This window comes from Diplotaxodon limnothrissa, linkage group LG5, assembly GCF_057381915.1.
Source record: "Diplotaxodon limnothrissa isolate DT_005_m linkage group LG5, D_limnothrissa_male_GT1.1, whole genome shotgun sequence".
In the NCBI taxonomy this organism is placed as follows: Eukaryota; Metazoa; Chordata; class Actinopteri; order Cichliformes; family Cichlidae; genus Diplotaxodon; species Diplotaxodon limnothrissa.
This window is the reverse complement of record NC_140600.1, coordinates 10,272,016-10,343,612: the sequence shown is the minus strand read 5'-3', so window position 1 is coordinate 10,343,612 and position 71,597 is coordinate 10,272,016. Positions and strand designations below refer to the sequence as shown.

Sequence of the window (71,597 nt, the reverse complement as noted above, 5' to 3'; positions counted from 1 at the left end):
AATGTCCTCTGCTTTTCCACAATCACTAATGCCGAGCCCAGCATTAGTGTGCAGAGTACAAATATGGGAAAAACTCCCTTCAGCACTAAGTAAAAACTGCTAACTTAATAACGGAAGTAGCTGCATATAAAGTATGCAGAACAGGACAGAAAAATAAATTCTCTACTGGCATAAATAGACAGAGAAGAAGCACACTGCTATTACGCTCAGCCTCGACCTTTCCACATAATCATTTTTGTTAGCTTTTCCTTCTGGGTAATTGTATTGTCTCAGTAACAATAGTTAATATGTAATATTATATTATATTTTTAAAATACAAAATTGTTTTTGATGTGATTTTTCTGGCTTGCGCCAACATTTATTCATATATATATATATATATATATATATATATATATATATATATATTTATTAGGGGTGCAACGATACACAAAATTCACGGTTCGGTTCGATACTTTGGTGTCACGGTTTGATATTTTTTCGATACAAAATAAAATGTTCATGCCTTTTTAATTTGTCATTTATTAAAATTATAAATATATATTTTAACTCAAAAGTACAGTTTTTAAATTTAACCGTAACCCTTGTGCGTGTTTTTTATTTTGACAGCGAATGCGCACCTGCAGACCACTTATGTGCAGCCCTGGTTATTTAGCTCATCATATTGCAGCCACAGAAATTCTTTTGTCCATGAAACCATAAAGCTGCACTTTCTTTTTGCCTTATAGTCTCATTTGTCATAACTTTTCCGTTTTGCGGTAAGCTTTTCTTTGGCTGTCACTTCTTCACCCTGACCTGTCTTATTTGTCTCAGCAGAACTGAAATATATATCCTGCTGCTTTTACACACGCACTCACATAAGCTCAGCGATTCTCTGCGCGATCAACCTCTCACGTTTAAGCTTGCTGCGGGAGATTTCACTTGTCATGTTTGCGTAGTAAGCTAACGATTAATAAGACAATGTCAGAGGAATTGGTGCACAAATTATCATCACTCACCAATCAGTACTGTCGCTCTCTATACACAGTTCGCGCGATTGCAAAGTGAAAGCAAAAAACAAGCGCAAATTCAAACGCGATTTCAATATGTCACATATTGACAGTGGCTCACCGATGCCAATGACATAATTACCCAGCTACATTTCTGAAAGAATGCAAAAGCATTGACATATATTTTTCCTTCCTACGATAGGGAAGAGATAGATTTTGGTAGCCCGACTGGAAAAATCTCTAGCCCCAGGACGTCGGGCTAGCGATTTTGCGAGCCCTGTATCTGATTGAGGAATCACTCATCTTTGGAAAAGAGAGTTTATTACAGAGAAATGGCTCTTTCCAAAATAAAAGCTATACTATCCGCTTCTTCTGGGCTATATTCTCAGCAGCATATTAAACATATCAGGTCCCCATAAGGAGAATCCTGTGCTAACGGCTGTCTAAATGACTCGGGTAAAGTTTGTAGCATGCATGCTTGTTGTTTTTGTCTTTGCACTAGGATAATGTCGGCGTAAATGTGCAGTCATATTCGTTGTGTTCCCACTAGTGCTTTCAGGTTAACCTCGTTAAAATGACCTTAACGCCACAACACGGCAAATCTCCGTTAACGAGCTACCCCTGATAGCCCCGTGCATGGGGCTAGACAGCCAACACCTTAACGAGCTAACTGCGCTAACACGCTAGCTCCCACCCATGTAATTGAGCATTGCATGGCACATCCAACATACTGTTTTACTTAATCCATGACTCGCTTACCTTCAGGGTCACACGTCACATGAAAACCAAAATAATTCCAAACGCCAGATCTGAATGAGGGTGGGGGAGGTTCAATTTGCCATGTTGCAAGAAGAGCTTAACTTCTGTCACGCTAGCTTGCCCTGCGCTCTTCCTTCTGACTATGCTGTCTGTGTGGAGCGCTCAGTGGATCTGCGCTCGACAGTGCAGCCTAGGCGGAGTAGTCGAACGCAGATTCACTGAGCGCTCAACACAGACAGCATCGTCAGAAGGAAAATTGATAAAATAAATTACAAATGTTGTATTGTTCGATACATATGCGTACTGAACCGAAAGCACTGTATCGAACGGTTCAATATCGATACGAATATCGTTGCACCCCTAATATATACACACACACACACACACACACACACACACACACACACACACACACACATATAACCTGCCATGTGTTTTCTGCTGTGTCTGGTGTTAATTAAGCTACAGTGAAGAATATTAATAATAAGTATCAGATTTCAATACAGTACATCTTATCACTCGATTCTAAAATTATTTTTTCCAATGTGTTTAGTTTTGCAAAGATAGGATTAACCTTCAAGAAACAAGAAAGAAGAAAAAGCATCAGGTCTGTGTATCTGTCTATATCATGTCAAATCCACTCACTCCACAAGCCACTGAGCTATTAACAACAACAACAACAACAACCTTTATTTATAGAGCACATTAAAAGCCTTAGGCATACCAAAGTGCTTTACAAAAAACAATAAAATAATACAGTTAAGAGCATTAATATCAAATATAATAAGAACAGCAGACAATGTTCACAGTAGAAAGCCACTAATAAAATGGACTGCAGCACATAGATTATAGCAGACCGCATGATAGAGAACACCAAGAATGAAGGAATAGTAAAAAGTTAATGCAATAGGTCGCAGTTAACAGTCAGCATTTAACGGGTAGAGAAGGCAAGTTCAAAAAGATAAGTTTAAAGACTAGTACAGAAATTTGTACTTTTCTACAAAGGAAAGCACACTGTCAGCCATGTTAGTTTGCCTGGTGCTTTGAACATTAAAGTAGATACAGCAATGCAGGGTGAGTGTCGCAGGCAGATTGCTTTGAATCAAGCCCACTGTTGACATGAAAGACGAGCCAATTTTACATGTCTACTGACTCATCGACTGTGTGTGATCAGAAGCAGGAATGTTGATTGTAGAGCTCCGTCTGAGTATCTACCCACTGCAAATGTATGGTGTGCATTCAAAGCAATGGAAATTACATTTAAACAAGAGACAACAGCCATGCTAACAGCTTGTCAGGCTGGATGTAGATGCAACTGGGATTTCATCTAAATGCTAATGTCAGCGCGCTGCTACTCACAATAATAATGTTAACGTACTGATACTAAGCAGATATCCTTTCACCAGCTTATTAAGTTTGATTCTAAACAATTGACAATAAACGCAAACACATAAAACAAGTACATTAGGGGCTAATGGTATTTAGTCATTAGTAAGAATTAGACAAATTAAAATGTTGAGCTGATGACGATAATACTACAGTGCAGCACAAATCATCTTCTGTCATGAATCTCTGCTCGGCAGTTTACTGCGGTCCATGCAGTCAATGCTAATTGGAAGAAAAGCAAAGTCCATCAAAGCCATTACAGAGATAATCATCAGTGCTGGCTTGCCTTCATGAAATGAAAAAAAAAAAAAATCCACAGACCTAGCTATAATTGCTAAATGGTTTTAGCAATTATAGCTTTTGGATAAGATAATTGCTACCCAGGTTATGTTTACTGTTACCCCATTTAAACTGGGAAAACAGCGACATAATTGTGATACACAGAAATAATGTTGGATATTTCTACTGAAAGAATAAATATCAGATACCAGCATGGGCTACAGTGGATCTAGTACTGTTCTTGGTGTCTTTGAAGAGCAGAAGTTAAGGTAATTTCTGTGGGAATAAAATTAGCAGGTGAATCAGAATATGAGGGCTGCAATTGTGGAATTATCTGTGAATTGCTTGAGGCAATCCAAAGCTGTTTGGTGTAAAGTCACGGACCATTTACCAAAGGTCCTAACACCATGTCTGTGCTGTGTATGGTTTGGCCTAGGCTATGCTGTATTTGATAAAATGCTGAAAAATAACCAACCAACCACTGCATGTACATACTATCACTGTTTAAGTTACTAAGGCGAGCCAGTGAGCAATCCAGCTTTCTTAGAAAATATGACACTAATGCATGTTGCATGTTGCATGTTTGTGCAAATATCAAATGTTCAGACGTGGTGGTCTACAGAAAATAACCAGCCCCAGTTTGGAACATGCATCAAAGGTAGGACCATAGCACTAATAAAAGGTAAGATGATTTTTTTTTTTTGTTTGTTTGTTTTACAAAACTTGTAAACGTTTAAAAAAAAATAAGTTCCCTTGAATTGAAACAGTGTGGTAGGATACGGTAGTGTACGTGGGATTGGTGTGGGTTTAGAGCAAGAACTCTGCAAATGATGCTTAGTTTTTACCAAGAGGAACTTCTCAGAAACCATAAGCCACTGTTTTCTCACTGGATAATAGAGTTTGTTTTGGGGTTTTGTTTTGTTTTTTTGCAAAGTTCTCGGCTGACACTGAACCTGAAATTCTATCTTGCCGAGTATGGCGCGGTGACTCGATATCATCTGTAGTTTTTGATGGCAGTTAATGAGACAGTGGTGTTTTGTGTTCCAGTGCACATAACGACTACCTTAATTGTGTCTTTTATTGACTTTTAGGGTCTGAGCGTAGGCTGCTCACCAGCATAAAATTGTTGGCTTAAAAAGCCGTCCATCGATTTCCTCTGCCGGGTTGGGCTTGTTTCCATGCTTCCCTCTGTGTATCTGGACCAGGCAGACACAGCACTTGATGACAGCTTCATTAGTCAAGCTGACTTCATTAAAATTAATCTGTGGCTATGCATATCGTTCAGCTGAATTATTCATGCTGGGTTATTTACGGTTTTAGAGTTGAAAAATTAGGGCTTGTGAAAAGCTATCTGATGGTGTAAAAAGCTCATTTATGGTAAAGCTCAAACACAGTGCACTACAAGGTAAATGCTTTGCTATTAGAGATACAGCAGAAATATGCAAGCCTGGTCGACTGAGCTCTGTCCACAACATGACACTTCCGGAGACAAAGAAACTGACGTACTCTGTGTTTTCATTAGATTCGGGTTCAAGGATTGCTGACCTTAAAACCCCTAGCTCACAATCATAATCCTTCCTGTTATTGCCATAGCAACACTGCAGCATTTGTTAAGGCTATGTGTCAGTTTATGTTTAGGTCTTGTCACATGGCCTAGAGGAAAAGACAGATCTGTGAATTACACATACATAACAATCAAATCTATGGCTTTGGGATTATGTCAGTCAGTACTGTCAGTTGTAAATGTAACGTGCGGTTGATGGTTTGTGAAACGTGTGTGAAACAGATAAATGCCAAATCATTTGAGACTTTCCAAAGCTACATGTACTGCTGTACTGCAAGACTGGCTAACAATGCTAACATTTCCTGTGTAAGCACTAACCAATGGACTCTAACGTCTCTTTGGACGTTTGACACTGTAGTGGCAACGAATACAGGCCCAAAGGAAAAGTCTGTATTCCCCAGCCTAATGGTGAATGGTCTCAAGGTAAAAGTGAGTATACAGGTAAAATTGGTACAATACTGATAGTTTGCAAACTTATATTAAATCTAGATTGTACTGTTAGACTAAATTTACCAGAATAACATTAAACCCCAACCAAAATTCTTAATCCCTTTTGCATTTGCAGTTAATATTGAAGTAATGTTGAATTCATGACCAAAGATAAACAGTGATCCAGTGGTATTTCAGCTGACGGTTAATAATGACACAGCACCGACATCACTACTAAAGATCAGCAGGACATGTACTTCTTTATCTACGGCCAGAAGAAATGTTCCAGTCATGTTGATTAAAATGTATCAAATTATAACCTTAGAACTTTATCATTAAATATTAGGTTCTATCTGGCCTGTAAATAACAACAAAAACCTTGACATCAGTTAGAAGGAAAAACATGTTATTGTGTGTTTTTTGCACAATACACAGTCTTTTGCACATTTCTATTGCACTGTTGTGTCTTTATCGTTCTGTTCTGTCTGGTCTTGCACTGTCTTTGTTTTGGTTTTTTGCAGTTTTGGCACACTTGCACTTTATGTAGTCCTGTGTTTATTGTCTGTTATATGTCATATGTAGCACCAGGGTCTTGGAGGAACGTTGTCTTGTTTCACTGTGTTCTGTACCACTGCACATATGGACTATTGTTTGACGTCCTGGTTACTTGCTTGTCCAACAACACTTAAAACTATTGAAAACGTTTATAAAAGAAGTTTAAAACTACTTGACAAAAAACCGACTTCCCACCACCACTGTCATGTGTTAAAAAAACATAAATTACTGAACTTCAATAACTTAGTGAAACTTAAAAGAGTGTGTTTAATATATAAAGTCTTACACCCTTGCTCCACCACCACTAAAGCAGTTCATTAGGCATAAAGAAAGCTCAGACAGGACCACTCGAGCTTCAATGCGAGGAGAATTGTCCCCACAGACGGACAGCATTTGGGCAGAACGTCCTCTCTGTCAAGGGAGGCCATCTGTGGAACAGTCTTCCTCAACCCATTAGAGAATGCTCTACATTCAATTTGTTTAAGGCAAAGGTTAAAAACTGGTTATGGACAAATCAAGTATGTGATCATGTATGAGTTGTATAGTTTTAATGTTTTATTTGGGAACAGAATGGTGTGTATGTGTAAGTTTGGTGATGGCGTTTTTATTATGAATGAATGATGAATTTTTATGAATTATTATGTCTATTTTTTATGCTTAAGGACAACAGATGGAAATTAGCCCTTGGCTATAATCTGGTATGTTTACATTCATGTAATTTTTTTTACATTTATGTTCATTAACATGCACTGTCCTAAATAAAATAAATAAATCATGGTTGGAATGACAGTAAAGCCACTTGACTTATTTAATTTATCAAATCATTACTATTTTAAAATCACATTTGATGAATTCACTCCTACTTGGTACCACGACTTGCCTCCACCTGGTCTGGATCAGAGCTGTGAACAGCCTGTATGTAAAGGAGAATTCTCAGAGTGCCACTAAAGTGCCATTTGCTTATGCATATAAAAAAAATATGCAAGGAGCATGTTCTGCTCAGATTTGGGGGTTTTCCCTAATATTTGTCTCTCTTTCCCTAAATCATCCCAGCTAATATAATCCTTCCATCACTTAAATTCTCAGTTATATTAGAAAGCTAATTTCAGTAAATTAAATTTAAGAAGCATCTGATAGTGACAGTTATAAGTCTACAGTATGCATCACTGAATGTAGTGTTTGACAATATGCATAAAATACATTTTGCACAATTCAGATATAATAAAACAGTAAGTGAATTCTTACTTTGTGTATTGACAGATGAAATTTCTAGGGTACAGTAATGTAGACTATAAATGCAGGACGTTTTCATATCTGGCAGGTGGGATCGGGTGGGTGGGGGTGGGGGCGTCAGCCTCAACACATCATCCCCACCGTAAAAAATGGTGATGGCAGCATCATTCGTGTTAGCGTGCCCCAGACAAAGTCAAGACCTAAATCCTATTGGGAATCTCTGGCAACACTTGAAGATTGCTGTTCACAGACACTCAGTTCAAACTGCCCAGCAGCGTCTCCACTTTCTGAGAGTGCTCAGGAGGAACAACCTGGAGGAGAGGCTGCTGGTGACATTTTACAGAGCCACCATAGAGAGCATCCTAACGTACGGCATAACAACATGGTATGCAGGGTGCTCAGCTGCAGACAGGAAAGTACTGCAGAGGGTCATCAACACAGCCCAGAAGATCACTGGCTGCTCTCTGCCCAGCCTGGAGGTCACTGCAAACTCTCGGTACCTCAGCAGAGCTGGCAATATCATCAAGGACCACTCTCACCCCAGCAACCAACTGTTTGAACTATTACCGTCAGGCCGACGGTACAGGTCACATAAAACCAGGACAAACAGATTCAGGGATAGCTTCTTTCCCAGAGCTATCACCGTAGTAAATAAGCACAAAAACAATTGAACCTATTCCATACCGTCACTGTCATTATATTATGCTGCTATTCATACTGTCATTATATTAATGCTGCTATCCTGTATATATTGTACATACTATTGTTTGAGTACTTACGATTGTTTTTTTTGTACTTTTTATATTTTACATTTATATTTATTATTGAAACTTGCACCAAGGGAGTGGCACTCCAATTTCGTTGTACTCTGTACAATGACAATAAAGGCTATTCTATTCTATTCTAACTGACTGAAATGAAGCGATTTGGCAAAGAAGAATGTGCAAAAGCTGAAGTGAAAGGTGATTCAACAATATGTAGACTCAGGAGTGCTGAATAGAAATGTACAGCACATTTTTCAGATTTTTATTTGTGAAAAATCTTCAAAAATGCTTATTATTTTCCTTCTGCTCAACAATTATGCCCAACTTTTTGATGGCCTATAACATAAAAATTACAATGAAATATATTTAAGATCATGGTTGTAATGGAGCAAAATGTGATGAAGTTCAAGGAGTATGAATATTTAGGAGTAAAACATCCTTATTGGCAGTCATCACCAGGACATGACAGTGTCAGGTTTAATCATTTCATCAGGTATTTAAATGTTGATCCAGCATTCATTTTTTCTCAACTTTAATGATACTTCAGATCAAGAGGTAACATTGTTACCTGAGCTGTGCCAATCTGCTAGAAACCAAAGCAATCACAAGGAGGTTCTTGGTGCAATAATTCAATTTAGGTCGTTTGTTTATATATACACAGCGACTGTTGTTGTGATAGCACCAAATCACAACAACAGTCACCTCAACACCCTAAAATAATACTGCACTTAATTTCACCTTGCTGCTTGTGAACTCCAGAAACCGCTTAGCAGTAAAGCATTCAGAATATGCATTTTCCCCTCATGACTGGTGGTGGACAATTCTTGAGCAATGTATGGATGATGTCACAGAAACCTCAATAAGCAAGTCTCATCACTCTGCAGTCATATTGAAGGGATTCAACCTTGGTTTTGTACAGGTTTTTCTTTTGATGCATTATCAAATAAACTTAATGGTCTCAGGAACATAACTCCATCATAGGATCACCAGGCCAAGTCTGCTACAAATTGCATAAAGTCTTCTCTGGATTTGCCTTAAGACTTTAAAGCTTTTTCCTCTCAGGAACTTGTAATTCTACCAACATGGTTTTGTTGTGGAATTTGTTTTGGAAATTTCAGTTCAGGATTCTTTGACTTCAGTGTCTCTTGTATCTCTTTTTGTACAAATTCGGCCTACAAAAGATAGTTTTGAACTGATTATAAGGCAAAATATTTGAAATAGATATATTTTAAAATAAGTAGATTTTTGCAATGAGTGGCCCAGTGTTTTGATTTTGTATTATTGTTAACTGGTAAGGTTTAGACAACAAAGCTATGAAAAAAGCATGTGTAAAGTAAGTTAAAAAAAAATGCAATCAAAACCTGGTCTCTTGGATGACGGTCAAGTAAGTTATGCCTCCAAAATGCTTTATGTGGACTTCAGTCTTTTGAAATGTAAGCCTCTGTGGAGAGAAGCTGTATCCGATGTAGATGTAGTTGAGCAGTCTGCTTGTATGGGAACATCATTATATTGTACACAGTGTGCGGCGGCACAGCCTTCTCAGCATTAGGAATGCTTGTTAGTGCCATCAGACTATACAACAAGTCAGCTCTCAATACATTACAACACAACCACTTTTTTTTTTTAAATAATTATTATTACTCCATGCCTGAGTTCACGTGGCTGAACGCAGGCATCGGTTTTATGTACTGTTTTTCTACTCCTTGCAAGACAGCAGTTGTCTCTAGTAATAAACAAATTCTCCATCAGTTTTAAGTTGGTGTGATATTCTGGCACAGTAACCACTGTTTTTTAGTTGTTTTTTGTTTGGAGGGGGAACTGTGCTGTTTTAAAATTCATGACCTACAAAAATGTTGCTGCAAGCCAGAAAAATCACATCAAAAACAATTTTGTATTTACAAAGCTAAACAGAAGGCTCCCGTGGAAAGCTCTTTATTCACAGATCGTGACAACAATAAATGATTTTACCAGCAGGAACAACAAAGCTAAAGAAAAAGTCTTCTGTGTCAAAGATGAGTCATTTGTATGTGTCCCGAATGTGGCACAGCGAGTCTCTGAAACAATGCATGATAGAGTTGCTGACATCCACTGAAAGGAAAACGCATGCAGTGGGAACACTTCCTTAGTAATAAGCAAAGTGAGATAGGATTCTTTCAGTGTAGAACAGCTGGACTGCTTCTGTATATATTTCCTGTCTAAGGATGTGCGTGCTGATAGCTGGGTCTGAGGACTAAAAAGAGGCATTGTTGTAGAAGATTACCCTTACAGTTCTGTTAATACAAAGTTTTGAAAGACTGATTAAAATATGGAAGATGTAAAAAATACAGTGATTATTGTCATGTACAAAGGAACAGTGCAAAAGGTGGATTAGCCTTAGACTGAAAGTGGAAAAAGCTTTAGGTGTTGCTTTAAAGTAGACTGGATGGACCACAGTTACATCGTCAGTGACACAAATATTAGATAAGAGCAGCACTGACCCCACAAACAGCTGCTGTTAAGAATGACTCCCTAGTGAAGTCCGTTCTGCAGTTTTTTTCTCCTGTTGTTGTGTTGCAGCCACACATCAAATGCTGGGATTTATTTGCATGATTGGTGGTTAGTTTCTTATATTGTTGCTTCCCAGCAAACATTCTCATGTGGGAGCACAGAGAGTAGTTGTGTGGGCAGAGCAAACCCACAGTCATCCCATGTGGAAGCTGAGTGGGTGATCTCATAAAGAGTCCATGGCAGTTTTGCCCTTTGGGGCCCCAGTAAATCCACTTTTCAGTGGGCTTACCCACAGAAGACCTGCATGGGGTCCCCTTTGGTTTGACACATGCAGGCCCCACAGTAGTTTTACCACTTGGGGCCCCCATGAGTGTTTTCTGTAGGCAATCCACAGCAGGCTTTCCCACTGAAATCTGAAAGGCACCACAACAGTTTTAGACAACCATTACCGTTTTCTTAAGGGCAAGCCCTCTATGGATTGCCCACAGGTGGGAGCCCTATGTAGGCTATGTCACCCCTTTTGCCCAGTTTTGCCCTTCTGAGTAAACCCATAGCAGGTTTGCCTATTGAAAACCCATAAAGGAGCCTCAAAGGGCAAAACTGCCATCAGTGCTCTGTGGACACACCAACACAGGGCCAAGAAGTGTGGATGTGCTTACAGACCTTCACAATTTAAGCACACCTACTTACTGTGGGCTCATTTGTTTTATTTATGATAATTTATAATAAAGACACATAATGATCGTACAGTCCAGGACCACAATGGGCTCCTCTGTGTCACACTGGGAATGGTCCAGATGTGCCCTACATTTTACACTGGTGCTAGGGACTGTGTGTGTCTGCCTACAGTTGCCCCAGAGAGGGGCATGTTTGCTGGGTTATTCCTTTTGGTGCCCAGACTGACAAATTGCATTATTACCGCACGGACAATAGCGTTAACTTTAATGTTGGTACTCAATTCTTGTAACCTGGTTGCACGGACTGTAATTTAGACACTCACAGGAAGGTCTGAATCACAAGAGCTTCACTGTGATCTGGTCAACATTGGGAACCTATTGTCAGTTTAAACAAGCAAGACAGGAAATCTAAAAACACAGGTAAGGGGCAAGTTCACAGAAAAGCCACAGACAGCATTTCCATGTAAATGGCCTCTTCAGAGTCCAATTAGTAATTCAGAACCATAATTGCAGCTAAAGTTGGAAAAGAAACCAGCTATTGTTTTCCCTCGCTGCTTTGCCCGAATCAATAAACTAATCTCGCTAGCTTTTTCGCAAGCAGCGGGGGTCTCTCTACAGCTGTGCACATTATTCTGCTTAAACCTCAGTTCCATTTTGGAGATATATTACTGTTCAAAAATCTTGAGCCACCAGCCATTTCTTTATATTTTGTTTTTAAGGAGTCAGACTCTCTTCTGATTTTTTTAAAGCAGTTTTGAGTAATATTTCTTCAGGCTTTCTGAGGATCTTTCAAAGTTTTCCATTGGGCATTGGCTGCTTTTTCCTTGTACATAACCATTTTCAGAGAAGTGCTTTTATTTGCTTCTTTTTAACATACTTAACTGTAACCTAAGAGTCATTTAAGCAGAAAAAAGGCACCTAACTCAATGGATGAGATATGTGAGGTAAGATGAAAGGAAGCCCTTGAGCCAGATGTAACACAAGTCCAAAACATAAAGAGTCAGTCACAAATAAATAAATAAATAATCTAACGAATGCATTGAGAACACGTTATATAATAATGATCCACTAAAGACGAATATACAAGTTAAAAATATGGACTGATTAGTGATGAGACAGAGGAGAGGCATGAAACCGGTGAAAGTAAGAAGAACAAATAAAAACCAAAACAAGACAAAAAGACACTAAACAGGAGACAGGGATGATTTGCAGTAAATGTAGACAGAGAAACGCAGAAGAGACGAGTGTAATAATGAAAAAAAGTAGCTATTGCAAGCTAAATGTCATCGTTAAAAAGAAACAACTGGACTGGCCCTTTTCTCAGCACTGAAGGAAAAAAGACGTCAGAAAAGCAAAAAGCAGTTCTTAAAATCCATAAATCTCGGGCTGGTTAAGACTCACTCAAACAAACAACCACAGCGACTACTCTTTAGTAGCGAGCATTTCAGTCTGCTGTTCTGCAAACAAAGTGACACCCTGAACTGTACCTGAATATCGCCTTTGATAGGAGGAAGATCGTATCCGGTTGTTCAGTCTGACGTCACTAGCCGTGTCTGGACCTAAACTCCGCTGCAGGTCCATATATCAAACGATCACTATGGCATTACTGAGAGTTGAAAAACTGTCTAAAGTCTTTCATCTTTAATAAAATGAAAACGCGTTCTGCTCTACCAGGTGTAACAATTGAGTTTAACATCCAGGCATCCATAAAAACGGAATTTATGACATTTAACGGAGATAGAAGTTAGCAGGGAGTTAGCTTGCTAGCTTCTATCTAAATACAATATAGCATGTCCTGACTGCGGGGTTTTGGAAACAAATTAAAACGTACAGCTCTGTTATCACTTCCAGCATAAATGAAGACAGGAAACTAAACAGCAGTGACGTTTGTAGGGTTACTGAAGTTGGGCTAGCTGGTATATAATGATGTGCTACGTGACCGCTAGCGACACAGCTAGGTTAGCATAATATACACAAGCTAACTTTTTTTCCGCTCGATAAAAGTTAACGTGAGTGTTCTCAGTGGTCAGGAACAAATGTAATCGCATGGCAGGATGCTGTAAAAGGACCAAACTTCAGCCAGGAGAACAACTGAGATAATCCATCCACAATACGAGGTTAGTCATTCATATACTGCTGCATGGGCTGGGCTGTAGTTACATCCTAAGGTTTTAAAAACTGAGCTTAAATAAATGATTAGCGGTAATAAAAGCCGAGGGAGGTCAACAGTGATCACTGACTGTTTTAGGAGCTTTTTGAGATTAAATAGAAGAAAATACAAAACATTAAACATGTTAACAACACAAAAGCCATATTAAACGCAGACTACTTTAGGCCCGGAAGTAGGATTCGTCGCGTCATCACTTAACAATCGGATAGATTTCCTCCTGCTCAGCAGAAAGAGGAAATCTATATGCTCCCCGTTGCCTCGTCCAGCTGCTCTGTCTCTCTCAATAGTTTGCAGCTTGGTGTGGATACGTGAGGAGGTATTGACTCTGACAATTACATCTGTCTGTACGGGCCTACGCACAGCTCAGCTTGCCATTTAAAGGGTAGTACAGAATCGGGGAGGACGCTACACCTGTCCAAGTGTACTTCAAGTTTTGTCCAGAGTCACACAATCCTTGGAAGGTATCTGAACACAAAAATTCCTTCCTCTTTTTTTAGCAAAGATGAAAAACAAGACATTATGTCAATCTAAATTAGATATCAACCATCCTGCAGTAGTATAGTGTCCATCACCAGTGTATCAGTTAGTTAGTTATACTTCTGAAAGGCTAACCTTTTGCCTCGCTCTTCCCTCTCTGAGTATTTTTTCCCACACATATCTCCATTTTCCACATCTCTTCTCAGTCCCCTCCTGGGCTCTGTTAGTAATTAAAACATCAAGGTGTACCACAGAGTGTTTAGTATTTCTGTTTATCAGGGAACTAGAAAGTGTTTTTCTAGTTTTTGAATAAAAAATGTTTACACAGCAGCTGTAGCCACAGCTTAGGTCAACATGCAAATGGAGTTCCATTATTTCCAGCAGCCAGAGTTTGGCGTGCATGTAAAATGACGCCCCACGGCACTCTGAACTCAGTTAGGTTTGTGTATGTGGCTGGATATAAAGGCAGTGCGCACGAAGCTGTTTCTGTAATAAAGTGATCAGTGCGCTATCATCTCTGCTTAAAAACTAAACTAAAATATATCAGGGCTGGATATATATATTTATTTATTTGCTTAAAAACAGACAAAGAAGAGAATGCAAAATGACGACTACAGCAGCCAAGAAGTAAAACCACAAAATTTTGCATTTTTCTAAGAAGCCTTTAACTTGGCTAAAAGTCAGCATTTTTTTTTTTAGCTCAATATCAAATTTGAAGGAGCAGCCAAAAGTTACTCTGATACTGAACCCGACGAACCAAGAGAGACATTAAGAAATGAACGGTGACTCGGGACTTTTGCACAGTGACAGGGAACCACAGTTAATGTGCTTATCAAATACACCCGTGTGAAAAAGCTTTGAGTGGGTGAGTGGGAGCGGTGTCTCAGAGCCACCTTGCAGACTGTGATGATCGACTCCCTCACTTAATAAGGAGATTAAATGAGCTCAGACTGGGGAGCTGAAAAACAGAGTTTGTAAATGAAAACTTAAGAGCAGAAATCTTGTCAATGAAGCTAAAATCTGTGCACCACACTCTGTTTAAAACATCAGTCCTCACAAGCATTAAATGTAAGTCAATGTTTGCTGTGCAGCACTCAGTCAGCCATGCGCAAACCCTTGCTCCACAGAGTACATCCTGTTCATTTATATGCAGCAGCTATTTCAATCTAGCTTCGCTGGTGCTTCATTTTTGGGCACGCGCCTCCCCTTGACAGCAGTTCAGTTCAACCTCGATGCAGAGTGAAGTAATGAGGTGCAGGTAAAACACTTTCTGAAGCGACAACACACCTGAAAAACAATGACAAGGATACAGACCTCTCACTTTTTACTGCAGCAGCTTACACTAAGTAAATCATGATATATATGAAGATGAGGGGAAATTATCTGTTATCAGTAGAACACAGAAGCCTCAGTATGAAGACATCTTGATAGGAAAGACAGACCTGGGACCGAATTACATACATACACAATTGCACAACATTTAAAGCTAAACTTGTGGTCTGGTGTCACCGTTGTTCATTTTTTGGTGCATAATTTGATTTAGTGTCTGCAAAAAAGGTAGTAGTGCCATTTCTTCTTCACTGTTCTGGAAGTGGCTCTATAAAATGCACAAAGAGTGGATACATCTCATATGTGAGTGACGATAAAAGAAAGCGAGAGCGATTATTCTTTTGTCGTGAGAAAAAAAAGAAAAATCACTCTGTGTAGGGAAAAAAATAAAAAAATAAGTTCCTTTAATGGCGAGAAGGCTTTCAGGTGTGAAAGAGCTCATCTGGAATTCATGTCTTATTATATTGCCATCCCACCGCTCTGATTCGTGCAAAGTCTACAACGGTCGAGGGAGGATTGACATCCTCATGCTGTCTTTGTATTGATCATATATTTTCTCTTATATCTTGCCAAGATCTGTATCAATATTTGCTCGCTTTAACTCAGTGGGGCATTCGAGGCAGTCATCAAACGGTGTAATAGATGAAGCTGACGATCAGTGCGTATCACAGATTCATAATGAATTCTCCATCTCATTTGTAAGAAGTAAGGTTTGAACATTCATTTATTCAAAGCCCATCAAATTCTTTTCAGGGACTGTCTATTAATTACATTGATGGTGTTCAGTAGAGGATGTGCTACGACTGACAAGGTCTAAAAAGTGTTAGAATACAGTTTGTTCACAATGAGTCCTGAGCTGCGGTTGTTTCCATTTCCACAAGTATTCTGTTTTAAGATTTTAGACATTATTTTTTAAAATCAATCAAAAATCTAATGTTGAACGAATTATGTTGAAATAATTTGATGAAGCTGAAAAGCTGCCAAGGTTCTGTTGAGGCTGACTTCAGAATTGAGTCAATTCACTTATTTTCAAATGTTAAAATGCTCAAGTTTACAGCAGTCTCCTGCAGGCTTTCCAGAGAAAGTGCAAATGTTATATGCAGTTAATTTAACAGTAGCTTTGTTTTTTACTCCTTATTCTGCCATGAAACAGCAACTGTTTATGACGCAGCAGCGTTTCCTTTATTGCTGCCACAATAAACCTCTTTGTTGCCATTTTACACTGAAAGCAGGACAAATAATTACAGCAAAACAGACTGTTCTTTCTTGCATTGAATTATCTCAAGACAGGGTTAAACAAGTGAAGCTTAACCAAAAGGCCACCTAATTATAAAGAGCACCAATTATAAACATGTTTTATAGGTTTAAAATGCCTCAAAGTACTACACACATCATGCAGTATTAGCCACAGTACACTTAGAAAGATCAACACTTCATGTATGCTTATTGACTGAGCTCCAACTGGTCAGCTCCACAGTCACCAGAGCTCAGTAAAATAGATTGAGGAATGTTTCCAGCACTTCAGGGCGATCGTGGCTCAAGAGTTGTGAGTTCGCCTTGTAATCAGAAGGTTGCTGGTTCGAGCCCCGGCTTGGACAGTCTCAGTCGTTGTGTCCTTGGGCAAGACTGGGTGGTCAGAGGGTCTGGTGGCGCCAGTGTCCGGCAGCCTCCTCTCTGTCAGTGCGCCCCAGGGTGGCTGTGGCTACAATGTAGCTTGCCATCACCGGTGTGTGAATGGGTGGATGACTGGTTGTGTAAAACGCTTTGGGGTCCTCAGTTGGACTAGTAAAGCGCTATACAAATACAGGCCACTTACTTTGTTAAATCTATGGCACAAACAACGACGTCACTTCTGAAGATGAAAGGAGACGAATCCAGTGATAGCTAGTTGTAACTAATAAAGTGGCCGGTATATCATATTCATATACTTGAAGAACAAATCTCCTTTACTTATTTGCTTTATTCCACCTGATGGTCATCTGAGTCATGTGTTAGAAAGAATACAATCAAGTGGGATAAAAAAGAAAAAGAAAAAAAGAAATGATCAACAGGTTGCAATTCCTCAAGTGGCCACTTGAGGCTGAATTCAGAATTGAGTCAATTCGCTTATTTTCCATTGTTAAAATGCACAAGTTCACAGCAGTAAAAAACCTGGTACAAAAATGGCTTTTGTGGATAAACGTCCTTCAAAAAAGACGTGACAACGCAACTGTACGGACGCTGGTAATGCTTATGGTTAGGGGTGCACATGCTCTAATAATCTATGGCATGCTGAGACAAGAAACTGTAGCAGTTGCCTGTCTGCTAGGCCTCACCACTGCTTATTCCAGTCACTGAACTCAATCTTTGCATCCTATTTGTGCTGTCAGTGCATTTGGAGCATTTTTATTGGAGTTATCAGATGAATAATATGGCCTACTGTGGGGTGCTAAGCATGCAGGGAGTTTGGTGAGTAAATTTTTAATGTTACTAAATTAAACTGTTCATCTGCATTAGTTATCAGATACCTACATTTGTACGGCCCTCTTTGTCCAAATATGGTCATTTGTGGCCCCTGTAAACTAACCTGGTGATGACCAAAATGCTAAAAGTGCCACTCATTGACAACCAATGGGCATTGTTAAGTTATTGGGTTTGCACATCTTTTATATAAAATCAGTGGTTACATCATGAAGAAAAGGAATAAAGGAGTTCAGATGATTTGTGCCATCAATTCTTTATATATGATTCATAAGCAATAAACAGTGCAGTATCTTAAATAGCAAATACTCTGTTTTCTCATCTGTTTAGTGTCCTGAGGGAGTACCACAGGGTGAGATGCACGGCAGACCCTGCCCATAACATTACTAACTCTGATAAACAGGTATTCTTGATTTTCAAATTAATTTTGAATACATCATTTATTCAGCAATAATATGTGTTATGCACCTTTTAGACTCCAGAAGAACATCAGACCAGTTGAGTAAGATGTGCAGCAGTCCACTGTTATCTGTATGAAATTTTCTTGTTATAATAATGGGATCACATTCAACATTAAGCTTCTTATAAACACAAAAATTAGGTTATATCATTGCACATTGCATATTCCACATATTATATAGGCTAAGTATACTAACAACACTGGAACTTCCTGACCTCGCTTCCCTCAAGCCTCTGAATAGAGCTGTCTTATCTGGGCCTAATAGCCGCTCTGATAAATGGACACAGCCCCTCAGGCATGGACCATAATAAGAAGACAGACCTATTCCTGGGACTAGCAGCCATTATGGAGTCACAGCCCCATTTTATTTTAATCAAGCTGAGGTCATGCACATGAATTATAAAGCGCTTTATTCATCTTTGCACTTTCTTTAAAAGTTTAATTAGAAACTCGTGCTTGGACAATAGCAAAAGCCCTCAGACAATGACACACCTGGATCAAAACACCTCTTCCTTCCATTACATAATCCAATGCAATTTTCCCATATTTCAAATATCATCGGCACATGTGATGGGAAAGTGTTGTATTGTAAAGCACCTTAATGCACATCTGTTTGATTATGTATGGTATTCTAATGACAGCAGCCTGGACACATGTCCTGGATGCTATAATAGATCTCAGGTATACACTGTTCTGCACGTGCTCTGTCTGTTTGTTGTGTTTACTGGCTCACTGCATCAGGACAGGAGAAAGTAAGGAAATGGTTCTGTTTAAATTCCAGACGTAATCCATAACAATTGAAGTTTTTGTGGTTTCCACCAAGTTTTATTTCACACTCACAGTTTCACAACTGTTTCAAACATCTTCAGGAGTCACGCCCTGACACATTTGCGCTCACGCACAATATGAACATGAGGTATCACTTAAGTGTGGTGTTTTTTTATTATTATTTTTATAATGTTGACGATATGTTCTGTGTCTTCGTGACATCTCTGAGGCTTTTTGTTCTCAAATCTGTTCTAAATTGTAGGACACAAGCAGTTTATTCTCTGTGCACATGAAGTGGTTTGTTAAGTAATGCATTTGTCATCCACCATATGGTAAATGGCCCGATCATAACACCCTTCTTCAATCAACCTTTTGAGATTTACGTGTTTTGGCGTCAACAGCCTTAAGAAGACAAAGGCAGGAAAGAAAATTTTAAATGCCTCTTGAACACACACTGTGCTCAGTGATAGAATCGATTGTGGTGACAAAGATAGACATATTGGATGTCAAGTGTCTGGGTCATTTAAGGCTTTTTGTCTGACGTATTGAAGATCTCTGCCAGGGAAGATTGGCTTGACTGGGTGAAGACAGAAAGCCTGGGTATGTTTTTTCAGTGCTACCTACACACACGTGTCCTGGCTTTGGGTATGTACCATTATCAAGTCGGTAAACTGCATACCTCCCTGTGAGGAAGAGACTAGAAGTCATTCTTTCACGTATAAGGCTTGATTTAGTTATAGTAAAGCCGAATGTAGCAAACCCACATTTCTTTCTTTTTGCTTTTTTCCAAGGAGCCAGATTTTCTTCAGATTTCTAAAGTGGTCTTAAGCAATAGTTGTGCAGGCTTTCTAAAGGTCTTTCGGGGGGGGGGGGGGGGGGGGGGGGGGGGGGTTGTGTTTTTTTGCTTTTGCTTCTTTCTGAGGAGGGTGCACAGTATCCTGCGGGACCAACATCACCCTGCGCGCCACCTTTTCCATCTGCTGCCCTCAGGGAGAAGGTACAGGTCTATACAGGCCAGAACATCCAGACTGGCCAACAGCCTGTATCCACAGGCTGTGAGGCTCCTGAACTCTCTGCCCCCCTCTCACGGACAATAACCATATCCAACTTCTTAATAGCAATGAACTGGTCTGCATTGGTGCATCATATCTTTATTCTCTTCCCCCTCCTGCCCCCCCCCCCCCCCCCCCCCCTCTTTCTTAAATAGATAACTATCATATCTGATATCATATCTCACAGTACAATAATATTGAATGGGTTGCATTGTTGTATTTTGTCATGTTTCTCAGGTCTTTGTCTGAATTTCTACGAACATTATTGCTAAGGATTGTCTTATTGCATTGGAGTCACACTGGGTTAAATATGTACACTTGGGTTTTAAGGGGTATTTATTATTTTCTTCTTTTTTTTTGGGTTGTATGGAAGCCCCAAACGCAATTTCATTGTTCTTGACAATGACAATAAATAAATAAATACTAAATACTTTTAGACCACCAATGACCTACAAATCATTCAGTAATAAACAAGGTTCCTTAACTTAAGCAATGAACAGAGAACTTAGCAGAGAACCAATTTTAAATTGTATCTTTTAACTCTTTGTTACTATGTTGGAAAAAATATCCACTTTCTTTAGATAAATCTATGAAAAGTGTCAACGATAACACAGTTTGACACTCATAAAATAGTATTGATGCACCAATAAGGTGATTCCCAAAGAGCCATTAACTGAAAACTTGGCATACTTCGGTGTCAGGGGAAGGGTGGTTGTCCAGAAGCCATTACTGAACGGAAGGGAAACGGGAAAAAAAACCCTGATGTATGCCAAATTACAAAAGCACTGGGCTGAAAAGAGCTTATGGAGTGATTGATCCAAATTTCACCTTTTTATTTCATATCATTGTTAATATCATTAACTGGGGAAGTCAAGAGAGAGGTACAACAGCATCATGGTATCAAGCTGCATGTCAATCAGTGGTGCTGGGGACCTTGTCAAAATTGGTGGAATTACAAACTCAGAAAGGTACTGTCAGAGTTTGACACAGCACTGAAAAAAGACAAGAAAAGCTTACATAAGAGAGCTCAGACTGTGCTGAAGAATAAAAGTGGTCATAGCAAATAATGGCTTTCAAGCTTGTTAGGAACATGGAAACATGAAAATGGCCTCATGTGGCCACTGTTTGTGCTGAGCCCTGTCCAGGGGCTGGATCACAGAAATATTTCTGTTGTTCTAACAGACCAAAGGTAAAGTTGTCTCTATTGTTTACAGTCAGGCTGAGCAACATGGCTGAGATGTGCTCATTTCCTACATATCCCAAAAACACTCAGGTGTGGTACGTTTTTAATGCGCAGAATGTTTTGAGCATCTGCAAAACTCTTGCTGAAACACATCTGAGACAGACAGGAGGATGCTGAAAAAAGTGAACCTTCGTAATAATTATCGTTTTCGCTGATGTGAGTAGTTAACGCATGCACATTCAAGCTTCCTCAAAGAAGACGCAAAAGTAGCAAATATCAGACAGAATAATCAGCTCAATACTCGCATTAAAGGACGGAGATTGATTTTTTTTTTTTAAAGGACGGAGATGAATAACACAGTGAACAGACGAGTTAATCACATTCACATGTGTGCTGACTTTGGTGCATAATTTTTTTTTTCCTTCAAGTCATGTCTATTTTAATGCCCTCATGTACAAGTAGTTTAAATGTTGTGACCAATCATGAGACACTGGAGAACATTAATATAGCTTTGGGATTCGACGACGGATGAATGTGATGATAGAAACTGAAGTCAGGGAGCACAGGCCAGCACAAACAAACTTTATTGAGGTTTTCTAGACAACACACAATTGTTACAAGTAGGCCTTTATATATTTCATTACTGAGCTGTCAGTGTTTCGTTATTTTATGTCAGTTATTGTAAGTAATTTCCAATTGAATGCTGGGTATGTGGTCAGTATAATCCCAGAATAAGGACACGTCATAGTGTTTTATACTATAAACACTACCAAGCAGAACTGAAATGCGACCCTGTAATGCATGAAAACTGAAGTGGGGTGGCCAATATTTTTATTTATCAAGTTCTATGGTGAACTTTTGGTCTTGGTGTAGGGAACCATTTATATTTTAGGGGGTGCGCTGATTGGTTTAAATATTAATGACCTCACGAGCGCCCAGCAGCCGTTGTTCTTATTACTGTTAAATGTCCCTGCCGAGTCCCTGCTGGGTGCTCGCTGATGAGGGTAAAAGCAGATTTATTGTTGGACAATTTGTGTCGGATTTGTCTGTGCAGCCTAATGAAAGCACAGAAGCGCATTTCTTGTGGCCGTAATGATGTTTCACAGAAATGTTTTATTAAGTTCTCCTGGCTAGCAAATTACACACAGAAGATGCACATCTTCAACCGCTCGCTTCAGAAAGATGTGCCGCATGCTGGGTTTTTGCTAATCTTTCCCACCTCGCTCTCCGTGAGTTCTAATGATATGTTGCATAATAATATATAGCGCACGATTGAATAATTACATACGCTTGCATTCCATCCTCCACGTGGAAGATGGAAACGCTATTAAGTGATCTTCAGCAGAAAATTTGAGGCCTAAATATAAAGTGAGCAAACAGAAGTATGTGTAACCGAGGCCTCCGAGTGCAAATAAACAGTTGAGCTTTAAATCCAAAGGGATTTTTTCTTTTCTCAACGTGACGGTGCTGATGGGAAGAAAGAAACAAGTCATCAGAAATCACAGCCCTAGATTCTTGGGGGATGAAAGGAAAAATGGCAACATGTATCAATGACTCTCTAGGGGCACTGAACACAGAGTGTCTGAAAATAAGTACTATTGATGTCGCCTGTTAACTATTTCAGCCACCGAGTGTAGGTCGGACACTGTCATACACATAATCGTATGTACACATGGGCGTAAAAGGAGCTTGAAGTATTTAATTCAGATGACATACGAGATATTTAAACACAGACATGGGAACAATCGCATTTAGGTGAAACATTTCACAAGATCAGCTGATAAACAACCTTTTTGTGGAAAATATTCAACGCAGTAAAATATCAGAAACAACATTTTGAGTCATACACCACAGTCTTTTTAATCAAATCACAACTGAAGCTGGTGGGGATGTGATTATTGGCTTTCGAGGTTTTTACTCGTCAGCTGGTCTCAGACAAAATAAAACTCCTACCTGATAACGGTGCCAGACGAAAACGCTACTGCTCAAGTTATTATCAGCTGGAGACCATTCATATCTGAGCATTTCCTGCTAATAAAGTCAAAGTAATATTCAAGCTCAGGTTAGTGCTTGCAGAGAGACTCTTCCTCTGAGCACCACGAATGTCAAATTTGGGATTTTAGTGAATTTATCCAGTACTTGAGGACATATTTCAGTCACAGCTATTTTTTTTTATTGTTTTTGTTCTTTTAATTTGAAAAATGTTTTCAAAATGTGATGTGCAAGATCGTGTGTCTGGCATTTTCTGTATGAAAGCGTTGTATGCAGTGATCATCTGTAGAGTAGGAACATTACACTGCTAGGCTGTTTGCCTTCACACTTATTAGAAGAGTTTCAGTCTTTACCATGAGGGAGCCGTACTTTCACACCATGTGAAATGAGGTGTAATCAGTGTGTGATCATCGGGGCTTTCATCTGCAGTCCGATAGGCTCTTGAGGCTGATGTACATGGAGCTGACCACAGTGGCTTCTTCCTGCATGGACTCCTTCAGGTCAGGCTGACCTACACAAAGCAGGCTGACCACCCTTTTGGGTAGCTTTCCGCTAAACAGCATGTAGATGCAGGGGTTCACACAGCTGTTTAAACTGGCAAGCAGCATCAAGATGGTGAAGGTTGCACCTGGAGATAGAGGAGGAGGACATGAGAGTCACTTTATTTGGGCTTGGTTGTCTCTTACAGATTTGTGGCTATTTTAAGTTATCTGTTGATGCTTTGTGAAATTAAGGACCATTAACCTTTGACCTAATGTACTGTCTGTCGATTACAGTGACTTCATTCAAGTGGAGAGGGCATCCGTCCCTCGTAATTTCACTTTTAAAGTTCACTTTCATTGTAATACTAAGAGATTTTAAGGTGTAGATGTTAGAAATAATGTAATTTACTGGATGTATTAAGTGTAACGGGATTGTATAAGTGGAATGAGTTCAAAGCAATTATGCAGAAAATTCTAGTTTCCTCCTCTATTGTTTTCCTGAGCATGATGGCGTTTGTAGCCACTTAAACTTGCAGTAATAACAATTTTTTTTTTGCTTTCCAGTGACTTTTATGTCAGACTGTGCCCTTTTTGCGTGTTGTGGGATCACTGTCTTCTTACTCTGTGTGGGTGCCTCGTCGTCCCAGACAGACCAAAGCTGCACGGTGAAGAAAGGTGTCCAGCAGAGGATGTATGCGAGCACGATGACCACGGTCATCTTCACCGTCTTCACCCTGGCCTTGGACACTCCTGCCACGCTGCTGGCCCTCGATGACGGAGGCTTGCTGACCGCTTCCCCGACGTGGTGCGTCTTCATGTGGAAGTTAAGCTGCACTGCGCGGCAGATGCGCACCTGGCACACGATCACGGTGAGAATTGGCAGGACGAATATCACCAAAGTCGTCCAGGTTACGTAGGCTCTCCGTCCCCACGGCTCGATGAACTGCGCCCAACAATCGTACACGCCGGGAGCGACCTCGACCCGAGAGAAGATGAAGACCTGCGGGAGGCTGCAGAGGACGGAGACGCACCAGGCGGCGCACACCGGACCGTTCCAGCGCGCCCTGCGCCTCTGGAAAGTTACCATGGGATTGCAGATGGCTTGGTACCGATCTATAGTCATCACTACGATCATGTACGTGGAGGCGAACATCCCGACCACCTGCAGGTACTTTACCGCCCGACACAGCACATCTGGACCGATGAACCTGTCGGTGATGTCCCAGATGAGTTGGGGGCAGACTTGGAAAAATGTGACCACCAAGTCAGCGACGCACAGGTGGAAAACGAAGACGCGCATTCTGGAAAGCGGCTTCCTGCGCTTCCACAGCACCAGCAAAATCCCAAAGTTTAGGATCCCCGCTGTGATGAAGATGATGGCGAGAAGGGCGATTTCCACCTGCGCCAAGCGCTCATCCCGAGGATCGTCACCAATCAGTGCACTCTCCGAAGAGACGTTACTGATATTTACACCGATCCAAGCCATGCGTTCAACCCAAGCGCAGCACAGAGGGGATTAAATAACCACTCCAGGTGAATCCAGCGGCAGAGGCGGCATGCGAACGATACAGAAAACTCTTGGCGATTTCATCGAAATGTAAAAACGACGGTGGGAGGGACACGGGCTGAACAACTGTTGAGCTTCTTCATACACAGAGAGCGGTAGTAAAGGAGATCAGCGGGTTTTATGTCTCATCTCTGTGGGAGGGAGGAGCAATCTCACTCCAGCACAGAAAAATTTATTTCTCACAGTGCCAGAAACATTAGCATTCACACACAGGGGCCACCTTTTATTGTACAGAGCATGCAGAAAAGGGCAGCCATGAAAACAACCTTTTAGTAGAAGTGTAAAATGATCTGTACAGAAAACAGAAATACAGTCAACATAAAAAAGCCACAGACACAAACATTCCTCTGCTTCCTATCATCATGTGAACAATGAAAATAAACATCTACTGTGAATAAACTGAATTTATTCCATGTGTTGTCGTCCTTTACAGGTCAGAGCGAGTTTACTGCAAAAGATGAGAATTCAACTGGCTGAGCATCAACAATAGTGGCCCAAGGCTGCAGGCTCAGGCTAAAGAGCATTTTTCCGCCCGATTTCATGTCTCACTCACCGTAGCGTCCTTTCTGATTGTTTGAGCATCAGGCTGCTCAAACAATACCCAGGAGCAGTGCAGTCGCAGCATCAAGCGTCCATGTGATTACCATCTAAACACAACAAAAACATTTCTGCTCCTCTGCTTGTTTATAGCTTTACATAACTCAGCAGTTCATCTTTGTCCATCTGGTAATGACTCTTCTTCCAAATGTCACGGAGCTTCTGTAAGGTGGCGCCTATCTCTTTGCCCGAGGTGATGCCCAGCTTCCTCAGATCGTGCCCGCTGATGGGGAAGCGAGGGATGGACCATCTGCTCAGCTCTGACAGGAGCTTCTCCTCACCTTTGTACTTGAGCAGCTCGCACACTTTACTCTGGGAATCCAGCTCCCGACTCTGAAAGGATGCGACATGTGTGTGAATCGAAGTAACCACAGAGGGATTTTCTAGAACATCCCAGTCACAAGCAACAGTAAGAAAGGTTTACCATTTACAGTAAATACTTGGCTGAACTGTTCAGGACACTGTGGTCTGATCAGGTTTGACTGACAGCGGTCTGGCAACAAAAGCAGACAAATCTTAAACTGTCGCCACCGTTTTGACTCAAATTCTCTTAAATCCTGAGTGGTTAAAAATATGCAGCTGCACATTTTTCCAACTGACTCTCAGCCAACGTCAAACCAACATGCACACAGCAAAACCCAAATAAAGAAATCTGCTCTATAAGGCGAGACAAGCCCAGTGAGAAACCAGAGAAACCAGTCTTCGTTCTTTCTCCGTCTACTTTATCCAGTGGTGCCTCTGGTGATGGAAGGGTTGTGTTTTTGTTTATCAATGTCAACCTGAGTAAAACAAAAATTAAATTAAAAGATATAAGAACAAAAACAGTCTAAAAAAAGTGACAGCTTAAGATACAACGACTAAATTTGGTTTTGAAAATAACTTTAGAAAAATGGTGAGAACAGAACACTGTCTCTCCCAAACTGACTTTTTATATATTCAGTAAACATGCCATCTTTCAATTATTGCTTAATCCTACAAGGTGTTGTACATGTTCACTTCCTCGCTCACAGTCAGGGATCCACCAGCATGTTATAAACCAGGCAGCCCTCCTGGCCTAAGCTGACTCTGCACCGATCACTTTTTATTTTTTAAAGAAAGCTGCAACCATTAAATGGTGGAACTTAAAACTCTTACTTGTTCAGCTGATTTTCATTCACTAATTGAATGACATGAAGCAAGAGTCACTGGATTAAATAAACCAGAAATAAACCAACTCCCTCCTTTACTCGCTATATTTGCATAAATGTCTTGATGGCTCTTTTTAAACTTCAGGATACTTCCTGTTGATGGTCATACTCTTTACTGTCTGTGTACAAAACATTGTAAAAATCTACCTCGTCTTGACATTTACGAGGCTTTCATGTCACAATCAGTATGTTTGTTAGTTTCCATAATTAGTTTTGTCACCAGCTCAAGACACGACTACTCGCGCTGGTAGCAAAGCACATTTCCATAGCACGGGAGCGTTTATGACTTAGAAACAATACTTACAAGTGCGGTGTGTAGTTTCAACATATAGAAAATATTGTAGAAAGATTTAAAATATGTCGCATTTGACCCCTGGCCAATAAACTGATCTTAAAGTCAAAGTAATAATAATAATGTTGTATAGAGCCATTTAAAACTATGGTTCTTACTACCATTGTTTGTACTGACCACAAGCATATAGCGACTGATATACGGATTCTAAATATCACAGTACTTTGTACCTCTGATCTCTCTTTGCGGTCAAGTTAGGTTAAACTTTCATAAAATGTCTTATCTGTAAAATCCTGCTGCCTTTGTTTGCATTGGCAACACTTTTTTTTCAATTAGTCCCTAAAATGTGTTAATTTTACTGCACTAAACTTCAAGTACATTTAAAAAGAACAAAGAAAACAAAATAACTAGATATAAAAGACAATACTATTCCCTTATAAATACTGCCCAGCATGTATGTCTAGTTATACATGGAAATATAAAGAAAGTGTAGAATGTCAATAATGTAGGCTTTATAGTGTTGAAATTGTCTATTATACTTTAGCTTGAATGTGGAATCATGTGTCTAATTAGCAAATCTAAACACAATTTCATATTTATGTCTTTAAGAACTTCAATGACAGTTTTAAAAAAATACTGCTACAACTAAAACTGAAGTTGAGCTACGGTTTGTGAAAGATGCACTAACTACAGAAAGAACTAGCAGAGTGTTTTGGTAGCTGTAGAGCAGGGGTAGGCAACTCCAGGCCTCGAGTGCCGGTGTCCTGGAGGTTTTAGATGTGTCCTTGATCCATCACAGCTGATTTAAAGGGCTAAATGACTCCTCAGCATTTCTTGAAGTTCTCCAGAGGCCTGGTAATGAACTAATCATTTGATTCAGGTGTGTTAACCCAGGGTGGGATCTAAAACCTGCAGGACACCGGCACTCGAGGCCTGGAGTTGCCTACCCCTGCTGTAGAGTATTTGACCCTAACAGATCTGGTTTTGGTTCGGCTCTTTGACCTGTTCTAGGCTCCTCTGCTACCCCCTGCTCTCCTGCAGTGGCAGTGCACAGTGTTGGCTGGCTTTGATAGATGAGATTATAAACTAATTAAAAATAAAACTGATGTTTCTATAAACTCTGGTGTCAGCCTCTCTCCGGTGTGTTTCAGCTTATGAGCTGGGTTGTAACGAAAACTGATCAAAGCTTAAACTAGTGTCAAATCAATTTAGCAAATCTAAACACCAGAGCGATTTATGTTGACATTTCCACATAAAAAAACAAAACAACTTTAAAATAACAGCTAAAACAAATACTGCTATAACACAAACTAAGGTTCAGCTAAGATTTGTGAAATATGCACCATTTACAAAAATAACTACCAGAATGTTTTGGAAACTATTTTTTTTTTTATTCTACAAACATTGCAAAGATAAATATTTCATCAAAGATCAGCAGTGGTTTTGGTTCAGCTCTGGTTAACGATGCCACACATTTCCTAAATACTTCCTGCCTCTGAAAACAAAGCCGTAACAGTCGGATGAGAACATGCTGCAGTCTGTTGTGAATGACGGCTGCAGGCTGGCAACTCTTGAACATTAGCGACACAGGCTATGGTAGGGAACATTCACAGACTCAAAGGGTTAATTAATGTCTGTGAAACTGGCTTTTTAAACACATATGTGACTAATATCAGTGACCACATTGGTCTGGAAATAATATTCTCTGTACAGACTGAGTGGAAGAAGAAGAAACTTACGTCAATAATAAAGTCAGTGAAAGGTTTGAGGCTGTCTGGCTCATCTTCTCTCTTGCAGAGCTCCCGTCTGTATTTGACCAGAAACAGTGCCAGGTTCTTCTCCTCTCTGGACACCTTCAATCGGATGTCCATCTTTTCCACCTGCTCTGGGGAGCGGAACAGAGCAGCCAGGATGGTCATGGGTTTGGGAGAGCGGTCTTTGGCGTTCTGCCACACTCGCTTCATCTCGTCAATATCGCCATCTGGAGGTAACCCTGAGGAGCAGCAGGGACAGGAGGGAGTGACCAGAACTGACGTGTAACAAGACAGAAAATGTTTGGTAGAATGATTTCTCCCTCAATCCTATTAAATACTAATTTAACAAGAGTTAAATCAGAGGAAATAGAACCTTATTAGATACGAGACAATAATAGAGCTCAGAGGACCACAGACATCAGGAGGCACTTAATCCTCTTTATCTCAGGGAAGGAAACCAAAACTTTCTCCCAGTTATAAACAGCTGCAAATTGCAAGAAAAAGGTTGGCACATTTGATCCATTATGTCCAGACCTATGCTAAGAAAACAATGATTTCACTGCCATCCCCTCAGCCCACTTTTAAGAAGGATCCGTGCCAAGGCAAAAGGGATACCATGCTCTACACAAAGAGGTCAAATTTGACCATATTGGGTAAAAAATGTTGTCTACAAAAAGCATATTTCACAAATAATAACCAGTTCTATGAGTATGAGTGTATGTGTAACCGTCAGCTAAATAAATACATAAAATTTAAAAAAAAAAAAAAAACCTACAGGGAAAAACTAATGTTGACATCTGAGCTGCAACCATCATGATTTCCTTTTTAAAATAATTAATTTTTCTAATTCATCTTTGGTAGTGCTGGATATAATGTGAAAAACTCTTAAAATGTCAGATTTACCTTTTCTTCTTTTTAAAAACAGCTGAACATAAACATATAAACATTTTTTATCTGGAGTTATTAATTATTAAGACACCCAGCCGTGCCCTCCCTCTCTCACCAAGGTACTGAGCCAGTTCCAGGCTATAGATCAGCTGTAGCAGGTGAGCAGCATGGTTCCCGACCGCCAACTTTTTTAGCTCCACCCAGATTCGCTCTCCCGATATAGCGCCCAGTCCGTGACCATTTTCCCTGATGGCAGTCAGTGTCTCAGACTCGTGGTCACCGGGCTCCGAAGCAACTCGGCCGTAAAACCTGCGACAAAATGATGGGAGTGAGGTGGTTAGTAGGCTCACGTCAAACAAGGAAGACAATCTGCTTTTTAAACTTCACAGTCTCAAGTAGATACAAAAAGAAATGAGAAAGTTACCTAAAATATCGTAGTATTCTCAGGTAGTCCTCTTTGATCCTTTGTTCAGCGCTGCCAACAAACCGCACTTTACGGTTCTGCAGGTCCTCATATCCACGATAATAATCATACAATGTGCCGTCCAGACCTGTTATAGGAAGCAGAGTCACACAACTTGTCACAAAAAAATTGGAATGCAAAAACAATACTTTTTGGTTGCAACTGGGAACTTCAGACCGACTCTTCTTCTAGTTCTCTTTAATTTGTTTGTTTTTACATTGATTTCGCATATGAAAACTAATTTAAGCTTGCATGGCAGGTTTGAGATGCACATCACTGATGTTTTGACATTTTTAAATATCAATATAGCAACATAATTTCTGACATTTTAAGTACTTCCAAAACTGTTTTAATGTGTTTATTCTCAATACAAACTCAAGTTCTCTGCTCTGTGATTGCCAAGAAAATTCTGGACAACCTGCTCGAGTGCTTCCTGTGGCTTAAGCTTCCTTTTGAACTCACTGTCAAGCATCAGTTAACAGATTTCAGGAAAAACACCAAGAACACATTCCTAATTTTGGCTTCACTTTTCTGGAGACCAGATTTATTTCTTAAATGGTGAATCTGTCCCATTATCACAGCTGTACAATACTTGAAACATCATAATTAAAAAAAAAATAAAACGTGCTAGATGAAAATGGTTTTTAGATTTTGGGTGAAGGTGAAGGTACAGGTGAAAGAAGCTCAGTGTTATCAATTCTTTGTACAGTCCATTTTTAGGCTCAGTGGAGAAGAAGGGAAATTACCCAGAAACATGGAGTTAATGGTGAGGTCTCTCCGCTCAGCGTCTTTCTGCCAGTCAGTTGTGAATTCCACCTCTGCATGACGTCCATCAGTCTGAACATCCACTCGCAGTGTGGTCACCTCAAAGCTCTCATTGTGCAGCTGCAAACACCCAATAAAGGAAACACTCATCAAGATCATCCTGTTAGTGGGCTGCTTATTTATGCAATGCATCAGGGCCGTTCAACCATTACAATCTTTCCATTAAGATTTAAGATTTGACTGATCAGACTGATGATGCAGCTGGCTGCTCAGTGAATCATCACAATCTTTGCTCACGTATTTACTTTATATTTGCACACTTACTTTATTCCACCATTATAACTGACCCTCACATGACCACGTGGTCATAAACAGATGTGAAGAATCTGGACAATTACACTTTTAGTTTGTAATTCTGTAGGTTATTTACCTTAAAATATAAAACAGCTACTGTATGAGACGAACTTTTTGATTTGTTCATTTAAATTTTAAAACATTTAATTCTTAATCCTAATTATGAAGAAAGCTCATTCAGCCTAAAACCTTGTTTGACTGGCTTGTTTTTTTTTCATTTGGTTTTTATTTTAAGAATCATCACAAGTGTTGATTTGGACAAACTAGCTCTAATATTTGCGATGCATTTTTAAGCTTCACTAATTCTTGCCTTGTTAACTCACATGACCTCCCCTTCACCCATATTTACCATAAACACCAACTCTAAAATCTGAACCTCATGCGAATCTTTAAAAATGACACCCAGCATCTATCTATAGAGTACACTTCAAATGTAGCTGTCTAAATACTTATTATTTTCTTAAGTGCATTTTATTTTCTATTAGACAAAAACAGACAGAAAATATACATTTTCTAAGAAATCAGTAATAAAGTTATTGTTCCTTTCAAACAACATTAGCTACCATAACTATACCAGGACAGCAAGTTTGGTTAAGCAGTCGCTGACAGTTAAGTTTAACACTGTGTTCAAAACAGCTTTTAGCATTATTTAGACAAATGAAAGACTTCATCAGCGTTACACAGCAGAGCCTCTTACTCGTGCAGTGATAGTCCCGTGCTTCTCTCCTTTATTGTTGATCATCCTGATCCCAGCCGTTTGAAACATGTGCTTCATCTCCTCTGGAGTGGCTGTGGTAGCAAAATCCACATCTTCAGGCCGCTTCCCAGACAGCAGATCCCGCACAGCACCTCCAGCTATCCTCAGCTCATGCTGGTGTTTCTCAAACACCTCTGGAAAAACCGTGCAAACACACTCAGGAAACTTTTCAGAAGTTGTGCCTGGAGGTTGTTTTGACCTCTGCAGTGTATTTGCTATCTTGCAAATCACCTGATAAGTTTAAAAATTTTAACTATTTCATCCTTAGTCTGTTAATAAAACAGGGAGTTTTACATCTCACGATCTCTTTCTCGTCTAAATATACCTTTAAAAAAAAGGGGGCAAGTTTTACACACTGCTTTGGTCCTGAAGCAGACATTCTGACACAGAAGAGAAAGAACAGTTGCATCATCTGTGAAGCACTGCATCAAAGATGCTAAAGTGAAGTTTGAAATGCAGCCATCATCACAAATATCAGTTAAATCAGTCACTCTGGGGTATGTTCTGTTTTTGATTAGTTCACTATCATGTTTTACTGACGTGACTCCCACTTAAATCCAACTCTGCTTTTCATACCATCAAAATATGTGAAAAAAGGGTCTATGGCTGTTTTAATCAACAGGATTTATTCAGGCAGGTTGAGGGACAACATCAGGGAATGACAGCTTCTTATAACTTGGTGACTTTTCACGCAAACGTTGAAAACCTATTTGGCCCGGCTTCTTCAAAATAACATCCACAGGCTATTCAATCATTCTGGCATAAATGAAAAGTCAGTCTCGCCTCCAACCAGATTAAAATGCAGCAGCTCTGCTTCTACCTGTCTACATGTTTTATAATGTGTTTTAAAAGTTTTAAATTATTTTACTAGTCACTTTTAAAGCAGCTGAGGCCCTTCTGGTTGCTCTAAAGTCAAGACTTAAATCTAAAGGTGACCGTGCTATTGCCATCACAGCCCCAAGCTTTCGAAAACAATCTGCCCAAGGAGATAAGGTAAAATTGGTGACTACTTGAAATCACTAAAAAAAACACATTTTTATAAACTTGCTTTTGTGACATCATTGATCTCTCTGGTTTGTCTTTCGCCCTCTTATTGCTGCTTTATATTCTCATTTGGTTTTTAATTCTCTTTTGCTTTCGTTCAAGGAGCTTGTGTTTCTGGTACTGTTTATGCACGTGTGTATTTCTGTCTGTAAACACGATAGCTTAAAAGTTTGACATTAATTATGATATCCATTAAATTTTGGCTTAGACCCACTGAGGTCTTCAAGGTCAACTTAATGACTTGTTGGTCATAAACTGACAAAAAGCTTTATAACTTAGAAACTATGATTTTTACAAGTGTGGTTAGCACTGTATAAAGATTTAGAATTTCATGTCCCATTTGGGCTTTAAACCTCTCATTCAAGGTTAGTAGATTGATCTGAAGGTCAAAACAATAATAATGCTACACAGAGCTATTTAAAAGTGTTTCTTACTGTCCAGCGAGTGAGCTGCCTTGGTGGAGATTTGGGCTCTCAGAGTGCTTCGTGTGTTTTTTGGCTCTTACAATATAATACGTTTCTGATGCAGTGCTTTTTCTGTCTTAATATTTATTTTCTTTTTAAATCCCGTTTTATATTTGGTCCCAATTTCCAAGCTTTCTGTTTTAATACTAAATAAATAAAGCAATTATTACTATCAACATAGAAGAACCATCATCAAACCCTTCTTTCCGGTATAGTAAACTCAATTTCTCGCCATGGAAGCGCAATGCATTAAAACAATAAACCTGTACCTAATAAAAAAACCTCGATGTTGAATAAAAACTGCATTAATAATTAATTGTATAAGAAAGTAAGTAACAGACCGACGGGCGGTCTTCGTTACTTAACTGCTCTCCGAGTGTCCCCATTTATTTTTAATAGGAAGTGATCAAGTTGTCAGTCACTCTGTCATTGTGCACGGGTATTAACATTTCACAAATAGGCGAAAACTCAGAGGTTTAAGTGACCGTGCAGCTAGCACGTGTCCTTCCGCAGCTGTGCCTCACCTGCCAATCCATTCAGTCCATCAGTGAACAGGGACTGGAACTCGCTGGTCTTTAGCTGCATGGTAAACAGGCTTCTCCAACACAAACTTGCTCTACCACTCACACGAGGACTCAGTAACCTGCTCCACATCTGCACAGACAAAAGACACGTTGTCACGGGCTGCTGCTTGGTTGTGTATCACTACTTCTATCGAGCTAGCTAGCTATGAGTCACTGAACGCATGCTCCTGCGCTCGAGCAGCTCTCGTGAACATTTCACGTTGATGTTTTTCCACGCCAACGTATGTGTAACCAAAAACAACAGACAAACTGACCTACAACTTAACAAGGAGATTATATGCGCATAAATCGCCACTATTTCCCATAACACCGTCCTGTTATCTCTCGTGAAAGCTGGCCGGAAGAGTTTCCATACCGGGCACTTTACTAGCCAATAGCGCGAGGTTTCGTCAGGCAGTGTTTTTAACGAACGTGCAACAACAAGTCTCGCGAGATTCTGGTTTGAAGTTAAGGGCGATTGTCTGTCAGATTCTGTGCGCTGTCAGATTTAGTAAAGGGGGCAGAAGTGATGGCTAGGGTGGAGGTGGCACCGCTCCGACCGTGGACCGACTTCTTTCCGGGCTCAAATAGATTCGCAAAACCAGACAAAGATTTTACGAAATGGAACAACAGAGTCGTCAGCAACCTGCTTTATTATCAAACTAATTATCTGTCTTTGGTCACCTCCGTTTTCCTCCTCGTCGGGTAAGTAATGTTATATCAGAGAACTTCGTCTTTTTTGTTTATTTACCCAGCTCGCATAAAGTACAATGACTGTGATGCACTGCTATTGTTATATTCTGAATATGAACTTTTATTTCTTTGGTGCCAGAACCAACGACCGATCATTAAATGAGAATGTAATTTAAGCAGTGTTAAAATGCACATATATTAACTCTATAGTTGAGAAACAGCCTGCGTTTGTGGGGGCTGCTCTAAACAGTGAAACAGGTATCTGCAAACAATTTTGAGAATGGACTTAAGTAGAATAACTTAAAACAAGATCCATGCACAGACACGTGCCTATGCAAAGGAATTTTCTGAAGTCGTCTATTATCTTGTAACTACATACAAGGTAGATGTGACATATGAGCTGTGCCACAACACTGTTGCTGTGGTCATGAAAGCCCCATAAGCCTTCTGGTCAGCTGTTATATTGCAGATAGCACTGGTGATAAAACAGCAACTTAATCAGAGGCCCCCAGTCTCCTGATTAGTGAGCACTGGAAAATTTGTCAGGGAGAACTTTGACACGTCTGGTTTTTCAGACGTGTCAAAGTTCAAACAAGTTGGACAGAATGGCTTAACCACTTAACATCAGAAAACCCTGTGATGCTATTTCCATTCAGTGTAGAGCAAACAGTCTCTGTGCTGTGTGTTTGTGAAAGTCAGTTGTTTTATAGTGTTATTGTATATGATATATGATAAATCAGTGTAATATTATACTGTTTGTACGGTTTGAAGGCATTTTTGCAAGCTTACCAAAGAAGTATTAAAAGTCAGTGTAGGCAGATTAAGTAGGGACTATGTGCAGTGTACTCAGTATTATACCTGTAGACCAAACCTACAAGAAGAAGAGGATTTTCAGGATTAGAGCAACATTCCTACAAATTAGCAAGAAATCAGCTCTCCATGTTGACTAAACAATAGAGCTAAATATGAGGAAGTAGAGCTAAACCGTCAAAGTATAGATGAGGTGACTGTAAAAAGACATTAAAAGAAAAAGTCACTGCAAAAGGAAAAGTTCCAAGTAAAAGTACTACAGAATGCCCAAAGAGCCTCTGTGGACTTTGTGGAGATTAACTTTTCTGCTATAAAAGGACGAACATCTGCATATGACAATGAGTTGATCATGCTACATTTTAACCGCTTCCACCTTCATCAAGCCGTGTTTCCTGAAGTTTTCTTGAGCTTTTTTGATGCCAGTAATCCAACAAAGCCTGACTAAGTTGCTTAGCAGGCCACTAGCCACATTTACTGAGGTCATGGACTTGGCCTGGTGGCATCACTGTCGTCGTGCCAAGGCTGGATCTATCACAAAGCAAATATGTCTGCACAGGCACAAGAGATATCTTGATGTCTTGATGGAGATGAGAATAAAATGCTTCAATCTGCTGATTTATTTAAACCTTAGACAATGTGATTATATCAAATTTGGACAATGAGAAGTGTTATTGTGTTTTGAAAATGTAATAAATGCTCAGATTGTCCTATCCTGGATTTGTAAGATTTCAGCCTCACAAAAGTTAATTCTATTTTCTGTTCCTTAGTGCTCTAAATGTTTTTAGTGTGTGAGACATCTGAGCCGCCGACGAGCCAGTTTAGCAGCCCTGCTGTTGAAGAATGTGGTTTGGCATCTTTTGCACTGTCTGTAGTTTCCATGAAACAAGAAAAAGAAAAGGATATCATGTGCATAGCAGTATATGTTGCTCCAAGTATTTAAATCGTTAAGTGTTATCAGGGCCTTCACACATGCATGAAGGCATGCACATGTGCGCTAACACACCTTGATACCATCACTGATTCTGCTTTTCCTCTTTAGCCCTGAGAATATCCACAGCACAGTTTTCCAGTCCATCTTGAATGTGGTCAGCGCAAAGAGGACAGCTCTGGTTTTGCTTATATGCAGTTTTAACTTGCATTTGTGGATGCACCAGTTTAAAATTTATTTCTCATCAGTAGTTTTTAGAAGTGTTCCTGTGCTATTATGCAGTGTTGCGCAAGGGTCTGAAGAGGTCACAGCTAACTCGGTGACACCCCCACACTTTTGGACTGTGTTCTCTGAATCTTTTAACAGCAACACTTCGGGCAAACTCAACCTGTTTTGGATGCTTGTTTTCTATCAAGTCATATTTCTAAGTTTTAGTGTGAAATGTTCCACCAGAGTTGTTTGGGGGTTTTTTTGTTTGTCTGTTTTTGTTTTGTTTGCATTTCACAACTTTTCCATTTTTCTTTTATGAAACAGGTTTAGTGGCATCAGGTTGCAAACAGCAAGGGGCGTTTCTCAGTTTCAGTGGAAAAATATTAATCATCCCAAGTGTACACACACTTATAAGTATTAGGGGCACATTAAGAAAAATGGAGTTGTTTCAAGACAAACTGCCACGTTTGCCTGTGTACATGAGTTAGTGATCAGCCAGCGTGTGATACAACATACATGCTCTGATATTGAAACTATCGATGCCCTACGAACTGTCCATTACAAGCTGTTTCAAAAGAGAAATCATTCCCTTCATTGTTGCTAAAACTGATTCTGAAGTAGTTTCACCAACTCAGAGGGCAGAGCAACCGTGGCATTTTGTCTTGAACAACTGTAATCTCCACATTTCGACTTTTTTCTCGAAATAGAATTGCGACTCTAATCTTGAAATTTTGACTTTATTCTAATTCTTTTTATTCGCTAAATTTTTCTTGATTTGCCCCTACTGCTGTTTCGTACAATTAAACTAATCTGAGATTTGATTTTTGTAAACCAATCTGATCCACTCAGCAGTTGCTGTTGCACACACAGCATCTGACCACTTGATGGAGCCAGTTAGCACACAAGAACAGCGCCTGTGCTCCAGCTGCATGTCAGATTCAAGATTCGGGACTGTTTATTGTCATTATGCAAGCATAACGACATTAAGGCAAAAAAAAAAAGAGCCTTAAATCACATAAATATACTGACAAAATACATTATATGCAGCATGTACACAGTGAAAGTGGGCCTTTTGCATGCTTGGACTGAACATGAGTTATTTACTGGCTGTGTATGTCTGTGTATACCTGAGTGTCATAATCGTGTGAAGCTGAGCAGTAGAAAAGCGCACTTTACACAAGTTATTTTACATATTATAAAATGCACATAAGGAGGTATAACCCGAGGGGTAGGACCTGGAGTTGGGCAGACGAATATTGCACACAAGGGTTGTACGTCGTTACCATGGCGTCAAGTTCAGCAGTATGCCAAAGCTATTTAAACTTGCCCTCATATGTTCTATGCTGCTGCCTTGCAGGATCCTGAAACCTCTGGAGACGCTCATAGCCATAGTCGTGGTGTCGGTCGTGTTCGTGGTTTCGGTGTGGGTGGGGGAGAACGGAGCTGCGATCAACAACTTTAAGAAGCAGAAACCTTCAGCGTTCATCATTTTGATCATGGTTACCAGCTGCATATTGATTTCCATGCTGGGAAGCATCTTGGTATTCATGTGGGCCATCACTTTACCCCTGACTTGTAAGATTGGCTTTCAGAGGGGATTGGGTGATTGAATGTCTAATAATTCTTCAGAGCATAATGATCACTGCATTTGTGACATCATGAAATGTTTCAAAATCAATGAAACACATTTTCCAGATCCTCAAAGTGTGATATTACAGCTGACATTTTTCTACGGGTTTGTTTTTCAGTAATATTTGCACATGCTTCATGTCGCAAACGCAATATGCAGAATAAGCTGGAGAACAAGATGGATGGATTTGGACTGAAGAAGACGTTTATGGGCATTCTGCTGGATTCTCTGGGTCAGCAGGAGGAAACCATTCAAAAGATAAACAACTTTCTGAATTAAAAGTTAAAGAGTGACTGGATTTGAGAAGAACCAAATGCACATCTGTGCGCCAAAGATTTTGACTTTTTTTTTTTTTAATTTTGCTTAGATTTCATACGTTTGTCTCTCTCAGTCTAAACCCCTTGAAGTTTCATGCACAGCTTGTGATTTAAAATGAAAGATTGTTATCTAAAGGGCTTTATCTTTACCTCAGGGCTTCTGTCACTCTACCCAGAACTCGTCAGGGTACTTTTTTTTTTTTTTTTTCTTTCTCCGAACAGTGATGAGGGCGTGTGAGTGCAGCCTCACATCTCTGCTATGCAGTGTGCAAGTGTTCCTGTAAAACCAGCTGCAGACTTAACCCTGGGTACGAAATCTGTGTTCAATCATTCTCAGAAACAGCCGTCAGCCCTGTCTGTTTGTACTCAGCTAAAATTGCGAAAGCAGCACGAGTGTTGCCTTTTAACAAAGAATGAAGAGTGCACGCTCAGTTTAGCTGTACTGCCAAGAAGCTCGGAGGCTGGATTGAATAATCTGCTCACGTAAAATGTAACACCAGCTTCAGTCCACCAGCCCACCCGATGCTCATCCAAATAAAAAGTAGACAAAAGAGAGAGGACTGCTGTGTCTCAAGTCAAACTGCTTTGTCAATATTGTAAAATAAAGACTTCAAAGGTGACCCGTGACCATCAGTGTTCCCTCTGAATCTTTGAGTGCTTCATCTTGACAGTGATGGATTGGTTAACTTTACTTTCCTCTCCACTTACCCCAAATGCTAATCAGTGGGCTTGCAGTAGATTATAGTGCAGAGAGCTGACAGTAGATTCATCTGCACTCACTCACCTCCAAACCTGATTTAGTCGCTGTGTCAGCTTCTCTTTTATTGGATTCCATTTAAAATTGATTGCAGATAACAAGAATCCATCCAGAACCTAATGCTCTGTTATTCGGTTTGAAGCGGCAGCGAGGGGAAAACGAGAGGATGGTCCATGTTAACCCTTTGCTTTCTAAGTTTGCTGTAGATGATGATCTCTTCGCATTGCTCAGTTAGACTCAGCTGCTGGGTTTCCCCTCCTTTTTGTACTTCAGCACTGATTTATGTCCTGCGGTGCTTCATCAGCATCCATATTTTGAAACTTGGACGAGTGAGTATAAGCACCGGTGGCAGTCTAGTCAAGTAAAGTCATGTCTCAGAGGGCACAGTGGAAGCCCTTGTTCTAGCTGCTGATGCAGCTGCTGCGAAGATCGTATCAGCACGTGTGCTGCTGCACACCCAACAGGTGTGTGTGTGTTTGGTCTTTTCTTCTTCACAGTCTCTCCAGGAGTGAGGCCTCTTTTACACTCTACAATACCAAAATCTTGTTTCTGTGCATTTCTGGGCAAAAATCAGCTGCTTTCACCTGCTGTGCGCTTCTTGCACGGGTCACTGAGCAATGTACAGTACACAGTGCTTGCTTTTGCATGGTTACGCGTACTTGCTGTGCTGCCTTCCACTTGACCCCTGCGTCCCCACCCCCCTCCTTTTCCCTGAGAGGCTTTGGCTTGTGGCTAGCTAAGCTGGTTAGCTAGCCTCATAACTCAAACAGCCTGTCATTCAGCAGAGCTCGGCTGCTTAGACCTACACCACAGTCGATCATGTGACCCATTAATGATGACCCACCATGACCTGTGCAGTCTGCTGTATCCTCATGTGAGCTGTTCCACCTTCCGGTTTGTCCATGGGCTTTTTGTTTTTTTTTTGTTGTTGCTGTTGCCTCCTTTTGAAGGAAGAGACAGGAATGAGCTGTGAGAGCATGTGACCTGGTCAGCTAATCCAGTCGTTCACCTTTCATAGCTTGTCAGAGTCATTACTCCCTGAATCCTGGGGAAGTCGCAGGATTCGGGGAGTAAGCACAGCATGATTTCAAGCCATTTTAATCTCAGTTTGGCTGAGCCCTGTGGCTGCTCAGTTTAGTGTTTCATGTGTGACACTTCCTGTGTGTGCTACCATTGGGAACATTGTACATTCTATATTTAATAATCACTCAGTGTACAGCTGGTCTATTACAGTCTTTATCATATAACTGCCTGCACTGACGAAAATCAAGGATTAATGAAAAAAGTGAAACTGAACTAAAACATATTAGCTGCGGGGCTGTAATGCGGAAACAAGAAGCTGAAAGGTCCTAAAACGGACAGCCATGGAGCTTAGGGGATTTGGTGAGTTTTTCTTTTCCTTGAACTTATTTACACAAAAGAAAATGTATACAAAAGATGGACACCATGCCACCATGACGCCACCCATTGTTTATTTAAGTCCAGTTGTCAGGCATCGTGCGTGTGTTTCCGCCATTGCTATTGTCATTTTGGAAACAGACTTGCTGAACGAGGGGGGGGGGACCTGACAGAAAATCAACGGACAGTACCCACTCATGAGTTGTCATACACAAAATATGACCGTTATACTGGTTATATTACCTATATAAAGCAAGGCTGCCCAGCAGGCGGGTCATTTTCCACTTGGATCACTGTCCTTCTGGAGCTGTTTGAAATTTCTGTTCCCATTGTTGATTGTAACACATTTGCAGTTTATTATAGTTCATTTCAGTATTTTCACACATTGCTTGTAACTGCCACTTGACCTCATTCAGTTGCAAACTGATAGCAGACTGACTCCATCTTATCATTTTATCACCACATCAAGGCACCAAAGTCTTTTTGAAGAAGCCAACTGACAGCAAGTGGTCGTAGACATGGTCCCTGTCTACGAAGCGACCCCATCAAGGACACGAAGTGAGGAGTTCATTACACACATTCATGATAATTTGGGTTGTGCTGCAGTCTCCAACCACTCTCTTCCCTAGTTTGCCCCAAGGGTTGTTTTTCCCCATAAGCCTCTATGCAGAATGCAGGTCTAAGGCACTTCAGGATCCAGGAGCTGTGTCGATCATTTATGTACAATCTATGGTTCTCATGGTAATCTAATACACTATTCAACACTGTTTAGTGCAGGTTTAAATCAGAAACCATTCAGTCAATGAACTTGTAATACAGATATTTGATGCCAGTACTTCCAGTACTTGACAGGTTTCAATACTTTGCGTAACTGACGTTTCCATTAGTCACACAGGTATTGGAGTCCATGTACAGCCTTAATCCACTCTGCATTACAAGAGTTTTGTGTGTTGCGTTTTAGATAAAGAGAAAGTCAATAGAAATCTATTGTTTATGTAGTGAAGTGTCAGCTGGAACAGCCTCCCATGATGTGTAACTACAGCTGGTGTGGCGCGGCCGAGACAGGGAGACAGCTGGATGAAGAGCTCTCCCCCTCTTTCGCTGCCCGAGGAGCTGGAATTGTCCAAGACCTCCCTTGAGCTTGCTCAAGAAGCATAAAACTGAGAGGCACTCTGAGCAAGGAAAGCTGCTCAACTCTGGCCGTCTTAAAGAGGGGACCCGAGGCAGGATACATCGATAGAAAATGTGCAGCAGCACAGGAAGGAAAGGAAGGGGAATGGTAGTGAAAGGTTATAGTACAATGTGAAGGGAGGAGGGCTCGGATAACGTGTAAAACAGACTTCTCATAACATGAATGCTTGCAGGGAGGGTTTGATGCTATAAACACTAGCTTGTCATTCACACAGAAGACACAAGGAAAGGTTTTATAGCCCATAGTGGGTGTGACAGCCTTTAAAGACTGGTTTGGTCGGTTTACATCTTAAGAACCCGCACACACAAAAAAGCGCCTGGTTACACAGCAAGGCAGTGAGAAAGTACAGCAGAGCGACAGAACTCTGCAGAGCAGTGAGTTTCTAAAACCGGCTCATTTATTCACACTTGACTGTCATTATGAGTGATTGCAGCTCTGTATTCATTCATTCTTAAGATGCTCAAAAGAAAAAAACCCAGTACTTTAGAGTTATCTCTCTTACTATAATCTGCTTCCTTGAATGAACACCAGATAAGCAGCTTCCAAACCATTTATATGAGGAAAACTCATTTGTGTTGTGTTCTGCAGTCATTAAATGTAAATGACACTTTAGGTTTTCTACCTATTTTCCTTCTGGAAGTGGTGATTATTGCACTTTTATACCCAATTTCATTAACTGAATTGGCCCAGCAGACGTTCATTTAGCTAATTCAAAGGATTTGGATTTAAATCCTGTGTTGTCCTGCACTAAGGGGGATAAGACGCTTCGAAGGCTCAGTTTTAAATAAATATCACCCACAAACAAAAGCACTGGGAAATTCAATTTTTTTTAATCCAAACCATTGTAATTATACAAATTACTAAGAACCAGCTTAACAATAATTGTTTACTATATATTACATGCTTTTCAAATACATAAAAATGCTCTAAAATAATAAAAAAAGACTAAGCCAGTGTATTTACATACCAACATTTACACAGTTTTAATCTCTTGAGAGAAATTTGGAGCACCAGTCCATGATTTCCAGCATGGATGAAATAACCATGTTCAAAACAAAACAAAACTGGTTTTTCTGTCTTCCCACAGAGGCAGTAATATTCGAAACTGGTGACTCAGGTAATACTTAAGTGGTGCAACAAATAAGCATTTGGCTCAATTATGGTGTAAGTATTGACAGTGAAGCAAACTGAATACTTTGTAAATGACAAACGAGTGTAGAGACCGGAACGGTAACAGATGTTGTAATAGAAACGTGGATCAGGTGACTGCAGAATGTTTCCGGAAGTAGCCTTTTCTCTCGACTCCTATTTAACGAGTTCAGTGCTTCATTAATGACCTTATAAATCCGTGTCTAATCCTTCATGGTTACAGTGTTCATATGAGTGTGCAAGTAGCACAACAGGATCAGTCATGTTCTTTGTTCATTGCCGCTCGGTATCCTCTTAGAGAGACAGTTTTCGTCCTTGGTTCAGTATCTCTAAAGAGTAATGCTATACCCTTTGCTATACCATTCAGTCCACTGCAGGGCTTGGTATAGTTTCAGTGCACAGGTCCCATCACTACAAACACTCGCAACCCCATGATTAGACACTCCAATGGGGTTCTTGTTGTGATTTAAAATACAGGGATGGGCATCAGTTTGGCAACTGCGTTCAAGAGATCCAGAAATGAGAATACTTCATTTAACGTGCTGAGTTCCACAGAAGTTAAATTCCTTCATTCTTTGGGTTCCTTTTACAAGGAAATTACAAAACAGGTAAGTGCAGTTTAAGGCACAGTGACGTTTTGTCAAGGTGAAGTTTTTGCACAGTTGTAAGGTATCCGGCTAAACTATTGTTCCTGGTTTTGAGTCTTCATGCCAGTAAAGCTGTTCTTCGGGGTCCATGTTAGTGTGCATTTGGCTGTTGATGTGGGAGTCCATTTGGCTGACATCTATATAGGATCTGTAATGAACACACAAAACAAACACATTAGGCTGCAAACTGCTGACTGTGACTGACTACGGGGTTAGAATCGATTAACCCTGGGCTGTGCATCTAAACTACAAAGGTAAAATGTCAATATAAAACAGCAATGTGAGCCATCACCTGTGTTTCAGATTTTGTAATGTGAATGCTGATTTCAAAGCCAGGGTCAAACATTCTCACCCAGTTATAAGGCAGATGCACACAGACACAATAGCCGTCTATACACAAACACATGGCCTTCCAATGCAACAGTGCTCAGGGGTCACATTTTCCCTTTGCCACACAAGTGCTCTCCCACCACCACCACGAGGCACCAAAGTTCGTCAGTGAAATCAAATGATCTGGTGCTTTCTGTCAGTCCCTGCTATGCATAAAAATTAACACATCACCATCACCATGTGGGGAAGTTTTTACACTTTCTCACCCTTTCTTCTCTCCTGTGACTTTGATTATTGGGGGGGAGGGGATAATTTTCCTGGTCAGTAGCATAGGAAGCACCACCACACCTCTCTAAATACCCAGGGGGGCATGCCATCCTATCACATCCTCGCCACTCAAACTCTGGGAGACATCTGTGCATGAGAGGGGGGCAAAGGTCAGTGGTGAATGAAAGCGCATGGGCAAAGAGTGGAGGGAAAAAACAAACAAACAAAAACAAACAAAATCTTGACAGTAAAGGAAGACTGCGGAGAAATGTGACCACTGGATGACAATGTGGCAGTTGAGGAGGAAGTAGGACAAGCATATTTATATATTTTTATATTTTTTCTTAAGAAAGCCATGCAATCACAGTATCAGACATGACACTGAATGATCAGTCAAACATCTCAAAAATGCAAAGTTCACTTCAAAACATCAACAAGCAGACTCACGAGTCAGACTGCGGGCACACTAAAAGAAGCAACTGCACGGGGTCTGGCCGATGCTGTTTACTTACTATGAGCTACCTTTAGAAAAAGACACCTTACTGAGCCTGTGCCCTCTGGAGGATTGTGGCTGCGCAGGGCTGGAGGCCACCTGCCTGACCCGACAGCCAGGGGAGTAGTAGGAGGAGGGGGAGGAGGAGGGAAAGGAAGAAGAGGGCAGGGAGGAAGTGGAAGGATAACCAGAGGAGGAAGAACTAGCAGGGATAAAGGCACAGCACCTCTGGCCATCAGGGCTGTGCCAGGAGTCGCCATATCTATAAGAGAGCAGGGGCCAGTGGACAGTTAGGGAGAGCAGAACCATTTTTAAGCTCTTAGGAGGAACTGACTGCGGGCAGCACAGATCCTCTAATCCCATCAATGAATACGGCTGTGAAATTAAACACTGGCCTGTTTGTGGATTCAGTTTCATAATTTATAGGTGAAGGTAAAGAAAAGATGAAATTGGCAACACATTATTTCACATTGCTGATGGGTGTAAGGGATAAAACACCAAATAGCAGCTCGTGTTTTCTGTAGCCATTCCCTCTAGGTAATTAAACACTAGCACTTAACTCTGAGGATAAGAAGGATCAGGGAGTGGCTTATTGGATAAGTAGAAGAGCTGAGGGCCAGGTTTTTCCCATCTTACCTGCTGTGGGTGGAGTGGGCGTAGGAGGCTGTGCTGTAAGAGAAAGACTGCGGTGCATGCACGGGCATGTCATATTCCAGCATAGCACTGCCGGTCATGTGACTGTGCCAGTTTCCACTGGAGGCTACTGAGGACATGGCAGAAAAATGGTACAAGTCAGAAAACAACCCACCAACATGTAGAACCAGTGTTAGAAACATAATTCAGAGGACATTGTGAAATTGTCTAACCTGACGAGTAGGAAAGGTTCCTGCTGCTGTAGGCTTGTGGTGCATGTGTGGTTGGATAGCCCAGACTCTGCTGGGAGCCTCTGTCATACTCATAGTCGTACGCAGCCTGTTTTTGTGCAGTGTTACGTTTGTACCAGCCTCTCAAGTGTTCAGCCACCAGGGCCTTCTGGATGTTCTTGTTGATCTGTTCGTTGCTTCGAGGCACTGGACGCTGCCTGGATGGCCGTATCGTGGCGTACACGTTCTGTGATGCACCGTCTATCTCGTCATTACCGTAGTGACCATACACGCTGGGGCTTTGATAAGCTGTTTGGGTGTGGTGGTAGGAAGGGTTAACATTATAGTGTCCCTCCATTTCATTGTCGTAAACATAGACTCCATTGGAGTAAGGCTCCGGTTCTGCGTAGTTGGGATAGCCTGTGACATAGTAGGCTGTTGTGGTGGGCCGAGCCCGAGGCTGGTAGCCATAGCACCGAGTGTCTGGCTGAGCCAGGTTGGGCATGCTGCCCGTGTTGGCGTACATGTCTTTTCTGTGGCGCCCGCGCACTCTGCGCCCGTGGGTGTGGTGGTTACCAGGGACGCTGTATTCCACACTAGACTGGCTTGTGTAGGAGGAACCGTCATCGAGCATCTCGGTGCTGTTGCTGCGTCGAGCTGACGGGACAGTCAGTGTTGGCATGGATGGTTTGGTCTCGATCATGAGCTGAGACTGTGACTCCAGACTCCCGCTACGCTGGCGGAAGTGTTGTGGAGAATCCTCTGATCTGCAATTAAAATTAAAGTTTAGTGAATGTAATGCATAAGAGCCGTTTATGAAGCGGGTCTTCAAAATAATGAAAGAACTACATAAAGCTCATACCTCAGCTGTGTGCTGCTGTATGCGTTGCGGGTGAGGAGGGGAGTGGGTGGCATGCTGCGTGCATCACGTGGCTGCCTGGAAGCTGCTTTACATGGGCTGCTGTAGACCGATAAGGTGTCATTGTGACTGTAATGGTGCGCTTCCTGGTCTTGGTCATAATGTAATCTAGAACACAGATAGGAAATATGTTCAGATGATTAACACCACTATCTTCTTGACAGTAAATCTAGGAAAGGAAGAAAAAAAAAAGGAAAAAACAAAACAGGGTTTGCTCGACTGCGGCACTTTAGTCATTCCTTACACCTGAATGAGTTCCACTGCATAGACCATTAATCTTTTCATGCAGCAGCAAGCATTATGACTTTTACCACCCTTCTTTTAAATGAACCTGAGAGTAAAACATCACCCGCACCACTCTAAACACTAACGCAGTAGCTGGTGTTTAAACAACATTTCCAGCACCGCCTTCTGTTTCCCTTTTCCTCTCAGCTTGGGATTGTTGTTTGCTCCTTTACAGGCAGAGACATGTTGTTTTTTCATCTATTTTTAAAGCCGGTGTGTTTGGGCTGATAAGCAGACTGTTGGAGAGGCAGGAGAAGGAGGGAGGAGGTTGACTGTCAGGAATGTAGCTCTGGATCTACTCTACAGGTCTGTACTAGCTTCACGCTTCAGGCCCCTGGAGAAACAACAGGCATTGCGTATCTCCAAAGAAAAACAGTTCAGCCATGTTTCCCTGTCATCAGTCATCATACCCATCAATCCAGTGGTTCTCTCAACTTGCCTACATGTATCTTTGTTTTTATTTTCTAGCATTTTACACGCATACTTCCAACTGCCTGTGTGTTGAGCTCTGCCTGTATACTGTGTCTGAACAGAGTTGTGTAGTTGCTCACATTCAGTCTCCTCTTCAGTCACAGTGTTAGGACACTAATAAAGTATGCTCCATGAGTGTGGGTGCTGGTCGCATACCTGCTGTCTGCGAGCTGGTCATTGGCAGAGGCTCGTCTGTCTTTATTGTAATGAGCATCCAGAGTGTCTGCGTGGTGTGGTCTGGGGGAGTATTGGACTGAACGAGACCGCTGCCTCTGGGAGCCAAGCTCATCATCTGGGAGTGAAAAGTCATTGTTTTAAGTATAACTCATTCATAAATGAGATGGGATTTAGGAAGCACATGCACACTGAGCACACTAACCATCATCCAGAGTGAGGCTGTCAGATAGCGAGCTGAGTTCTGAAGGCTGGGGATCATCTGGTCAGAGGACAGAGAGAGACAAGTGTTCTAAGAAATGTCTCTGATATTATTATCCACAGTCTTGTCTCACTATGACTAATGTTCTACAAGCTCTGATATGCAAGTATGTGTCACTGCCACTGTTCGTGAAATCTACCTCGTAAGATCAGTGAGGCTCTCTGAGTGGGTTTCTGTCCTTTTTTGACCCTGTAGTCGTTGATCTGTTTCTCAATCTCTTCCAGGTTTCTCATAGCGTCAAGATAGTTGTGCTTCCTTTTCCTTTTCACAGTCTTGCACAGGTCAGCCTCATTGGCTAGCTTCATGGCTGCTTCCACAATCTTTTGCTGCAAGGCAAACCGACTCTCCAGATTCCTCAGATGTGGATCCTGTAGGAAAACACAAGACTGACACAGTTAATGGGGACTTTCCAAAAAACACACAGATCTTGTTGGAGCAGAGGCACCCATATGAACAAAGAAACAGACATAAAGCACTCAAAGCTAAAAACACAAAGACATCAGTCTTTTAGAGTCATTTTATATACTCATCTTTAGTTAAAGACAGAAACTAGGTACAGCTCCCCATAAGAGTCTCATATGATATGTTACACAGTGTAGGCCTCAAAAACAGAACTGAACTCCAAAAGCCTCACTTTAAAAAGTCAGCTGATCTAAATGAGCCGTAGCTAAACAACAACAGTGGGGCACTAATGGTGTTTCAAGTGTCACAGCAGCCTCACACAGCAAAACCACAGCACAAACAAATATCTGCATTCACCTCATCATAGGGGAAAAGATCATCCAGTTTGAAGGCTGTCCCAACACGCCGTCGCACGTGAGGAACCTTCTCACCTGTGGCCAGGGGATATTCCTTAGGCAATCTTCCTGTAAGCTCCTGCAAATGAGAATAGCAGCCAGAAGTCAGCTGAGAATTTGACACTTTTGGAAACAAATCCAGTAAGACAGACACTCACAGCTTCTCTTAAGCAGATCTTTTTCAGTTCTTCAAGTTTCGCTGACAGTTTGTCTTGAAGTTCCTTTTCCTTCTTTTTCAATTCAGCAATCTTCTCTTTCTTCTGTTCGTCGCTGACTTCAGAGTCAGCAGAACCTGGAACAGGGACAAAATAAAATAAAAAAAATTAATACATTATCACCTATCAATCTGATGTAGAATAGAAGTCATTATTTGATTATCTGTCTGCTTACCAGTTGAGATTAGGCTTCCATTGCTGGCCATTATTAGGTGATTTTTGCTCTCAATACTGGAAAGTTTAGTGATCCGGGGGGCGGAGATCTCAGTGAGGTCTACTGCGATGTCTCCTGAACTCCTGGTAGTGGTCATCTTTGACTGTAAGTGAGGAAAGAGAAGATTAGGAGGAGAAAAGGGAAGGCGATAGTATTTAATTTTATTGATAGCACAGTGCATCATGACAGCTGCAGTGGCATGCTAAATATTTATCATCAATTGACTTCATTGACTTCCTGTGCATGGCATCAAACCTGACATGCCATGCGCCTCCAAGACATAGCCTGAATAACTTCATATAACTGCAACCGCACACACTCAACCATCTTAACTATGAAATGCACATAACACACATAACACCTGCCTCAGTGCTCAAGCCCAGTGTGCGTTTCCGGAAGAGTTGAACACTTGTTCCAGGATCTTTGCTTTTAATTCACAGTGTATTTTATTTTTCTGTGCTTTCCAAACTAAATACTTTCTTTGTGCACATGTGCCTTATCCCTTATCCCCCCACCTTAAGCTACAAATAAAACAAAAATACGTAAAATACTACAATTCTATAATGAATACTATATCCACAACATCATAAAAGTATTTCCTGGGGTGCAATTTCAAGCACTTTGTGCACTTTCAGTTTCATTTTGCAAAAGTGAATTAGAGAGGGTCTGGTTACATGAATTATAACAGCTTTTAAACTTAAGACCTAACAACCTTCCAACATAAAACTCAATGGCATGGAATCTGTTTACTTTAAAACTGGAAGCCCTCGATAAACTCTGAGTCAAGATATTTACACTAGTCACGAGTAAGGGACACGGATCAGGCAGTGTATCACATGAAGAACAGTCATTGTTGTAAAAGGCTGTGACACAACAAACCGTTTAAACATCATTCGGTCACTGTTCAAACTGAAAAAGACTGCAAGCTTTTCTTTGTTGCAATCCATCTAGAGGTTACTCCTTTTACAGCCTACTGAAAATAGGTCAACACCACAAGACAAACTAAAAACATGCAAATAACAAGAAGATTTAGCATTCAAAATTTAAAAACTAAAAACAAGGAAAAAGTCCATTATGGTCTCTTCAATCTTATGATTGACTCTACTCCGAGAAACCACCATGCATATTCTCTAAACACATCAAACAGTGTAAATTACTGGTGTAAACTGGTGTAGACTGTTTCTTTGTGTTTCACAATAGAAAAACTGGCAGACAGTGTGAACAAAGCAAAGTGAATCATGGAGGAGAAAAAACAGGCAGACACTCACTTTGCTTTGCTTCATGTCCAGGTAAAACTGGTGCTGACTGATGGCCATCACCCAGATGGTTTTAATTAGTGAATGGCTGGCATACCACGTGTGAATAACCAGGCCAGACTGTCCAAAGGTTCGCTTGGTCACTGCTCTTCTGTAGAAGATAAGATGGACATCCAATACTTGCTGTATTGCAGATACAATCTGTTTAATTGCTTAAATTCGAGTGCCTATAATATGTTCATTTAAAGATTCCTCATTTTATTTTGGGTGTGTACCTAAAGCCCAGTGTGCCCCAAACAGTCCCAGGAAATATAAGCCAAACTAATGCTGGTCTAAGATCTGTTGGCTGGTATCAACAGTATGAATCTGGTATGTATCCAGAAAAGACTACTCGTCATATCATCCCATAAAGCACAAGGTTTTAATCAACTTGTTTTTCATGTATTTATATTACAAATATATATTACAAGGGAATGACAGTAAAAAAGAAAAAAAAAATCCAGCCAAGTTTAGCTTCCACTATAGCACAAAGAGAAAAAACAGTAACCCACAGCCAATTCTTATTTATTGTTTTCAAATCAATCTTTAAGTCATTTTTGATTGTCCTTCAGTATTACGGTGCTCACTTAGCTCTGGCCTGTGGGCAAATGATCAAATGCTTACTTCAGCCACATTAGCTCGCAGCATAGTGCAACTACAGACTCTCCTATTCTTGTGAGGACACTGTCATCAAAAACTAATCCACCGGGTGCTCAGTTTCTCAGAGAGCATTAGAAACTTCTAAAAGTCAGCTCTTACTGGCAGCAAAAGAACATGCTTGTTTGTGGATGAAACATTTTAAAGTCAGACCTAGTGGACACAGCTCTAGCAAGTTGGCGAAAATGGAGAATGCGAGGCAGTCATTCTATGCTTAAGGGAGTGCCAAACTAGCTGCTAGCTAGTTAACCTGATTACAGAGCGATAACATGGATAACACATTTATATGAGTACATAAAGGAAGTAAGGGCTCAAGTGTCAACGAAGCATTTCACGTAGTTCAGCAACAGTGTTTGTTATCCAACTACAGAACCCGTTACATACATAACAGCTATATAACAAATCAAAGGAAATTAGAAATAACTAGACAGCACAAGGAGAACAAAAATATTATTAAATCTAATTAAAACTAATAATTAAAACTTCTAGATCTCTGTGTAATAATATACTAAGTAGATATGAGGAATAATTTTAAATCTGAAGCTGTCTGTTAGGTTTAATAATGGCTTTAACTGCTGGAAGTGGCACATTAAAGCTTGTGTTAAGGGCAGAGGGCTTATAACAACCTTAGAATAATAAACAGCCACTGAGCAGCAGGAAAAGACTCATTTAACAGACATGTTAAAAGGCTTTAACAAGGTGTCCTAAATGGGCCAGTGGCTGCAGATGACCTTCACAGTGTGTAAGGTGTAGGATAAGGAAGCAAGAGCAGTTGCTAAAATGGGAACACTTCAGAATACAAGGAAAGCAGCTATTAGGTTAAGTGAAGATAAAGTAAGTGGGTTTGTCTTCTGACCTGTGCGGGTCGTTCACTTCCACTGAAAACTTCTTCTCACGGAAATACAAATTCTCCAACTGCTTCCACTGAAACAACTGCAGAGACACAGAGAGGGTTCGGCGGAAAGGAGGGGAAGGGACAGACAGAGATAGATTACACATCACTGAGCACACATCAGCCAACACAACACTATAGAAATATGGATTTACATTACATGAACAAAAAAGAGGAATCAATACCACCAAAAGATACTAAGCAGAGAGGTGGGTATCTAGAAAACTGGCTTAGATTCAGCCACAGCAGCCTGCCTGTGAACACGGTTTATAACGTATACAAAATAACTGCTCAAGTCATGAATGGGACTCAGTGGGCCAGCCAGTCAGGTGTAAGTTCAGGCTAACAAAAGAGTAATTATGAAGCTGCTGCAACTGCAGGAACAAAACTGTGCCAGGCAGCAAGCCAGCTTTTCATTTCTCTCTGTTGAAGAGAACAGACACGACTTCTCTGTGTCAGAAGAAACATCTGTTCTACCGATACGGAAACAACTCAAACAGATTTAAAGTTTTTGTTGCCTTTCAAGAACTCTTTTCTGCTCACGTACAGGAAAAAACATAATAATAAGACCAAAACAATGGGGCTGCCAGTGTTCATAGAAACTGCTTTACCTGATACCAACTCACGAGACAAGGACTGAAACGCCCCATTGTACAAAAACGTATATATATACACACACACATGCTTCTCGGGCTAAGAATCCAGTATCCAGTTCCATTTTCAGAGTTTATTCTCAGTAAAACAAGTACAGCACATCACAGCAGTGACAGACACAATGCTTTACACATTACAGAAAGCACAACACACTAACAATCTAGAGAAGAGCACAAAGATACTAAAACATGCCAACTTAAAGATTATTTAAATCAGCCTGACAGGTAACTAGTGGACACCACAACATGGCTTACCGTGAACGTTGTATCTGTGCTTATCAAATCTCTGAGGAATTCTCTGGACTTGTATTGAATCCTTTGCCTTTCCCACAGGGCTTGAGCTTCTTCGAACAATACTCTCTCTTGTCTGTTGTGAAGCCAGATAGGTGTTGCAAGAGTTTTGGTTGAGATAGCCACGCCCCCCCACCCCCCTCCTTAACCCCAACCCCTCCTCCACCTCTCTCTCCTCCTACGATAGCAGGGACACCTCCTGCAGCCTCCAGTGCTTAGTACTGCTCTGCACTCTCTTTCCCCCCCCCCTTCTCTTCTACGCAGCTCTCTTCCTTTTTGGTCAAACCAGATAAGCAGGTTGTACACAACTATTTGATGAACCAGATATTTCACCTTTGCTCTGCTTACTGTCACTCACAGACATTTAAATGCCCCACACTAAATGTGGGAAGTGTTCTGCCGCCCTTACTGTAAACAGAAGACGGAGCACTGCCATGTATAATAATCCACTACAACCATCTCCCCCACCAAGAAAACATGCTGGCAATAAGTAACTTTGGGATAATCATTAATAGCAGTGGCTTTCTTTGCCATTGTGAGAGCAAGTGAGCACACAGCATGGCCCAAATTACCCTACAACCTGAGCCTACAATACTGAAACTGTACATAAATGCTTAGTTCAAACAGGGTATTCCAGCATGACAGATCATTCCACTAAATACTGCACTCCTAGCAGCTGGTAGACACATTTAAAGACCTAATTTTCTTGTGGAGGTCCTCACGAAAATTACCACTGTCTAGTCACCACCATTTAACATCAATCACACAGTAACAACTGATACTTGTGTTGGCTCACTCATTCTGCTAGAGAAACTTCACACCTGTGTGCCAGCGCATAATAAAACTCTAAGGCGGCTTCTGGTAGAACCACTGCTCGAAAAAATGTTAGAGATGTGACACACCTCAAACTCGGCAATCACGAGACCTCTCAAAGAGGAAACAGTCCATGAAATCACCCAGATCACATTTAGAGAAAGCAGAATCAGTTTGCTAAAACCAGAAAACTAACCGGAATTAACAGCACACAAAAATTTTCTGTCTTCATTTTCTGTCATCTTCCTTGTTTTTGCCAAATGTGTCATTACAGGCAGGTGGAAGTGTGCCAGAAATGCCTGTGGTTTCAGATGGGATCAGGCTGTTCTCATGGAGACACACCCACAAGCCCAAGGACCCCCAGGGCCACAAGTCCTCAAAAATCATACATGGATTTTAAAATGGAGCCCTGACTCACATGCCAATACAGAAAAAGATCTGCCACACCCATCACAGAGTACGTCACATACCAGGGTTCTACTTGAACACTGTACATTTCCATGGCATGACACAACATGACACACAGCTCAAAGTAGTGATAAACTGATAAAAATGTAGCTCCTGGAACAAAAAACATCCTGTTTTATTTCATAACAGGAGTGAGGTGAGTTGAGTGAAAATAGGAAAACAACAAAAACACACACCATAGAAAAGAAGTTTGTTCAGTTTTTATTTTTCTTGAACAGAGAGTGAGAACACTTTTATACCCCCAGCTGACACTGTCTCGTAATGACCTGAAGACTGGTTTTGGTTCTGCTGGCTCATCGTACGTGTGGACCAGCATGAGGTCCCATTACATGAAGGGAGAGAGCCCAAGTGACGCAGAGAGAGAGAGAGGGAGACTGACTCCTGGTTTAATTTAAGAAGAAATTAAATGTCGACTTGCCATCTGCCTGAGTCCCAGAAACAGTTGTGGCACTCCAGTTTTGCTCCTTCATATTAAAGCATCACAGGCTTCCTAATTACAATTCTGCATCTTTTTCCTCCCATTCCACATTCAGATCTTTGGGATAGATAATCAGTGGGTGTTATCTACATGCTTATATACAGTTCCATTATGTATGCATAATGGAAGCGGGAGAGTATTCACTTTACTAAATATGTCACTTTTCTAAAGCACAGCAGGGAAAGGGGCCTTTTCAGTTTCAGGGTATTCAGTTAAAAGTGATCAAAGTGGGGTGTGTGGAAAGAAGATAATATTGGGTTAAGCTATCATAGCTGCTTTTTAGTTTTACTAGACTTATACAATCAAAAAATAAAAAAGCAGCACTGAGCAAATGTTTTGTCCTCTTTAAATCAGCACTACAACAATGGCAGCAAGTACTAATTTCCTGTTATCTATTTAATGAAAAACTGTTCAAAGCAACATTGTTGAGAAGGGAAAATGTTCACACAGAATTGAAAATTACATTTAAAACTGCCGTGATGGTCAACTGACCTCCCCTTAATACTAAAATCCAGCACCTCACCCACATCCACAGATAACTGTTTTGTTTTGTTTGATCAATTGTGTTCCCTCTGACACACACACACACACACACACACACACACACACCATAATGAATGCAGCATGCTGAGAGGGGATGGGCAGGAGGCAAGGAGGGATGGGATGGGTGGAATACAAGGGCTATGAACTAAGACAAGAATACTACCCGGATATAGAGACCTCCCTTCAAGGTAAAGGAAAATGAGGGAAACAGAGGCTTCTAATTACCAGCAAGAACAACAAAAAGAGTTATTAAGAAAAAAAAAAGCCACATTCTCCCCCCCCCAACAGGAAACTCTTATGAAGTTTTTATGCTCCTGCCCTGAGTAGAAGACTTAGAAAAGGCAAAAAGGCAGTCTTGCTTTGGATGAACATTTCCAACATCCCAAAATACAAATTCTACCTATCCACTTGGCTATCGAGGAGAAAACTCTGGTCCCAAAGCTTTGCTGCTTCCCTGGAGCACCATAATTACCCCTCCTATAGGACTGCTGGGAGAGCCACGCTGTGCGTCTGCCCATTAATGCCTTGCCTCAGTACTGCACACCCTGCTATGTCAACAGGTTCATACTGTATAAAAGCAGCTATGATGAGACTAAAGAAAGAGGCCAGTGAAAATGCCTGGGTAGAACATTGTTAAATGACACCTCCCAGACAAAGGAGACAACAATCACGGACACAGCTACACATTAAGAACGTTTGCCCTATAAGCAGGGAATCTTTAAACTGCAATGGATACTATACAAACTACATTATTACCAGAGTGATGTTTTAAGACACACACCACTACAAATTCAGTACAAGTTATAAGTATAATTTTAAAGCCACTAATCTTATATAACTGGAGTAAGCTACAAATTATAGAAAAAAAAACAGCTTTGCAAGAGCTGTTATTTTTATTTAACACACTGGCCTGGTGATATATTTTTAGAATTAATCAAAAAAGGACTATGACACTATTTTTTCAAAGTGTAGGTCTTTGTGTATTTTACCACTTAAACTTAGCAAGCAGATTTTATAATCCATACCACTCTGCATTCCACCCCTGCTAATACTGGTCCATACTGTATTTACTCCTGCAGCCTTGAAAGCACTACGCACATACTGACACTCCAAAATATTTCCCCCCCCCTATCTGTGTTCCTCTTTCTCCTGACTGGCATGGGAACCAGAGGCTTAATTACACCTATTTACAGTCTGGATGGATCATTAACCAGCCAGCAAGAAACACATGAGTGGAAGCAGAGTTGTCATCAGACAAAGCCTTTCAATGACCCTCAATGCATCATACTTCCACAAACTTAAGAGCTTTCAACTTTACATTCGATGAGTGACTTGATCAAGTATTAAATGGCACTTGTAAGAAAGCCAGGTCTATTTATAAAGCCCACACCCTAAGCTAGTCTGAGTAACTTTGCAAACCAAACAAAAGTAACAAACAAGTAAAACAAGTAAATTATAAATAGGAACGCAGATCCAAACCAAAATTTAACATATCCCTTTTTTAGTTCAGGCTCTGTGTCTCCATAAAGTTTCATGCAATTTGGCAAAGTAGATTCATCTGACAAACAGATGAATGCAGTACAAGTATACCTTCACCAAAGACAGGACAAGAGAAAGAAGAGCAACTGTGGCAAATACAGCAGCTATAACGAGAGGTCAACCCACCTGTCGAGGTTTCAGCTTATCCTGCCAATCGTACTGGCCAATGCCTTTATAGCTGACTCCCAGCCACCACGGTATTCCTTGCTTGTCCTGCAGGAAAGCACACACATGCAAATAAACCACACTTTCACTCCTTAGAGGTAACTTTATTGGTGTGTCTAAAAAAAAGAAAGAGGCCTGTTACCAAAGTAATTACCCTGTTAGGCTCACAACAATTGCAACTCAAGAAGAGATCAAATACATTTAAGCTCTTAAAACTTCAACACTGCTGTTTGATCTCCTCACACACCTTGATTTAATTAGGTTTGGTAAGGGAAAAATAAAACTGTGCATGAATAAGAAAGTGAGAAAAGCTGAATGGATAGATTGCTGTCTTAGCTGAATCAAAAAGCTCACATTTCAACCATCATAGGAAAAAAAAGTAGGAATAGGGGTTAGATTGATGTGTTTAGACTAGATGTAGACGTAAGCTTGTTTTAATGTTAAGCTACTGTATGACACAAGGCACTGCCATTACCTTCACTGGGTAATAATGGACTCCATATGTTGGCAGGGACTCCACCAGGGCCAGATACCTTCAGTGAAAGAGGAACAGGTTAACAGGAATTCAGCCACTTACACTTCATCACTGTCATCTGGCTGTTGTAATACAACAGACTGAGTGGGATTTAAGCTACAGCCATTGAGAAGCCACAATCATTTGAAGTGGCAAGCTGATCGATTTGTTTCAGGGCTGTGACAGAGTCCATTGATCAGTTCAAGGGCAGAAATCATCGGAGTGTAAATGACCCAGGGTTGCACAGAATTACAGTCCTGGGAAAAACAGTGCAGGGCTGACACTCTCCCAAGGCTGGCTGGCAAACTGCCGACTCTAAGAGCACCTCCTCTAATTAATGACACATTCTGGCATGGTGACAGTCACCTCTTAAAACAACAGCCACCACAGAGCAGACATGTTAAGTTAAAGAGTAAGACCTGACGTAGAAGCTGCTGTAATGCAGAAGAGAAGTTCAGCCTTAAATCATTTTTAGTCTCTCTCTCTCACTCACACACACACACACACACACACACACAGTTGTTTTCATGACTTACTGAACAATGGCTTGCCCTCTGGTCAGTCCTATCAGCTTCTTGTAATGTTCAATCACTTTTTCCTCACTGTAAATGGATAGATAAAACATTTAATGAATAATCCATCAAGTGTAGCATATTGAAGCCACAGAGGGATTGCTGTGCGAGGGCCATTTCTCCAACACACTTTCTGACTGCTCATGCAGAAAATGCAGTCTGCCCTACTGGCTTGCTAATGGCTCTCGTCTACCTCTCCTGCAAACGCCTCACATTTACATCCCATTGTAATCATTTCTTAACAGCCACACTGCAAACATACTGAAACTTAACACACAGAGAAAGCGAGAACGACAGACGTGTACATGTGGTCACCCAAGCACCATAACAATGTAATTTTAATTAGGATATTAAACTGCTGTATCAGCTTCAGAGACTGTAGCAGCCTCAGATGACCAAGATAAGCAAGAGCAAAGTTGATTGAAGAGGCAGACAGTGATCTTTCAGACAGTCTGTGGCTGTCAGCACCTCCCAGTGCTCTCCAGGACTAATGAGCAAACGTAATTAACACGACCCAGATGCTAATGAGTCACACTGTCAGAGGAAAAAGCTTCTGACAATAAGAGACTAGGTCTGCATTCAACCTTGACACCTAAAAAAGCTCATCAGAAGAGTTAACTGCTGTGTTCAACCAGGCGTTGCTGACCAGTGAGCAGATTTGTTAGAGTCGTGAAGAAAGGGGCTGTGGTGTTGGCTAAAAGTTTCTTTGGTGCTAATCCGAAACTACTTAATCATTCATTATCCTCGTGCATTTTGTGGTTTTCTCAGACCACAAGATCTCAGATATCTTACCAGTAGTTGAGAGACGGGTGTTCCCTTAATACTCTGGTGGGCAGGACTGGTAGCTGTTTCAGGTCTGATGTAGCAGTTTCAGCACTGGAGTGGGGGAAAAAAATTCTGTTAATTTACAGTAACAGAAAAAGTTATTGTGCTATCCTTTATTGCTGGCAGTGTGACAGTAAAGCACCAAAACTGCACCGATTATTGCCTGTTAACACACAATAGTGTACAAGACTTCCTATACATGGGAATCATGCTTAGAAGTCCAAGGTATCCTGTTTTGGCCTTAAAGTAAGTGGCCTGTGTTGACCATGAGTAAAGAAAATTTCAGTGTTTACGCAAAAATCTCAACCCAAAGTCTAAAAATGTGTCGAGAACATTTCTCCACATGTTCGGACTTTCACAGTGCGTTTTGGATTTCAATCTTAAGGCATGGCAGCAATAACTCACCCTTGTAGATCTTTAAAAAAGGTGCACTGTCAGGATATTGTTTTCATCTTTCTTATCTGAGGTAGAAAGAGTATAACGTCCCGCCAAGACAAAACTTGGGCTTTATTCATGTCTTGCCAGACTTCATTTGCGCAGCACATGCAGAGCTTTTAAGTCACAAAGGGCTTGGAGAAAAATAATCTCTTAAAAAATATCAAAGCCGTTCTATGCAGGTTCTCCGCAGTAAGCCACTTCAGTTATGTAATTTACTGCATGTAAATAATAGTATATCGATTCCTCTTCACGGGTAAGCCAAAGAAGGGGTGTTCTCATGCACAAACCAACCAACTGTTGTAATCACTTTATCTGTACAGAACTGTGGTGTTACTAACTGTCAAGGTCTCTGATACTGAACCATGAGTCACTGCAGCCTCTTGTAGATGGGAGCACTGGGTCTACAGTTTCTGTCAGACAAAAACGGCTCAGGCTTGGCGGGCCAGTCCACTGGAGACCTGAACAAAAGCCATTCACAAGCACTTGGCAGCCTCTGCCTGTGTTGAAAAGTACTGTATGGGCCAGTCCTATTACAAAACAATCCATGTCTTCTCAGACAGGCCTATAATATTAATATGTAGATCACACCATATTTAATATAAAGCTATTAGAACATCCTCAGCTCTTGTGCTATCTAACTAAATTACAATAACCTTGAAAATAAGTATTGAATGACTTTAAGATCATAACCATTTAACCTCAAGCTGACTTTGTGGTCATCACTTTAGCTCATCTTCAGAGAGTAATGGAATCAAACGGTAAGACGGAACCCTAACGATCCAGCTATGCGAACCTGCTCCCTAAACCAAAGGAAAAGAGTGAACCACCACAAGGACAGAGGCTCCTGACTCATTCTCCCCTGTAGTTACCTCTCCTAGGTTGACTGGGTTTTGCTGCCACGGCACTTAGCTGTGTGTTTGATGGCATACATTTTATGGGGAGCTGGGGCCTGGTGTTGTCGAGGTGATCTACTCTGCAGCCGCACTGCCGTGTCAGCAATCTGGAATTCATTACTATGTCTGTTATCTTCCCGCAGAATGCAGCGTGGGGGCAATTCCTACACCCAGTGCAGCCCAACCCGGAGCAGCCTACCCAGTGTGGGAGCGATAATGCTCATGTGTCAGCTGTTCCACAGGGCTGAGACATGGCGAGTTTGGAAGAGAGCACAATGAGAGAGCTGGTTGCTGTGAATCGACCACTAACTACAGGGTACACCTGCAAATAGAACTGAAGACCAAAACTGTCTGGGTGTAATGCCGGTTTATGCGCCGCACATTTTGAACTAAACAGACACTCAAGTTAACTCGAAATCATCAACAGATGAATAGACAAATGTCTGAAGATTACGTTTGAAGGTAATTACAATTACTCAAAAGAAAGAAAAAAAATCCCCAGCCGCTCTTTAAACTGTAAGGCATAATTAAAGCCATCAATCAGTTCAGTGATTTCCAATGCTTCCACCAAACCCCAGAGAACTGCTGAAACTTGTTGCTGTGAATTATACCTGCAGGTGCGGAGAGGACAGCAATAAAGTGTGAATCAGTATGCAATACTGCACAGGAAAAGGAATTCTAACACAGAACACAATGGGAGACCTGATGGCGCATTAATTCAAATCACAGCAGGGGGCCAGCCCACACCAAAACAAAAGCATGACTACAGTGAGTCCTCCTGACGCCAAGTTGTCTGCAATTGGACAGTGGGTCTGGCTCATCCCTCTTAAGGCAGCTGTGTCTGTATGCGGAGGGCTCCCTGACTCCTCCGCAGCTAATCTTTACTGCTCCAGGACCCTTCGCTGATACAGTATATGGGAGGCACATTCATATGCTTCCTGAGGGGATTTACTTGGCCTATTCTCTCACAGGAGTAGAAATAAAGGAGATCACTGACAGGGATGAGAAATACTTCCACAGAGAAGTGGGGGATGCACCAGGACAATAATAGTGGTAGATAAATGGGATGGGGGTGCTATGATCAAGTCAGACAAGGAAAAAAGTATTTTGCCACTGAGGGAAATCCATTCTATTTATTAATGTGTAAAGTAAACAAAATCTATTGTGTTTTACAGCCTAAAATCTAGCAACCACAATGCAAGTAGATATCCCTGCAAATACAGACTAACGAAACTCCCAAAAAACTAAAACAGAACTGTTTGATTTGGAAACTTCCCATCATCCTCTCTGATTCTTACAGATTTGTTGGCCAGTTTTCTTTTATTGTGCTTTCAGAGTCAGGGCAAAGTACAGCCCATCCCTACACCCACATGAACTGAAAGTTCAGACAGTAAAGTGCATGTTACACTTTAAGGATATAACAAGCCTGAAATCAAAACACACTGAAATGAAACACAAGAGGAATAAATCTGCATTGAAGCTATAATAAATGGTAATTAATATTTATCAGGTCAGTCGCGCTTGTAAGAAAATGGAGCAAGTTAATGAGCACAAGCAGATGCAGCCAAGTTGTGTTTTTCCCTTTTTTTCCTGCAGGAGAACAAAGGCAAAGGTTTGACAAGAGGTTGAACTGCATTTTCAGCATTGCATATATATCGCCATTCAAACAACACAAGCGCACTCGCCTTACAAAGCACAAATCTTTGTTTTTGCACAATGGACGGAGAGGCCTTTAGAGGCAAAGCAAAGAGACAACACATGCAGGTTCAGGCTGCTTCAAGCTGCTTGCTCATTCAATCAGACAGGCCAGTGTTTACTAGTGGCAGCAAATGTCCTTCACTTCTATGACTGGAGGGGGAAAAAAACAAAAAAAACAAAACAAACCCCCCCCCCACACACACACACACACTTTATCACTAGGCAGGCTTCTGAGAGCAAGTTGACTATGAAAGCATTATCACAACTAGTGAACAGATTATTGAGCTCTGGAACAGAATCTCCCACCAGTGTCATCGACCCAATCGTGTACACTACGTCCCATGTTTGTACATGTGTCATTCAGGCCATGTTTGTTAGGGTACGTGACATTTATTAATAGATGACGCCATCACTACATGCCAAAAAGTAAATCTGTAAAGTGTTCCATATGTTTAGAGCACAAACACATTGCATCATTGCAATTGCATACGCAAAGGCAGGAATTAATAGTAAATCTGTCTTTGAAAGCACTATGTGGATAATGCCAAGCCACATGAGGTTCAGGTAAATGCCACAAGAGCAACCAGAAAAAAAAAAAAGAAAAGAAAAAACAAAATTATTAACTCAGATAAGTCCACCATAATACAAAATCTGAGCCAGCAAGTTGTACATTAACAGACAGCCATCGTTTAAACAAACAGAACTGACCAATGAACTTGGCAAACTCTGCTTCCTTTATAGATGACAGGAACAAATACTTTATAGATTATGCAAAGCCTGCATTCAAGTGCATAACTTAACTTATAAAAATGTGTATGGAAATCCGTTTATCCAATACATCAAAACATCTTTCTAAACTTCAACAGATAGTACTGTTTTGAATGAAAATCAACTTGATGTAATAAAGACCTTTGAGCCAGGCAATATTTCAAGGGGTTCTTACCTGCTGTAATCTCCTTTGGCCTCCTAAAAATGGGAAAACAAAGAAATTAGTGAAAATATTGCTAGAAAAGTCAAGACTTAATAAACTGTGCTAGTAGCTAACATTACCGCAGAGGTCAGTCACTACAAAGGCAACATTACATAGTAAACATCAACACGTTTAATTTTGAATTTCATTCATTTCAATAGCTAATAGCTAAAAGCAAGCATGTAGTCGAAGCATAAGGTGATTTTAGACGTCACTGTTGATATAAAAAGGCACAGTTTGGGTAACAACAGCTCCGACTGTAGCCCCCCCCCCACCCCCTCAAGAGACAACTATTTTCAAATGTTGCGAGTCCACCGAGCGTCCTCGTTTGGGCTGAGTGACAACACTTTAGCCTGGAAAGGCTGCGACAAAATCTTTCTTACCTGCAATGCGAACGCGGCTAACTTGAACACATTTTCACTCTCCACTTCAATGGTCTCCTGTTGTTAAAAAAAGAAGAAGAAGAAAAAATTGGCAAGGGTATTTAAAAAGACAATGTGTAGCCCGTTTGAAACACTTGACTTGAGAGAAAAACCTTCCCGTCCCGTACCTCGGTCCCACCGTTACCGACTGAACCACTCTCGCAAAGTCAACCCCGTGTTACAAAAAAAAAAAAAACTGCCCGTGAAGAGGATTTAACATGTTTTTCAGTCCCCGAATTTATCCTGTCGTTTACTCGTTAAAACTTAACGCACACACCGGAGTGCAGAGAGAGCCTGGGTTAATGCCCTGACTGAAGTTGCTGCCCCCTCGGCAAAGTGGTACGGTCCGAAAGCAGGTTCAACAGTCTGCGTCTCCCATGGAGATCAGTCTGCTCTCCCCGCGAAAAGAAAAAACGGCAACCGCAACGTTTGATCACGTGCTGCCTTCATGTGCTCCTCGTATACCCCACGTTCCCCTGTCCTCTTTTAGCAAATTTGCGCAGAACTTCACACATTTAAGTTTATTTCAAAATGATTAAAAATAATCAAACACCAGTATCTATTAACGTTTATTAACTCTTGTCAGCAAGTAGCACAATAATTTTGCTTAATTTTTTTTTATAAATAATTTAACTAAAATACAAAGGGAAAGTGACTCCGGAGCTCTGAGTTTTTCATTTCTGTGTTGAAACCTTTTGTTCTGTTTGAATGTACCCTAAACATTAACATTCGACTTTGATAACACCGTTAGTAAATTAGAACAACACTAGGTGGTTTCCAATTGCCACTGAAAGCAGCATTCTGCTCTTGAGCGGTGGTAGAGGGCCTACTGAGAGATATAACAGTATATTATGAATAAATATTACGTAGGCACAACAATTCAGTGTAAAGAACCATGAGCAAAGGAAATCAGCGCATAGCAGGCTATGGGAAGTTGTTACATCTGAAGCAAAATGATGGGAATTTGTGATTTGTCATGCTAAAACAATAGGGAATCAAAATGGGCAATATTAATTCTGTAGAAAAGTGCATGTTTTATTTTTAAAATGTGCATCATGTAGATTTTTTTTCTTAATATTTACTCAAAATTAAATTACCCAGAGCTGTTATGCACCTTCCCATAATGCAATCAGCTATTGTGTGCAATTTATTAAAATGCCAGTTTTGGATACCCTTATACAAAATATTAAAAATAATAATAATTTTTTAAAATATTTTGCTTCAGATGTAACAACTTCACATAGCCTGCTGTGAGCTGATTTTCTTTGCTCATATATATTATATAAAACACATTTTGCTCGCAAACACTTACATTAAACACTAGAGATTTAGCATTTAGGAAGAACAGCTCCACTGTTGTGTTGTCTTTCAAGAGGGTGATCTTCTCAATGTAAAACCTGTGAAAAGTTTATTTTGGGTCAGTAAGGCTTACTAGAAACAGATTGCCAGTGCAAGTCAGCCAGTGTTTGAGCATTAAGCACATCATCATGTTCAACACAGTAATGCTGTTTGGAAGACATACAGCTGGATTTAAACCATGTTCCATTACTGCCACCTGCTGGTCATGACGAAACAGTGGATGTTGCTTCAAAACGGGGCTCTCATTATTATAGTGTGTAGAACAATAAGACATGATAGGCTGATGCTTCCAGTAAAACACTCACTCACCTCACAAGGAACTTGAGCTCCAAAGGCCCCGAAGTCTTGGAGAAGTAATGATCGAGGACTTTACGATCTAGCTGGAGCCAGTTACTCTGGCCACTGAGCAGGGATTAATTGCAAAAGAAAAAAAAGAAAATCATTTTTGCAATACAGCTATTTTTCAATTATTTCCCTTTTATTGTTAAAGTAAATTTTCCTCAAGTGCACTTTTGCATTAAAGTGTACACATGTGGAAATGTACTTACGTGTCATCTATGAAGCACAATCCAAAGTACTCTTTCTCCTTCAGATTAAAATGTGACGCTACCAGATCTAGCAGTTCACGGGACAAAAGCTTGGGCTGTAAAGTTTTAAATAATATGCAGGAGCTCAGTTTAAACTACTACTACTATTATTTTTTTAAACATAAAAACACCATAAATACAATGTGAAATAAATTAAAAGGGTGACGTACCTGAACCAGCAGCTCCAGCTTGCGGTCATCAAGGAGGTGAACTTGGCACAGGCGGCCCTCTGTCATCTAGAGGGGAGAAACAAAGACAACTCCTGTAAAACAACACCAGAACACCTCACTGTCTCCACATCCACCTGTGCATCTCAGCTCAAAGCTGTGCCTCCACTGTTTCAGGCCTCTTTTCAGGTCCTCTTCAGTGTCACGATTGGCTTTGTGATGAAGGAGTGAATAGGTAAGAAAATCCACAAGCTAAGCACCCATTTGGGACCCACGCTCCCAAAGATCAAAGTCTTCACAAGATCATTCTCTTTACATGTCTGAAAACTATTGTTTAAAAGTCCACTGGCAACACTTTGGCCACAGGTCTGCTTTTTATAAGGCCACAGTGAATCTCAGAAAAAGACATGGAGATTCTTTTGCCGCCAGACAGGATCCCATATCCTGTCTGCTGGTGTGTCCTTTTCACCCACATATCCTTCCTCTGCATCAACACTAGTCCTATGAAAACATTTAAGATGTCGTCATCCCACTTTTTCCTCTGCTGTAAAGAAAGAGCAGTGAAAGACAATGATGTCCTCCTCCAGAGTTTAATTGAATTCCCAGTCTATTGTTTATGATGAATGGTTTGTAAGACTCATTATGTTGCAGTCAGCAGAACTGTCTTTCACTGCAGAGCACCGTAAACATTATTGTCTTGTGATAACTTATAACTAAATTTTTTAAGCTGCCACCAACACTTTGATCTGGTTCTGATCATTTGAGACGTGCACACTCCAAGTGCCATTAATACAGAAAAGGGATTTCTATGTAGCACTGAGGAATGCAGCGACACTGCTATATTCATTTCCTTGTGTTAACATATATTATTCCTTGCTAGTGGAGGCATCGGTCTGCTACAATGTACTATGAACACACTTCATATTTGCAGGCTTTATTCAAACACTCCTGTCTGTAGAGTAGCTGCATATAAGGCTGCCATGAGCAGCTGTTAGCTTAGCTTGGCATGATGATGGGAAACAATGGGAAGCAGCTAGCTTGGTACTGTCAAAAGGAAGTTCGACTACAAGCACAGCTGAAACATTGACATGGTTCAATGTTATTTCATCTTTCAAAAACTTCATTCCCTCTTAGTTTGACCAGCCCAAAGTGGTTTTTGTAATATCATGTAGTAGACTGAGCCTGTGAAACACACTAGAGGGAAGAAGCGCCAGCAAACACAATCTCAACATATAAGAAAGCTTATAGTGATAATGTTAAAGCTTCTCATTGGGGCTGGATCAGGTGATCATTTAGTTAAGATGTAATAGGCCCCAGCTGCTGTGTGCTTGCTATGACGCACTGAGCATTTCTCCATCATTGGAACTCTCCACGTGTTTACACACCACTATGCTATTTCATCTTTTATTTTGAAAGTCTGGCTTTCTCACACAGTGTCCTTTGTTCTGCCTTCCTCCACTCACCCCCAACAAGTCGCAGGACATGACTGCCCCTCCCTGAGCCTGGTTCTGCTGGAGGTTTCTTCCTGTTAAAATGGAGTTTTTTTCTTCACACTGTCTCCAAGTGCTTGCTCATAGGGGTTGTCTGATTGTTGGGGGTTTTTCCTCTGTCATTGCAGGGTCTTTACCCTACTTGAGGTGACAACTTTTGGGATTTGGCCTCTTTGGAGGTAACTGAGGGTCACACTGACCTCCATTCAGGGAGACCACAGGCAGGGAAGACGTCTTGTGGCACTTTGTTAACCTTAAATGTACTAGGACATATCGTTCTCAGCACCACAACAGAGCAGTCATTTCACTTTTATACAGCACAGGCTGCTTTTCCAAGCTGCTGTTTTTCAACACCCAAAACCTCAGTGAGACTTACGCTTCCAGAGACAGCTGGATGTGTGTGTTCAGTTGTGTGTACGGTCATGCTAACTTTTTATTGTGCCATAATTTTGCTGAAAGCTGTAAAGTTCCAGATTTTAAAACGACCTCCTCAGTCTACTGTGCACGTGTCCAAAGGTTTAAGCCTCTGAATCTCTGCCAAAGACAAACATAAAGAATCACAGCAGCTCGACTGTATGAGAAACACATCTTTGGCAGCTTTGTTGTGGTCTGCCCATTATGTGGTTCTCTTTTCATACTTCTTTGTGTCTTGCTCTCTTTTGTCTTGTGTCTCCTGGGCTTTCTTGTCTGTGTCTGTCAGTGTTTCTTTCTTATCTTTTCGTGTGCGTCATGTCACGTTTTTACTCCCTCTTTTTGTTGTTGTTGGGTTTTTTTTTCTAGCCTTGTTATTGTCACATGCCTCTTGATTGCGTTGACCAGAGTCTCATTAATTCCCTGTGTATTTAGACTCCTGTCCTCCCTTTGTTAGTCATCAGTTTATCTGTTTACTGGCCACCTGTACAGTTGCCTTTCTGATTTGGTGTTGTGCTGTTTGACCTTCTGCTGGTTTATGTTTGAACTGTGTCTTGCAACAGTTTTGGTAAGTCGTATTAAAGCTGATATTGTTATATTACCTCTTAGCCACATTTTTGCATTTAGGACTCTCCTGAACTCCACACATAACAAGATTTGCCTTGATAAGAATTATAGTAGATGACAGTAATGTCCATTGTTTAAACAGGGATTAATCACTATAGCAACCCTTTTATGAGTTGTTGTTGCTGTCCAAGCCACAGTCCTTCCAAGAGCCTATCTATCAATGCTGTATTGTTGTAAGCCGGGGACATCAAAACAGAAAGAAAGGGACAAAGGTCTTTAGATAATGGTCCGATTTTAAACTCACAGCCAGTCGTTAAAGTGACCTCACTATCTAAAACTGCGTGGGACACAAAGCCTCTCATCCATAAGTTTTTACTCTCCGTGTCAATGTTTAATTATTTGTTAAAAGTGTCTATAACGGTATCCTGTCCTCCGTAAAATAATGTGCACAGCAGAAACAAGGTCTTGTATCGTTCTTTATGATGACTAAAATCAGGTTATCACCTCACTAAATTAACCCATGGTTTCCCAATCTAGTTATCAGTTCATTCAAATAATACAGGCTGTATTGACATGGATAAGTAGTGGTTATACAAAGGAAAACAAAATTATAATATTATAAATATATGAAGAGGTTAAACAAATAATACAGACTGAAAGCTACACAGACAGGCCCACTTTGATGCTTCAGAGATTAATTCTAGGAAACAACAAACTTTTCAGTGACATAGAGGAATGCTTACATTTAATTGTTGTATTATGTGCATTTTGGGGGTTGAGGAAGTCAATTTCAAGTACTATGAAAATGAAAATAGCGCTGCTTTAAAATTAAAGGGATGTGATACCTGTCTTTTTTCAGAACTCCTTTTCAAAGAAGTCAGTGTCAGGTTTTCTGTTTGCTCTTTCAAAGACACAAATGAACTTTACCTTCACATGATAGCATGCAGGGAAAGAGCAAAACCCGAGAGAGAAACCTGAGTCTGCCCAGATGACGTCCATGAAAGTAAGATACGTAAACCACGCAGACAGCGCTCAGGTGTTCCAGGAACCACGCATTTCAAAGAAAACTTTGGAAGTGCCCCTTGTTACCCGGACGCCGAGATCAAACGGCCGGTCACGCTGCTTTCCAAATGATTACCACGTGTCCTGGGAGAGGGACCCTTGTTAAAAAAAAACAGACTTTGTGACTCAGCATGAGGCAGCCTGTGCCTCCTCACGTTCACACAAATAAACACATGCATGCACTAATGAGCCAGATGAGGAAAAAGCACTGACTCACTTCAGTCAGAGGAAAGTTTGGCCATAAAAATCCAATACAGTAATTAATCACAAGTGCTGCCCAGGCAGCTAGTAAAATCAGCTTTATCTGACTTCCTCCCACTTGAGATATTTACACTAATGCCCTCATACCTGGTAGCATTTCCCAATCCTGAACCAGGCTTCTAGGAAGCGTCTGCATGGCATCAGCCCACGATTGTACCAGCTCCTCAGTGTCTGATGCGCCAGGCTCCAGACAAGCTGGCTACCCGATGCCACCAGATCCTCCATCCCACGTATGATACGCACAGCCATGTCCGAATGCTCTTTCTCTCCGCTGGCCACCTTTCTTTCTTCTTCTACTGGTGACACCTTGCACTTTCAGAATGAGTAGAAGAGCTGATCTGTGGACCACTTTGTTTTGCTTGAGAGCAACAAGCTTAAAGGGAGCACTTACACTCCAGTACACACAGACACACACACTAGTCTACTATGTCTCCCCCAGCTGATGTAATGTCAGTGAGAGTCGGCGCTCTGGAGAGGCTGGAGCAGAGCAGCGTGCCTCTGGCTTGGTCCTGGGCCCCAGTCCAAAACACTGCCTCACAGAGTGCAGGGGAGGGCAGGACAGAACCACAAAGCCCCTGCTGCAAAGGCTCCATCTCCCACCACATAAACACACTTGTATACTAATACAACTTACATGCGAACAAACCTCAGCTGGCCACTCTAAAGTCCCACATTCGTTCATCTGTGGCTCACAGTAGTATAATGTTGAATTTTTTTTTTGAGGGGGGGGGGATTGGGCAAAAGCGAATGACTACATCTCTCGCATTACTTTTTTATTTCAGCATTTATTTGAGTTTCATTGTCTGAGAAAGGGTGTGGGAATGGTCCGTCACTTTGTCTGGGATGTGGGGAGCAATTTCCTGAGGAGTCCAGACATTCCCACCCTCTATATTCTGCAGAAACACTAAAAATAATTGGTCCTGTTTGGATCAGCATGGCCGGCAAAACTGACGAGGCAAAACTAAAAGTGATACCGTCTGGGGAAAATCAGTTGGGAGGGCTTTGATGCAAACACGCCTTGTTTCTTCCTTTCATACGGCTGTAAATAATAGGTGAACTTCACGCGTGAGCTGAACACCTGAGTCAGACCTACAACTTGGAGAAGGTTGAGCAAAAACAGCACGAAAGGAGAGATGGGGGAGTGCTGCGGCTCACATCGAAGCAATATCCTGATGTTTGTCTATGTGATCCCAGTTTCTGAGAAATTTAAAAGTGGCCACAGACAACAAGGTGCCGTTTCAATGCACATGATCAATGTAACCGTCTGCTACATCTGCAATGACAACACAGAAGAAGGGTGGAGACAGAGGTGAGAGAAGGAGCCTATTAGTGAAAATTGTGTATTATTAATTACCAATGAAAAAGCAGGGCAGGAAGTGAAGGTTTGTGTGTAAACAAACACAACCTTAGCACCCATCAGGAGCCGCCATGTATCTAAAATGCATTGTGTGCGCAGCTATGCATGCACCGTCTCTGTGCAGGAAGTGCACAGGCTACTGTCTGTTTTAGCTCCCTTCCTACTTCATTTAAGTCATCTTTTTTCAGATTGGCAGCCCCTGGCAAACAAAAGATTGGTAATGTGCCATCACTGTACCGAACAGCATGCCAGGGATACACTTTCATTTTCTTGCATTCATTTCAAGCGTCCAGAAAGGATTAAATACATGTGATGTTGTAATCCATCTCACTTGAATCAGATGGATCTACTTCTAAGTGAAAGGATTCACTGTCCTAAATGTAAAGTTGCAGCTAACTATAATAAACACGGACAGGCGTGCAAAGCCACAGCTGCCTGGAGGGCAGCGGTCGAGAGAGCCAAACATATGGTGGACACTGTTGCTGCTGTTGAACACACACGTGCTTGCCATGTGTGCAAAGGAGGCCGATGTGTTCTGGTCCACATCATTCTGAAACATGAACAGGGGCTTATGCATTTCTGCCATGTAAACATCTTGACTTTCCACTTAGAGCATGTCACATAAACTGCCTGAAAACAATTTCTTGCATTAAAAAAAAAAAAGATCACTCTTTGATTCTTGCAAAATTAAATGAACCCATTTGGTAGTGGGTACATTCATTATGTAGAGTGAACAATAAATTAGCTAGGTACACTGGTTAAACAAACAATTATCAGTGTATAGACATGCAGATGCTGTCTTTAAGACACACAGTTTTACTCTCTATACCAAGTTTCAAAGAGGAACTAACTGATATGAACTTTTCCAGATAAAAGTTAATATCATCCGTTGGGTAGATACATATTTAGAATATCTATCTGATACTCTGTGACTCTGTGTGATCTGTAAGTAATGTTAAATCTTAAATAACTGCTTTTTTGGGCAGATGCAGTACTGTA

General features: G+C 40.9%; 4 protein-coding genes across 4 annotated transcripts; 1 reads left to right on the top strand and 3 right to left on the bottom strand.

Annotated features, from left to right (window-relative positions):
• Positions 1 to 23,432: 23,432 nt before the first annotated feature.
• avpr2b.1 (arginine vasopressin receptor 2b, tandem duplicate, 1) lies at positions 23,433 to 24,981 on the bottom strand. Its single transcript, XM_085353785.1, has 2 exons — positions 24,117 to 24,981; positions 23,433 to 23,641 (listed from the first exon to the last, which is right to left on the bottom strand). Exons 1-2 carry the CDS (start codon positions 24,979 to 24,981, stop codon positions 23,433 to 23,435), a joined length of 1,074 nt encoding a protein of 357 aa, XP_085209911.1.
• Positions 24,982 to 25,322: 341 nt separating this feature from the next.
• Positions 25,323 to 34,539, bottom strand: trnt1 (tRNA nucleotidyl transferase, CCA-adding, 1). Its single transcript, XM_085353784.1, has 8 exons — positions 34,466 to 34,539; positions 34,152 to 34,281; positions 32,060 to 32,253; positions 30,990 to 31,128; positions 30,205 to 30,331; positions 29,896 to 30,089; positions 28,878 to 29,131; positions 25,323 to 25,992 (listed from the first exon to the last, which is right to left on the bottom strand). The coding sequence occupies exons 2-8, from the start codon at positions 34,279 to 34,281 to the stop codon at positions 25,747 to 25,749; spliced, it is 1,284 nt and encodes a 427-aa protein (XP_085209910.1). The 5' UTR covers positions 34,466 to 34,539; the 3' UTR covers positions 25,323 to 25,746.
• Positions 34,540 to 34,719: 180 nt separating this feature from the next.
• On the top strand, positions 34,720 to 38,740 carry arl6ip5a (ADP-ribosylation factor-like 6 interacting protein 5a). The gene is made up of 3 exons (XM_085353783.1): positions 34,720 to 34,895; positions 38,189 to 38,406; positions 38,580 to 38,740. The coding sequence occupies exons 1-3, from the start codon at positions 34,720 to 34,722 to the stop codon at positions 38,738 to 38,740; spliced, it is 555 nt and encodes a 184-aa protein (XP_085209909.1).
• A 6,243-nt stretch (positions 38,741 to 44,983) lies between these two features.
• frmd4ba (FERM domain containing 4Ba) lies at positions 44,984 to 69,490 on the bottom strand. Its single transcript, XM_085354826.1, has 24 exons — positions 69,329 to 69,490; positions 65,454 to 65,519; positions 65,245 to 65,339; positions 65,006 to 65,098; positions 64,650 to 64,734; positions 63,466 to 63,495; positions 63,299 to 63,355; positions 62,889 to 62,911; positions 58,884 to 58,967; positions 58,056 to 58,121; positions 57,481 to 57,538; positions 56,967 to 57,053; positions 52,020 to 52,096; positions 50,480 to 50,618; positions 49,173 to 49,314; positions 48,941 to 49,074; positions 48,745 to 48,861; positions 48,125 to 48,353; positions 47,929 to 47,985; positions 47,706 to 47,841; positions 46,737 to 46,901; positions 45,878 to 46,641; positions 45,648 to 45,774; positions 44,984 to 45,273 (listed from the first exon to the last, which is right to left on the bottom strand). Exons 1-24 carry the CDS (start codon positions 69,488 to 69,490, stop codon positions 45,030 to 45,032), a joined length of 3,237 nt encoding a protein of 1,078 aa, XP_085210952.1. The 3' UTR covers positions 44,984 to 45,029.
• Between the last annotated feature and the right edge of the window lie 2,107 nt (positions 69,491 to 71,597).

Coding starts and splice junctions, on each gene's coding strand:
- avpr2b.1 (XM_085353785.1), bottom strand. CDS start 24,981: ATGGCTTGGATCGGTGTAAATATCAGTAACGTCTCTTCGGAGAGTGCA. Junction 23,642..24,116: donor CGACGAGGCACCCACACAGA/GTAAGAAGACAG, acceptor CTCTATCTCCAG/GTGCAACCTTCACCATCTTG.
- trnt1 (XM_085353784.1), bottom strand. CDS start 34,281: ATGTGGAGCAGGTTACTGAGTCCTCGTGTGAGTGGTAGAGCAAGTTTG. Junction 30,332..30,989: donor CATTAACTCCATGTTTCTGG/GTAATTTCCCTT, acceptor TTCCTATAACAG/GTCTGGACGGCACATTGTAT. Junction 30,090..30,204: donor AGAATACTACGATATTTTAG/GTAACTTTCTCA, acceptor ATTTTGTCGCAG/GTTTTACGGCCGAGTTGCTT.
- arl6ip5a (XM_085353783.1), top strand. CDS start 34,720: ATGGCTAGGGTGGAGGTGGCACCGCTCCGACCGTGGACCGACTTCTTT. Junction 34,896..38,188: donor TCCGTTTTCCTCCTCGTCGG/GTAAGTAATGTT, acceptor GCTGCCTTGCAG/GATCCTGAAACCTCTGGAGA. Junction 38,407..38,579: donor CATCACTTTACCCCTGACTT/GTAAGATTGGCT, acceptor TTTGTTTTTCAG/TAATATTTGCACATGCTTCA.
- frmd4ba (XM_085354826.1), bottom strand. CDS start 69,490: ATGGCTGTGCGTATCATACGTGGGATGGAGGATCTGGTGGCATCGGGT. Junction 62,912..63,298: donor TAGCCGCGTTCGCATTGCAG/GTAAGAAAGATT, acceptor TCCCATTTTTAG/GAGGCCAAAGGAGATTACAG. Junction 58,968..62,888: donor GCCAAAGGAGATTACAGCAG/GTAAGAACCCCT, acceptor CCCCCACTCCAG/TGCTGAAACTGCTACATCAG.